A 72,089-nucleotide genomic window follows, 5' to 3' on the forward strand; every position below is an offset into this window, starting at 1 on the left:
ATTTTGGACATAATGCACTTATATATTAATCATTAATGATCAATGTGAGTTGCAAGGTGATGGAGATGCAGATGAAGACAAAGAGAGAAACAAAGAAAGCAACAGAGAGCGAGAGGAAGCCAGATATCTCTGCTCTTAGCTGTTCGAGTGCTGTTAGCTCAGATTTGCTTCAAAAGATGAAAATATGTTTAGAAATAATTCCAGCTGTCTGGGATTCCTTCGCCTACTGTACTCTGTGCATGTCATGGAGCATAAAGTTACTCTGCTAATTGGACAGGAGTGTGCCAGTTGCATTGTGAGACACAGCACATTGTGTGGGCCAGCTAGGCACTGTCTATTCTCATAAAGTTTCTCATTTAAAAAAAATCTGGAAATAGTCTGATAATTTGGATTCCCTTACCTTGTGTTCTTTGAGCATATATGTTATATGACCTTAAGGTAGTATTTATAGGAAAAGGAATTTATTTTATTAGTTCATCACTATTACTATTATTGTTCTTGTGACAGAACTATTGAATACACTCAATATTTAGACTCAATATTTTATTTGATATCTTAAAATTGTATTTCAAACATTATATTATAGTTTTAATAAATTTAAATGTATGTAAATGACTAACTAATGCTTCTGAAGAACAAAAAAAGATTATGTTCATACTGTGGGAATTGCATCTACACTGGATAAATTGGCTTTGATTTTAAAGACCATTGTGTGGGATTTGGTGGTATCTAGCTGATTGCAACATCATCTCCTTAGTGTCTCCTTCCTAGTATGAAGGAGAAATTATTGTGGGAGCAAAAAGGCTCTATCTAGAGACAATGTTTAGTTTATCCATTCTGGACTGGATTCAACATGAGGGACTGTGTGAAAGAGGTCTGTTCCCCAGTCCTGCTTTGTTTTGTGTTAGTGCTGCTCCTCGTGTCCCCGCATCTCAGTTCTGGTTTTCCTTTGTTGGACTACTGATGATTGGACTTTTCTTGGGTTGTTGGATTTAGCTTGTATTCCTCAGGCCCCTTTTGTTATCTTGTGTTTACTAGCCTGTTCAGTAAGTTATTAAGTTACCTTTTTTTCTGTCTGCACTTTGGTTCACTTCTTCAACTAAACCATAAAGTCTGTAGATAAAAAGCTCATTCTAAGGTAAGGTTTACCTCCATGGAATAAATAACAGGACACTGAATATAAATTGTCTCCAACAGCATGTGAACACTCACAGCTTTGTGAAGTCAAAGCTGCTTCTGTGAAGCTACAATAGTTTGCATGTATAGAAACACCTGTATTTATGTATAGTATACTGTAGACACTTACATGTATTTTTGGTGTAATTTCTTGAATAAACCAAAGTCTACATGAACAGCTATATGAAGTACACCTGAAACCCACACCCACACACATACACACTGAATAGAAAGCAATCACGCTGTGATGCATATTTCATCATCTGTTTCTCCATTCAACATTAATGCATTACTTTAGTAAAGCTGCACACCTGCTCCTGTAACAGCAAAGTTGTATGTCTGCGCTTTCTGTGACAGCCCCCTCCTCACCTTCCTACCCACTCTGTCGCTTGACAATAAATCACTCTCCACCCACTCTCCATCTGCATGCACCACCTCCAGCAGCCCTCATTCAGTCACTTACCACTTTGGCCATGAAGGAGCCTCCTTGCAATACATGTGTTTTGGCTTTAAGTGTCGACATGACAAGTGTCGATGAAGACACTTGTGAAATGTTAAACAAGTATGTGCAGTATGTGTCTCTTTTGTTTTTAACTATGAGTTGCTGAAGTTTTTTTTTAACATATAGGTGTTTTGTTTTTAGATTCATTTATTTTTTTGTTTTTAATTTTAACTTAGTTATTGAAGCCATCAGCAGAGTTTCAGGAGCAGGACAATACCTTAACCATGCCACTTTTGAGATTCTAATTAATACCATCCTAACCCTTTCCTCCTCTTTGCTCTGATATTCTGCATCCCTCCTGCCCAGTCTCGTTTTTTTTCTCCTATTTCTTCATCTAAACTCCTAAACTTCTTTTTTTCCTCTTCTTATTTTTTATTTATTTATTTTATTTTTACTTTTTATAGGGTCCTAAAGGAGTCAGTGCTATTGTGGATTCCCCACTGAAACTCCCCACAATTCAGCGACAGACCAAAGAAGTACAAGAGTTCAAGCTTCACTCACAATCTTTTCATTTTGTTGATACAACATTAGATATATCTTGTTGATGGTGTGATCCTTGGTACTCAGTGTTCCTTATAAATTCACATAATGAGGTTTAAGCGTAAACAAACATTTCTATGAGTTCCATTGATCAAGGAGAGTCCGGTTCCTCAGGCCTCTGATTCTCATTTTGAGTTTGGTTGCAAACATTATCTGCTTTGTCCTCTATAAAGCTTATTCAGTTTTCACATCCAAATATCTGTCTGTATTACAACTATTCAACAGGAAGCTCAAACTTGAACAATAACCTTGCCTCGTTTTGATGAAAAAAATGATTTCTGCATTATATCAGCTAGCTGTTCAAAATTGCTTAAGTGAGCAAGTCTTCACATATTTCCCATTAAACCTGTAGCACCACCGTAGACAATTCACTTATTTAACTACAGCTCTTATTTCACTTGGTCTTGAGTAATGAAGACAATCAAATAGAGTGTGGTCATTCCACCATTCTTTTTTTCTAGAAAGCTGATACATTTTTTCATTATATATTACATGTACCATCTGTGGACAGACCCAGACTGGCCACTGGGGCAGTGGGATAAATCCTGGTGGATAGGCAGGCTGATCGGCCTGATTTTAACCAATGGTCTCATCTCTGTCTGTCATCGCACACACTTGATCACACTCACATTATAAGCATCAACACATCATTCAGTCAGTGCATGGAGTGTACATGGTCGGGCAGTGTGCCAAAAAAAAAAAAAAAGGACAGCACAAGAGAAAGAGAGAAAAGATAGAGCTGAGAGGGAGCACATTAAAAGGACAAAAGCCCAGGACTGAAGTGCTCAATGCTGTAAAATTACAGATATCTTTAAGAGCGAGGGACGTGGTTGGTGTTTAAAAAAGAAAAAAGTTAGCAGGGCTGCTCTCAGCACTTTTTATAACAGCTACTTTTACTGAGTTGATTCCATCTTATAAAATAATGTAATCATGCTCTGCAGGAAAGCAGGAGATGCATGGGAATGATCTAGAACATACAGAACTGTATACTTTCTTCTGTCAGGTGAAAATATCCCCAGTTATGTTCAGTCAGAGGACATAAGGTTCAAAACAAATAAATAAAGTGCACTAAATGAATATTTATATATTTCCTGTTGCTAAGTCTGGGAGTGCAATTGACCAACTAAAGGAACATAACTATTTTGGAATTTTTAAAACTACTGGAATAAACAGTAAACGGATATTTCAACAAAACACTTACAGCATGCATGGTCTGCTGTGAAGAGAGTAACTATGAAGATTGGCCTGGACTGATGTTAGATTCCCAGCCTGAATTTTTATCCCAGCCTGCCCCTCTCTGTGGGATGTTTTTAATTACATCTGTGCAACAGAGTCTGACTATAAGCTGGCAGCAAACATCCAGCAACAGGAACTGTATGCAGGCAGATAAGACTCTGTGTGGCACCTTTGCTTGGTCATCACCCACTGCAAGACCCACACATCCAATTCCCCAATTTCCCATATTGCAAGCATGTTACCATTGTCCTTGAACTGTTGTTGGTGCCTTGTAAGCCTCACTTCTAATGGAACAACACGACCAAGCAGAGCCATCACTTCACATATCAAACCTAATCAGGCATTTAAAATGGCCTCATCCCCCTGTGCAATCTGCAGCCCAACACTGTGTACTGATTAATCTCACCTTGCAACATTATTTGTCCAGTTCACCATCCTCCAGCTCCATCTGAGCTGACTTCCACCCCTCTAAAAGAGAAAACAAACAAGGGCCTGTGTGTATCAGGTGTGTGGTCATCCGTGTCTATGTGTGTGTGTGTGTTTGTGAGTGTATACATGCCATCTGCTCTATCTGTGCGCATCAGCAGTAGATATTACAGGGTGAGATGAGAGGTGCTGGAGCAGATGTTGGAGGAGGGGGATGACATTGACTGAAATGGGAACAGAGGTGAGATGGCTGGAGGAGTTTATGAGTATGTCACTGAAGTCATTCAAGTACGTTTTTTTTATTTATTTATTTTTTTTATTAAATTTTCTTATCTTAAAAATATGACAGTTTGGGGTTGAGAATCACACCTTTAGAATAGCATTAACACCGATGTAGTGTAAACTATTTTTGTGAGAAATTCATCAATGATCAGTTCAGTCAGCCGACAGAAAGTGCACAGGAGTCCAAGATGCCTTATGCTGAAAGGTTTATTGAAGCTTGGCCAAGGAGAATGGAGGATTTATCAATACACTTGTCATAACATGATGTCACCTCAATTCTGAAGAAGCTGTTCTCTCTGGCTCGTCCAGTGTTGTCCATAAATGGTCACACTCAATGCACCTATAAATATTGTCCAATTGGTTCATCTACAAACAAGAAAATATGTTCATCCATAGTGGTCCAGCATTGTTATCTGACTCAGTAGAGGCTTCTACATTGTGTACCTATCGGTTGTCTCTTGTGAGTGAGACAGCTCTATCTTCTGACTTAATTTAAACTCCTGAAGACCCAGCAGTACCTCTATGGGGCCATATGGGGCATGCTAAAGCAGAAAATTCCTTCACAGGAAACAGAAAAAGCTAATTACTGGACCTTGAGTTAAGGTTAATTTTCTGGACTGTGGTTGTTTTTTGGCAGTTAACATTATTTCTTAGTTTGTTTAGGAACTATAAAAAACTGGTCTTTAACCACATCAGTAAATTGGGTAGGTGGATGTGTGTTAAATGGTACAACAAACAGTTGTTGAGCAGGTTCTTTGTCAGAAATACAACAGAGGGGCAACTGGGTTGTTATCTGTTTACTATGCAACCAAACAAATAAAGTTTTCCACAAAGCAGAGTACAATAAAATTAGTTCATAACCTGCAGTTCTCCATTCAACAGCTCACTCTGTCTCTCCTAATCCCTACAACATTTAACACTAACACTACAGTAATAAAAAATGACAGAAAATACCAATATCTTGTTTAGCAGATGCTTTTCTGATGACCACAACATCCAAGTAAAAGCTTTTGCCCATCAAAAGCTTTTACTTGGATGTTGTGCAGCAATTAATTTTCTATTAACTGAATTAGCAGTAACAGCTGAGACTGAACAGCAAAACGTTACATGAATAAACAAACCCCAAACTATAATCATAGTTGTAACTGTAACTGTAAATTCAGAATGCAATTTATACATATATATATATAATTTATTTATTTATTATTTTTAGTTCCTTTAGGTAGAGTAGATACAATAGAGGCTTGAGGTGAGCCTTGTCACCTTGATGTGAAAGGTCATTTGGGTTATTCCTGGCAGTTAAATGAAGAGACTTGGGGTTAGTTCAGCCCTTCTGTGGACATTTTCTGTGCCACTATGTGCATCAGCATACCGCAGTAACATTTCAAGTACAATCAGCATTCACAACACATTTAACAAGAGTTACAGGAGCATGACCACCATCTCCTGCTTCAGAGTGTGGAACAGAGACTAAACCATACATTTTAATCATATTTGGCAAAGATCAGAGGAAACTATCCTGCATAGACTATTTGACAAGTTCATTATTGTTTTCTTTGTAAAAATAGGAATTCCATTCACACTTTGAATTGCAAAGTTAAAGATTTGCCACACCATTGTGACATTACGAATAAAGACTTCTTTTTCAAACCATTTTCATTAAAATACTAAGAAAGAGGGATTATTCGAGTTGAGCACAGTTAGTGTAACGCTTTAGATTGGATTGCCGATATGATGTCCACGTTGTGGATTTGTAAAGCCGATCCTCTGGAGTCAAATTTACTGACAGCTTTTAAAACAACTTTGGTTCAGAGAGTATTGGTATATTTTGTTAGGAAGCAGTGGTGTACAGTGAGGAGATGGTTCTTTAGCAGAAAGGACCCAGGTTCAAATGTTAAGTCCCCATTTTAGCAAGTATTTTCCATATTAGAGTGTGTGAAAGGCCTGCTTGCCTCCCCCGAAAAAAAAAAAGCTTTCATGCTTTGACAAGGCTTCCCCTCTGAGGAGTCAAACCAAGCAACACATCATCATCACCTTCATTAGATCAGATTTTTTTTCATTAGAAGATCATCACGAGTCAGTCTAAAAAAAGTGAAGGTAATGCGCCAGTGAACTTCTATCTCCACTATATTATTCTGTGAAGCTCCACTGTTGGATAAACTATAGGGGAAACTTCAATTACCCTCCTGTCTGCTGAGATGAGACTTTTCTTTTTTTGAGGGGAAGAGGGCTGAGCCGCTGGTAAAAATGTTTAATCAGCTTTTGCACTCACCAGGAGATAAAGTCTTTTGTCGGACAATCGGGCTGAGCTGTGTGTGGTTGCTACCACAAATCAATGCGGCCTTTCTGTTGGAGCCGACAATGAGGCTTTTCTGTCGGCCGATGCTATCAAGCAGCGGTGGATTTCCCCTCATCTAACTCATTGTGGAGCTTTGTCAGCAACTACACAATTGGAGTCTCTTTGCACTTATTTTGTACTTTGTATGCTGACTGATATACTGATATGCTTCGGTCAAGTGTAATAACAGTATTTTTGACATGTAGATTGATGTATTTATTACCATAATCCAATGAGAAGTTTAAAGGTTTTTGATGAAAAAAGAAAATAATGAAAAGACTCATCACTCATTTTGAGAGCATCTATAGCAGATGTCGCTTTCTTAAAGACAAAGAAGAGCTTATTCTAGTCCATGCACTTTGTTGCAGAATTCAACAACAATACAGTGATACATCCATCATGAAGAGGCGGAGATATCAATTTCCCAAATGACAGGAGCCTCACTATAGCAGCACACAATGCAGCCATAATGTCTGCAAAAGAAAACCTCTTACTCCGCTCTTGATATTGTTATCACTATCCCTCCTTGTAAAACCCAAAGCTGACAAAAAATAAAATAAACTCCCTGGGGGTCAAACGAATGAGTCCTGGGAAAATGAAGGAAGTGAACAGATGCAAGGAATGAGGCCAGATGAGGAAATAAAGAAGTTAAAACTAATCACATTCTAAAATATTACTTTCTCTATACTCCACTCTACTCTAGACTATACTATTTTGTAATATTATCTACTCAACTATACATGTGAAAGTAGAATTATTAATATTATTCATTTATATTGTTTTGGTGACCAAACACAACTGGTAATGCTGCCATATGTCTGCTGGATGTCTAAGCAGGCAACTGTTAACACCAAGTGGTGAAGTGAAGTGCCGCAAAACTGCACTTCCTTGAACAGCCATGTGAGGCTGGCTACAGAATAAGTCAATCTTAAAAATCCATGTCTACAGCAGAGATAAACATGTTCACAGCCTGGTACAAAGAAATGTTGTAGCCAAATAACCCTGTTCATGACAACTGTACTGAATCTGAATTTATATTTAACTCACCTGTTCAATGTAAGTTTAGGGTAATTAACATCATGGCCACTTTGATAGACAGATGGGTGCCATTACAGATGGCTTGTTTGACCCAGGCGTCATGCAGCACACCTCAGCTCCAGCTCCAGCTTGCCAAGGTGGCGAGGACCAGAAATACCAAAGGCTGAACTTCACAACAGATCTTTAGAAACCTGTTGGTAATGACACAGCTCCAGCATCCATTGTCTACGATTAACACGTTTGGCATGGTAACTGCAGTATACTAGTGATACTGTACCAAAAATAAATGAATACTGCTTTAACATGGAATACCATTTAACAATGGAGCAACATTTTACAAATAATTGTCTGCTTTAATATAATAATGTGAGATATATTGCTAGAATATAACAACTCTCACATCATCAGACCCATATGTTATCATTTTTGGAGTAGGCAGACTGTGATCCTTTTGTAAAGAGACCGTCTGGCAAGGATTCAGCAGATGAAACCATTTGTAGAAAAAAAAAAGTTAAATATAGGCAAGATGTCCCAGTTACTGAGAAATATGCTCAGGCATCAACACCAAATTATAAAAGGCTGTTATATTGAACATTTGACAATTACAGCATTACATAAATACTGTGGTTGTTATGGAAACATATTGATGAATCAGATGAATTGTCATTTTGCTATCGGCACAGTTAGACTGAAAAACAGATGCCTGCTTCAAGCTCAACAGTAAGATTGTACAGCAACCTGTGGTGCAACACAAGATAAATCATACATCTCTGTATGATATCTTGATATATTTATGAAGGAGCTCAGACAAATCATATGAGATAATGAGATAAATTTTATGTTTGCGAGATGATGATAGGTTTACTCAAAAACATATGTTTGGCTTGAGTGCAGATTTAGATTCATTTATATGAACACAATCCAGGCATCTGGATAACTGTGCCTAAATGTATATGGATGGATAAATTCAGTATTTGGGCGTCTTGTAAAGTCTTCATTTCATGGAGGTCCTAAGTCACGATTTTCATTCATGAATCATTGCACCTGCCAACATTCCTCTCCACCTCCTTCAAAATGTGGTAACAACTTCCTGTCCCTTCATGACATCAGGCTGTAAACCCTGAACGTGAAGCCTAATTCCCCCACAATAGCATCTGTGTGTTAGTTTCACCTCCAGCTCACCAAAAGGGATTATGATTAATAGAGTTGTCCAATACATAAACAGAATCAGCCCAGGTTTATTGTGTGCCCGCTGTTGGAAGCAATGAAAAGAGATGAGATTTGAGAGGATTTTTTCCAGCCTACCACCTGCAGAAAAAAAATATTGGTATTTCTGGTAACAATGACTGACCAGTTTGTTTTGTGCTGCAGAAGAGAAAAGAGAAAAAAATATTGTCATTTTACCATGTTAGTGTCTTTCCTACCACCTTTTAGCTATTTTAGTCCAAAATGATATGTGACTGAAGTGACACCAGCTAAGAGAGAAAATGTGTTACTTTACCAAAATGTGCTTTCTATTTTGAATAGGTGACATCAGCATTCCTGCGTCATGTCAGTCAACCTTACACTAGGCTGGAAAAATGTTATGTGCGTCTTTCTTTTCTTACACTTACCATAGCAACAACATTTTATGCTGTTGCTTTAGCCCTGAACTGAGCTTTCTACGCAGCACTTTTTCCAAGGCTGTGTTTGCCACTGAGCTCTACCAATCAAATACTTTATAGTTATTGATAGTTCAGGTTAAGGTTAATGCTATAGTTGAGGTTATAGTTTGTCAATCCAAGTGGGTAGAGTTTGTACACAGCCTAACAAGAAGGTCAGCCTTGGATGCCCAGAGCAATCATTACTCATGAGCAGAGAATCTGCACAGGGCTAAAGGACAAATAGCCACAACCTCACTAAGCTCTGTCTTCTCCTATGCTGATATGAATATGGTGGTCAATCGAAATTTCTGAAATGTTTTAGTCTTGAACCACTGTGAATCATTTAAACTTGGTCTTGGCAATTTGTTTTCATTTCCTGTCAAATCATAATCGATTTCTCTGAATAGCCATGAGAGTAGACTTCAATACACAGGAAAAATGTCAGCTAGTACTGGTCAAATGGGGCGCCCTGTCACTGCTGCTAAATTAGTAGTTGGTTTTTCTCTTCCCTCATTTCTTCAGGTTGTATTTGGACAAAATGGTTAAATAAAGAATCTATATGGCCAAAGGCTAAACAACAATGTCTTAATCACTCATGCTTTTCAGATACTTCCATTAATACAGATACTTACTTTAGTACACTTTAATGTAGTACCTTGTGTACACTATGTACTTCCTGGCGTAGAGGTGTAATGTCAGCAGGGTAGTGTTCTTACAACACTCAACACTTCTCACAGCTCCTGGAACTTTTTTATCTGCTGTTTTCCCAATGCTGGTGGTCCTTCCCCTTCCACCTATGTAACCAGAATGGTAACCACAGAGGGCCTTCCACACTCCACCTGCAGCATCCGGGGACTCAAACTCATTATTTTGAGTACATAAGTGGGTTCACACTCAGTGAGATGCGGTGTAATGTAAGTATGTAGTATGCAAATTGAGACACAGTGTCATTCTATTTCACCCAAGTATTAAGGTATTAGCATTAGGTACAGCCATTGATTTGTGACTTTTATGCAGGGAGTTGCTGTTTGCATCCACATTAGTTCTACCAGTGAACATTGTTGAGCACAACCATGTCCGCAATATTTATCCAACCTTAACCAACTGTTTTATCTTATGCAACGTATTTGAGTAATTGTTGTAATGGTGATGCTTCCAGTAAATCTTTTGCCAGAATGTTGCCAAATCTTGTCGGGTTATACAAACAATGGAACACAAACTTATTTTAAGTATGTCATTATTTGTTTAAAGGGTTTAGCCTCAAGGCTAAAATACACTGCATGCGGAACGGCTCCGCCACGGCGACAAAGCCGATACGTTTCAATGTTAGTCAATGTGTCAGCTCACACAGTCTTCGTCCCTGCTGCGTCACGGCTCCGAAACGACTGCGGCGACTGGCAGCCCTCCGCTACACATACGCAGAGCTTTCTTCTATTTTTCACGGAAGCTGGAGCATGCCGCATAAATTCAGCACAGAGCAGACCGCGCGAGGAAGGAAATCATGACAAGAACACGTCATAATGGGCGGGGCCGACCTGAAGTCAACAGGTGAGGGTAATCATTTATGACACCTCACATCCTTTTTATAAGGACACCAGAAAAAAGATGCGGCGTGGAATGCCATTGAAGGAGTCAAAGAGACTACAGCCGGCAATATCGCGCGATTATGCGTGAATTCGTGAGATCTCGTGCGTACGCAGCCGTTCCAGAGTGGAGCCGTTCTGCAGCCGTTCCGCATGCAGTGTATTTTCGGGGTCACTGTAGTAGATGTATGGTGTTTTTGTTGTTGTTGTTCTGCTTGTGGCAATCAGTGACTGAAAACAGGTGTGCATCATTAGGTCTGCTAAGTGGCGACTGATTGGGTAATCAGTTAAACTGTTTTGCAGTAAAAAAAAAAAAAAAAAAACATTCTATTAAAGTTCAGTTCACTATGGAGATGGCCTATTCCCATGCTGCTCGTTTTACCATAAAAAAATAAATAAACGTGATGCAGTTTATCAATGTGTTTGGTGAGAAAGATATACACATTTATCTGTTAAACCTTGGTCGGGACATAAATATTACATACGTATTTTTATATATAACACATTTCCCCATAGCGTGTGTGGGTGGGTGCCATTCAATAAAATAAAGCATAAAGGTGCTGATCCAAACTGACATTTAAAGTTGTTCCATCCAGGCAGAATATGCAGCCATGCGTTCACTCATAATCTGTCACTGTCTTCTTTTCTTGCATAAAAAAAAAGTGATGTTCAACTTTGTCAGCAACTGTCTTTGGTTTAAGAGCTAACCAAAGAGGGATGACAATGTCGTAGCAAATACTGATTTGATTTTTGTTCAGCCTCCTTTATTTTCTTTAACTCAGTTATTTCAGAGGTTGTTTTCTTTGCTCAGACAGACTGTGATTTTGACTTTTAATTTCAGCTGTTCCTCAGAGGAGGACCCGTCTGTGTGTGTTTGGGTGTGACACGTGACATTAACTGGCTCAAGCACTCATCTGCTGTGTACACCTGCTTGGAGTTCCTCAGAGGGACGATATTAAGCTTTAATTGAATCTCATTCAGCACAGGGGCACAGTGGAAATCTGATCTTTGACTTGGCATCACTCCATGGCAGGTGGGATGCAATGGGACTGCTAGCACGCCAGCTGTCATAAAGTTAGCACTGGGACTTTAATATGTTTGCTTGGAAGTTTTTCTAAAACTTAGTCTGCCGCAACAATTACTCTAATATTGTTACTATATCTCTATAAGATATCTATTCTCTTCAGTGGTCTATTCTCTCAACTTCCTGAACAACAACAGAAACTGGAAAGTAAAATAAAGTGAGGCATGGGCATCTAGAATATACATAGAAAATAGTGTCTTGTGTCGAGAGCCTTTCATAAACAGGCGTAAAAGAATCAGTTAAGAACAGAAGCTCTCTCTATATTCGAAATAAAATACAAAATCAAAGAGAGGAATGTGCCTTCAAGGGTCCAGAAGGTTCAAGGACATCCAAAGGATTGAGGAGATACTGTATGTGGGTTATACGGCTGAAGATGGCTTTTGTTGTAGGAGGGAAGAGAGAGGACACGTTTTAAAGGATGATAGTTCTCAACAGAAGCGAGCAAGGGCATTCAGTTTACCATGAGCAGAGTGGGTGGTGGAGCCTAATGGCATTGCATTAAAGACCTCCTGTAAAAAGGGACTTGTTAAATGAACTGCCTCACTTTTAATTATAGAGGATTCACTCAGAAAGACTTAGCAGAACTACCACAGAGATAAGAAAAGGATCTCAGCAAAGCCACCATTGAAATCTTTTGTTGTTGACTTCTTTAGACTCTCTTTTGGTTGTCAAAGCGGAAAAAAACATTCAATTTTTTTTTATAATTCTTCAAAGTATAGTTCAAAGGGTGTTCCGGTAAAGATGCTAATGACTGGACTTTGTGTACAGTGCAAAGGAAGAAAGAAAGAGGAGGACACAATGCCATAGATAGATACTTGAACATAATTGATCACTCTGTACCATATAAATACATTTCTATAAAACAGAAGAAGAATAGCAGATCAATTTGCTGTTGAAAGATACTGTTGCACACCATTTCCCTCTCATTTCCCAGCTGCAGTAGAATCTCTCATTGCTGCTGCTGTAAAAACAGAGTGGGCTGAGAGACAGAAATCCCAGCATATAATTAGGACTTTAACTGATTTAGCTGGCACCCACTCCATAGAACATTTGAATAATGCTCTCAGTAGAAAATAAATCATGTATATAGCTTTCTTAAAGTGAAATGCCACCCGAGAAAGAACTTGTCTGTGTTATGATCTTTTGAAGTAGGGGAAAGCTGCACTTTTATGCCTGTGATGAAAACTTTGTTTTAAATTCTCTGGTTTTAAAATTCTTTAGATCAGTACTTCAGATAAACTCCATGCCACTGACTTTTATGATGTACGTTACCAGTGTTTTATATCAGTGAATTTACAGGATAACCATCATGATCATAGAAATAAGGTAGAGGTATTTACTCAAAACAGCAACTAAAAATAATGCAGATGAGAGTGGTGGGATCAAGTGGCAACCTCTATGGCTAAGTGCCAAAAACTGCAGCTCCTTCAATGGCCATTGAATTGGCTGGCTGCAGAATATGTCATTCTCCATAAACTCCCATAATAAAATGCCCAACTTCGCAGCAGAAAATGTTTACAGCCTGGTACATCTGTTAATATATGAGTGCTAAAAGTGTAGAAGGAAATACATTAATGTAATCCAGACACAAATTGAAAATTTTAAGACTAAGCAGCCAAAACTCAATATGTTCAGTTTGTCCTCTGAACCTATACTGAAAACAGTTCAAATACCATTACATAGAGGAGATACTTTGCTTTATAATATTTTATTAATTTTAAAAAATGACATATAACTGACTGTTCTCAAGCAGTGGGACAGCCAGGATTTGATTGATTTAGATAATGAATTTCCAAACAGTTATCAATCCAATAACTGTGATATTGGGCCTTATACATGAAGTGATATATGGCAAAGTGTATTTTTTGCTTACTCATAGTAAGTAAGATTCACCAACATTGTCTAGTATTTGCTCTTAGGTAAGAGAAAAGTCATCAAAGGCACTTTTACCAAAATGAGATAGAAACATTGCATTTCCAAAAAATGCATGGTAACTTAAATTTGAATATTATATAATCAAATTTAGATTGTTATGTATTGGAGTGAATTTGTGGGCTGAAGAAGTATGATTAGTCCATTCCTTACACACTGCTCTTATGCTTTGGCCATCCAAGCCTGATACCTGATACCTGAAACCGCTTTCAGATGAGATGGATGAATCACTGCTGAGCTGTTTCAGATTGAGAAGAGCACTGCTTTGAAATTTGTTCAATACTCTGGAGCCTCAAACGCATACTGCTCAAATCTGTGTGTCCCTCTGCTGACATCGCATCGACAGCATCACACATATGTTGCTATGAGAAAACTTGACAGTACATCCATCTACCTAGCTATCTATATATATACCCATCTATCTTTCTGTCTGTCCAGCCATCCACACATTTGTCCAGCCATCTTATATAGTAGGAATTTTATTTCATTTAAGAGCATATACATTCTAGGTGCACCTAGAGTTGACTTCTCTTACTTTTATTAACTAAAAAATATAATAGTAGTTACAATCATATATAGAAAATATAAAAAATATATAATAAAAATAGAAAATTGCTGCATAAGGCTTAATGTGTAAAAGGTTTCATGAATCTAACTGCAGGTAAATCAAATGTTCAGCTTTTGTCACATATGTAATATTAATGTGAGCCAAGCAGAGTTTTGTTTAAGTAACATTTATTGGGAACAAACGTTTTTGTCTTTGAGAAAATATAACCGTCCTAGAAAACTGCACTCCATCCCTTCTAATTAAAACTTCGATTTATCAGTCACAGACTCTGATTTCACAACGATGCAGGACAAATTAAAACCAAAGAATGTGTCTTCCAAACAGCAACGTTCCATGTGGGGAACTCTCAACTGAACCTTGATAGATATTTTACCTCTTTCATCCCTTGGTGTAAAACATCACAGACGACGTACACGTGACTGATGTGTCAGTGTTTTTCAGTACTGATTTTTTTTTTACACCCCTAGAGCTGCCAGCTTCCAAAGTATCCTTAGCAACTTATTTAGTGGCATCTGTGATTAAATCACTTAAGGAGCAGATTTGGTTTTGTTGGTGCTCCGACCTCCTTCAGAAATATCAGATTATCAAATTATCCTGCACTGACTGGCCGGCTCTGCTGATGGACTCTGCCTGGATATGTGTGATGGAGCTTCGGCAGCAGAGATGTCCCCAAGAAGCTGAAACATTTTATCCTTAAAATGATTAAGCTTCTCTCTGTTTCCATCTCTGTCTCTCATGTCACTTTCAGTTCCACATTTCTGCTCCTCTCTCTCTCTCTATCTCTGTCTGGTCTAATTCCCTCTCCAGTGGGAATGACATGTCTTATGGGAGGGAATGTATAACAGTGGGAGTTAATTTAATCAGCATCATGCTTGGGTAAGGCAACCGTTTCTCAGCTAGTCCACTCACTGACCTCCACAGTGCGTGTGTTTCTCTGTGTGTGGAGGCAGGAGATTGACAGGAGGAGTTGACTGTATCAGCTCACTCCCCCTGGAGACCACAGCTCTATACTCTCTCTACACCTTGTTTCACCTCCCTGTGTCTTCAGCCCTACACCGTTGAATGTGGGTGGTTGAGAGTCTCAATGTACCCAGCAGGGGAAATATTATAGGATAGCAGCAAGGAAAGTTTGTGCTCTGTCTTGTCTATGTGTATCTAGGATTTTCTGTGTGTGTGTATGCATTAGAGGGTGTCAGCTCAGCATGGTTGCTGTGTTGTGTGTAGTAGCCTCTCAGCCTCTCTGTGTGAGCCTGCAGCTAGCCAGCCGATCAGTATCCAGATTCATCTGTGACGTGCAGCACAGACGAGTTTTGTTTTACCCTTAAATTGGGTATTGGCTTTGGGATGGGCTGAATTAAGTAGTTTGCTCAGCATGAAATAGTATAAATTAGGGATGCACAGTATTAAAATGTTTTTCCCAATAGCCAATAATTTATCTTGTCGTTTCAGCAGACATCCCTGTTAAATGAATTCATTTCATGCAATAACACAGTTTGTTTATTTGCCACCAGTGGAGGTCACAACCAGCAGACATCCAGAAAAACACAAGAAATCGCCATGGCTCAGCATAACGTGATGTCAAAATGTCTGCAATCATGTAAAGATAAGCACAATAACCTTAAAAGTATTATAGAAACTTATATTTTGTGATAGTCTACAAACAAAGATAGTTAACCCTTTAGACCCCGTAGTGCCTGTCATTTTAAAATCATTCCCAGTGTATCAAAACATGGAAAAAAAATGAAGTCCTGAGCTTTGTTTTATAGTTAAAGCTGACATCTTTTTTTTTCTAGTTTCCATCCGGTTGCCACTGTAGATCTAAGACATGTTTTTGCTGAATCAGTTGAAATACATATTTGGTATTAAATGTAAGAAAAAGTTACAACAAAATAAACATTATTTGTGCATACAGCGTATAATGTTACAATTGATTCAGTACTGTGGACTACAACATGAAACGCTTTTTTTTTTATGGCTTATATTTGTTTACACTTTGGCAAATATGGGTCAGATTGGCTATCAGTGTTTCCTGTTTGATGAACATGCAACAATTGCTGAATTACTTTGATACTGAAGAAAACATGATCAGAGTTTCTTCAGTTATAAGGTCTATATGGCCGATTTATAGGTTCATTTACAAAGAACATTGGTGATAACGATGTCTTTGAAAAAACAGATGTATCATGTTCAGATTTGAGTTGTAACCCACAGAAGGAGTATAATTTTTGACACAGACTGCAGCAGGCACTAAGGCTTTTGAAGAGCCACTGCTGCTGCTGCTGTGTTGACCATGTTGATAAGCTGGCTGAATCGGCAGACCACATTACATAACTATGGTCCCTTGTTTTTGAAAACCTATAGAATTAAGGCTGGAAACAGTGGTTTCCAGGGCTTAGGCTAAACTAAGCTTACTATAGCTGTATAATCAGCATATAACATAATTTGTCAATGTCAATCTTCTCTGGCAAAAAAGCAAATAGATGAAATTCTTAAATCATCAAAGTATTCCTTTAAATAAAAATAGCCTATTGCTGCAACATTGCAACAGTGCAACAACTGCATCCTCAACTAAATTCTCCACCCCGGTGTTATCAGTGTGTTGAAGTCCATCCATCATCTCTAATGGCCTATCCTTGGATGCAGGGGGGCTGGAGCAGATCACTGACATTGCGTGATGGACATCATCACATGGCTGACACATAGAGACAAACAACAATTTGCACTCACATTCACACCTACGGGCAATTTAGTGTCACCAATTAACCTGCATGTCTCAGCCTTTGGACTGTTGGAGAACAACCAGAGCACCTGGAGAGAGCTCCCGCAGACACCGGGGGAAACATGCAAACTGCACACAGAAAGGCCCCAGACACAAACAAACCCTGTATGCATCAACCTGTCTCATCTAATGGTTTCCTACATCTCCCACAATGCTCTTCAACCACCCCCAGAGAACATGCTAGACTTGTTTTCAGCTGCTGTAGAATTCATGTGTAGGCGGAGAGAACAGGAATAAGAGCTGCAGTCTGAGAGGAAGGTGGTGCGACCGATGGTGGAGAAATATTGTTCTCTGCTTATTTCCTGTATGACTGTTAGTGCACATGATTCATCTGGAAATGATTGAATCAGAAACTCAGGGAAAGACACCAAAACAACTCACATTTTTTGTAACTGTAGCATTAAGTCTTGTGTATTGTGTCGTATATACTTGGCCAGAAAAATAAGAAATAAACGGCACTAAATATCAAAGTAAACACACAACTGGATCACAAAAGGCTGTTTTATTAATGCATCAACGTTTACATTACAATCAGACCTACATATTGCATTTTGAGGCCTGTGTTAGTCCATTATCATTCTGTAAAGATGATATACAGCAGGGCGCACTATTTATGCCAAGCACATTATGTTCACAGATATATGCAAGGTGTCTGTGAGAGCAGACAGAAAAGGAGACAGAGACGACATCACAAGATGTAATTAACAAGCTTGGGTTTGTTCTGGGCTTTTCCACACGTCTCCTCCACGTCATTTTCTTTTTTTGGTCCTTTAATCAACTGTTAATAAATGTATAGCATTATACTGGACAAATAGATTTTTAGGTTTCGTCGAGAAGTGGGAGTGGGAGCACTTTTTCTGCTGTGTAATAAATTAGCAATTGTGCGAAGCTCGTCAAATCATGCTTGTTTTACTGTTAGACAGATTAAACTTTGATGAAATTCACCGTTTTTTGGCAGTGCGTTATTATGAGGCACGCAGTTGAATCATCCTTCTGAGGGTATAATGTTTTCAGTTTATTAAACAGTGCAGGTTTGGCCTCATCAAATGTAGTCCTCCTGCACTTTATTACAGTTCCACCTTAAATACAGGAAATGCAAACACTCTATGTTCATGCACTCACTGCTTTGTCAGCATTTGCCCATACTAACCTATTGCCTTTGTGACCTGTTGATACAGATCACTCTTTCACTGGGTGCTGTCTGAATTTAATTGCAGCTGTGTCCTGTAACCTTCCCTCTAACATGTATTTTTCAGATTCACTGTCTATGTAAATGTTGTGGAAACTGCTGTGTGAACTACCCCTTCTCCTCCTTCCTTCTCCTCCTCTTCCAGCACCTCCTCCTCCCCACAGAAGGTCAAGGCAGTTTCTTCACTGACTGGGACTGAAGTGCAACAGCACAACCTGGTGGATTGAAGTATCTTAGTTACAGTGGCAAGAGTGAATCATTCTGGCACGTCTTCCTGTTTATTTATGTCTGTGGCATCAGTTTTTGTATGCATCTTTAAATGTCTTGCTTGTTTTATCTTTGACATGTCTCTTTTTGTATTCTTCTTCTGCATGTCCCCCCTCTTCCTTGTTCTGCTCATCCTCCAATTTGGTGTTCTTTTTCCTCTGTCTTTCTCACATCAAACACATTTTAAGTTTTACCTCAGATCTGTCTGTCTACCTTCCCTTCTATTCTCTCCAGCTCCTTCATAAGCTCCTTCAGTGGGTGATATTTAATGCATTAGCAGCTGGTGGTTGACGGTGTGCTTCATGCAGCACAAACTGTTCCTCAGCAGCACATATTTGGCAGATGACTCATTATATCTGAATCCCTTCTTTTTTTTCCCGCCAACACCTAACTGATGATGTGATGCCTGCTGTAATAGATCGTCAATAAAATTGCAGCGGGAGGAATAATTAAGTGTTAGGCGGTTACACTTTAATGTTTTTCATTTGATCACAGGAGCAAAATAAATCCAGATTTAATCCATTTGTTTAAGCTGTAAAGCACTGTCTGTTATCCAAAGGTAGGCAAGGCATTTATATGATGACCCTGGTGCAGTCTGTTATTTGTGGTTTGAAGATGAAACTGAAGTTTGAATTTATTCAAAGTAATCTAATACTGTATTTGTCAAATGTATTTATTTATTAAACGGTATTAGTTCAATCAAAATTTAGATGTCTACTTTTGATTTGTCTTTATTTTGGCCTTTAACGAACAGGAATGAAGTTACATCGAACAGTTTAGTTGCTGATTGCCACTACCTCGACTCACCCTCCCGTTTTTTATGTGATGGATACATGGCGGCCCTAAAATGTGGGAAAATACATCAAATTCCCTGTTGAGAGTTTTTAGTTTGTCCATTCTGTAGAAACATGGTGCTTCAACATGGCAGACAACATGGGCCATACAGGTACCACAGGTCCTCTTTCACTAAGATTAAAAAAAACTAAAAAACATTACAAGTCTTATTTTCAGGTGAATGTTCTTGCTATGTTCAGTAAATACAGCCCCCTAAATCACTGAACCATTGAACCTTTAAGTTCAAAATCAGCCATAAGGCAATGAATAACTGCCAAAAAGAGAATTAAACAATGACCAAAAAAATGCCTTATTAAATCACTATTTTAAAGGAAAAGTGCAAAACTTTGGAGAATACAGTTAGGTTAAGTTATTTTAGGACACAGGTGAAAACACATTACATCTCAATCTCTTTTTTTCAGTCATGTAATCATTATCCTTAGCTAGTTCACCTATTTATCCATGCTTTTAAGCTAACATTGGATGGTAATTTTCCTGCATGTTCACGTGTTGCATTCTCCCAGGCAGCTAGTACCCCCAGTACAAAATCACTATAATAAACAGGCTCTGACTACACAGGCAATACTTGGTCTTTTCATGCAATTTCTTCATGACAAGTAAAATATAGAATTTCCATGCTGTGACAGAACTGTTTTTCTTTTTGTCCTCATAGCTGTTGTTCGCCCATGGTGCTAATAAGGTGAGGGTGGATTATTTAGGCGCGATCTTACACAACTTTCATGTAAAATGACATAAGATTATGAGAAAATGAAAACACGACACCTTACCTGTGCGTGGATTTCCTGGGTGCACTGAATGGCAGAAGACGTGTATGAAACATGATATCATGTTTTGCTGTGCTGCAGGTGGGAGGAAGCAATCTAATTCTGACTGGTACATGATGGATGTTGCCTGTACAAATCCAAGGATTCAGCCCTGCCCTGTCATGTTCAATCCCCACAGCTATAATATTTTTCTTTCTTTCTCTCTGCTCTCGTCCCTCCTTTTACCTGTATCTGTGTCTTCATATGCTTTTATCTGTTGTTCTTGTCCATGTTCTTTTCTTTTGGCTTTGTCTGTGTTCCTTGTCGACATTTCTGCTTTTTCTCTATTCTGTGTCTTGTGAGTGTGTATGGCTGGAATGTGTGTCTGCGTGTGTCCGACTTTTAACCCCTTACACCCCATTTTTCCTCTTTTATTTAAATAGCTTTAAGTGATAGTTGACAGTCTGAGTATCATATTGCTTGTTCTTTATTAAAGCTGTCTGCTGTTTACACTGACTGAAATATTCAAACACTGCATGTGTTTAATACTATTTCATCAGTTTCCATTTTAAAATCCGTCCTGACATGTTTGGGATCTTTGAAAGTTTCGAAATAAACATTTTGTTGCACAGCAAGAGTTTGCAAAGACTGACACTTTCTTGCGAGTTAGAAGATCAATACCGCTTTCATATCTGACTGTTAGCTGCTGCTAGTAGTAACAGTCTGGTAGCTCCAGAGCTCACAGATTAATATGCTATATCTCATTTTTTATCCATATAAAAAGGGTTAAACTGCCTGACCAAGAAATACTCCCATGTGTAAAACCACAACTTTTTAACACTGTGGTTTTGTACAGATTTAACAAATGTGATGCAGAATATGCAAATAAAAGCACTGTATATGCTGATAGACAGATTGTGTTTGTACCCAGACTCGCCGTCTCCCACCAGCAATAGTTTCATGCTAGGATAAGCTAACCAGACATAGGCTACAACGTTATATTGTATAGACAATTATTGGAAGTAGTATCAATCTTCTCATACAACTCTAATACAACCTTTGGCAGGAAATCAAATAAATATTTCCCAAAATGTTTTTCTGAATTATTCCTTCAATGCATTAAAAGTTGAAAAAGAGGCAATAAATAAAATAAGTGTGTTTTTTGCTTCATTCTATCTCTCTTTATATTTCTGTTGTTCATTCTCTCTGTCCCGTGGTCACGCTCACTTTCTGTTTTCTCTTTGTCCTCTTTGAAAGATTAACATAGTCTTGCCATTTTTTCCCCCCTTTCTCTCTCTCTCGCTTTCTCCCTCTTTCTCACTATCTCCAGTTCTGTTATTATTCTCCTCAGTCCCCAGAGGAGGAGAGAGAGGAGAGAAGAGGCCCCACTGCTGACTTTGTACTGTCCAAATGTTATTTCATCTCATTCATCAGTGCCAGCTTCTGCCCTCAGCAGAGAGGCAGGATGCTGGTGAGAGGGGAGGTGATGAAAGTGCTTTGATAGACAAGCTAAATTACTGGCAATCCCCAATTCCCCCCGGACCTTTTTTCTCCTGGATACTATGAAATCTGTAGTGTCATACTTCCAACATTAATTAAGTCTTTGAGATGTTACTTGAAATATAGTAGCACTCAAAAGGTCAAAAGAAATCACATTTTAAAACAATAAATGTTTTAATATACAGAGTTAACCATGCTGTAAGTGAAGTAGGGTTTTACTTTTAGAGAGAGGCTGCCTGGAAGCTGTCCTTTGCAAGTCCAAATTGCTACTAAAATCAGATTTTTGAATGATTACTCATGTCCGCTGGATGAAACCCACATGCATTATGAACTACACACCAATCATTGTTGTATCTTTTTGTTTTGGTTAATGGTTTAGCCCATTTGCTGTGCTTCGAACCTATACATAAACTCTTGTTAATGACTCAGGTGTTAGAAATCTGTGTTGAATTTACATCCCAAGCTTAGATTTTATAGTGTATACCATCATGGTACAGAATTAAACATGATTCAGAAATTTCCTTTTCATTTCATTTCCTTTCAGAAGTTTCATTTGAGCTGCAGCTTTTTGCTTGAAATATATCAGGACACATCAGACATTTTCGCTGCAGTCTGGAAGTAAATGTACTTCATTATTCATCATCCTGTGCTCCAGTGTCTCTGACGAAAATTTCAAATTCTCCTTTGGGCCACAGACATGCATGTGTGCAGTTTGAATCAGCAAGTGGGTCATTTTGACACATCTCAAGCCCCATACACAGCAATTAATTTCTTGAGATCAAAACTGTTATTCATGGGTGCATATTTAGCATTTTCCAGCAGTTCCTGGAATGAGGCATTTGTGTCAAGCCGTCTGTGTAAAGTAGTGACAGCAGCCTGACATCTGTGTGTCCTGTCTCATTATCTCAAACCTATGTTGAACTCATGCAGTTAAGGAAAGGTACCTGACACCCAAAGTCAGATGAAGGGACTTTCCTGTCACATATAGTCTACTTGAAAAAAATGTACAAGGACAACAACCTTATGTGTGGAATTCATTTTGGAAGATTCACACGCATGCACACCCCAAACATTAATGAACACACACATGTCGATATACTTTAAAATGTCCAGAACAACAGATTTGCAAAATATGAGGATAGAATTAAGTACAACTTTAATAACCTATGTTGCTGTGAGACTTTCCATGCATCATCTGTAACTGCTTATCCTCGTCATCACGGTGGGGCTGGAGCGTATCCCAGCTGACTTAGGGCATGAGGTGGGATACACCCTGGACAAGTCGCCAGCTCATGGTAGGGCTGAGATTTTTTGACAAAATGGAAAACTTAATGTAAATGATACTGTTGAGCATATTGGATATTGAACACTGAATACTGAACAACAAAAGGAGTTCACAGCCATGCTAGCAGCTCTGTCAGGCTGGACATTGCTGCTTTGATGGTAAATACTAATGTTAGCACACAATGGCGCAGTAAGTGTACATGTATGTATGTTCCAAGCATCAACCTCCATGACTTGAGAGTGACTATTTCAACTTCCATCAGCACTTGTATTAAAATGTCGAACTTCACCAACTTCAAATAAACATGTTCACAGCCAAAATAGTTTTGGTCTATAGCTAATTTCAGCATTCATGACATTCATGAGAGTGACTGACAGGTTACAGATGGTATCTTTGCAAATTTTTAGATTAGCTGGGAGGCAGTTCAGCCAACATGGCTGAAAGTCTTTAAAAGGAAATCTGGGAAACATGTGGGTGACGTCACTCATGCTCTAAATAAACCTCACCTAAAAAAAAACATAAACCAAATTGTTGGAAAAATGTTTATTTTGATCTGGAATCAGCACTAAACTTAAGGTTCAAGTATAAAGATAATTCAGTCTACACCAAAGTGGTGGAATAACCACTTTCAGAGCTAGAAAACTGCATTGCATGACGTCCAAGCAAAAAACAAATCACAAAAACATAAATACAAATCAACTTGAGTTTAAATTATAGTTTTTGTTTTGATGTTTTTTTTTGGTGAGGAGCCTAGTGAGGCCTGCAGTATCCAGGTGTTCAACTGTCTGTCCTTGAGCTAAAATTATATTACATGTCCCTCGTATTAACCCATGTGTCTTCATGTAAAAACGTCCTTGGAGGGCTAACAGTTATTTTTCTCAGTCAACCTTTGTCCTCTCTCTCCAGCTCAATAGACAATTGCAAAAAAACAAAAAAAAAAAACATGCATTTTGAGAAAAAGGTTATAAATGTGAAGTGGCGCATTCAGCCATTGTCAGTTTGTCACTGTCAGCTGGGCCACCAGAGAGCTTTGCCCTGTGAGGCAGGAGGGGTTTGACACAAGGAGGTCGAGGTATTTCTAGTTTTCCAGCTCCCGAAGGAGAAGGCATCATGTCAAAAAACGGCATGAACAGAGAGACAAGAGAGAAGACACTCTCTGGGTGTAAATGATGCATTTTTCATCAGACAGCATTCAAAGTGGCCCTGCTTAGCTGTGTAGGCAGAATATTGGCACTGCAAGAATTTAAGACCGTCTTTGCTCCCTAGCTCCAGTCATGCTACAATGACTTGAAATCATGAAGGTTATTTTCCACCAGCATGTTAATGTTGAATTGTAACAATATTTCAGTGAATAAAATAACATATAATAAATAAATATTTTTTGACTGTCAATCAGAAAACACATTGAGCAACTTCCAGGTGCCGAGAGGAGCCTGTAGGGTGTCAACCACAAAACAGAGACCTCTAAAGAAGATAGAGTACACATGAGGCAGAACTCAAGGATATGCTTCACACAGAGGAGAAGAAACTAAAGATGGCTCTCTTTCTGTCTGCTATTAAGATTTTCTGCATTAATACAATCATTTATTCACATTGTGTATGAGTTGTGTGTGGTGTGAGTGTGCATATGTGTGCAGGAATACATGCATCTACTCACGTGTGTGAGACATGACTTCCCACATCTAGGTGGTTGCTATGGAAACTATCCCACAAGTGAAACACTCCATCACTAAATGGAAACCACAAAGTGATTTGGTGCAGATAGAGAGCGCTACTGAACAACACATGCTAGTAATTTCTCCGGATTTATATTTTATTAGACACTCAGGAAACAACAGCTCATCAGGTCAAACTGAGCCAACATGGAAGAGAAGGTTCGATTAAGAGCCAAAGGGAAATGCAGTTTGTATGTAAGGCTAATGCAGCACATAGGACATATATATATATATATATATATATATAGAGCTATTATATAGATATAATTATATATATTATAATATGTATATAATATACTATATATATATACTGATATAAATATATATATATATATATATATATATATATATATATATAGAGTGTCGATTAAGAGCCAAAGGAATGCAGTTTGTATGTAAGGCTAAGGCAGCACATAGGACATATATATATATATATATATATATATATATTATATATAAATATATTAGTATATAGTAATATTATATGCATATATGCTTCATTTGATACAAATTCAGGGTACAGTACGAATATGTTGGGAGTGAGCTGAGCTGGGGAATAAGCAGTGATGACTGAATAATTCATCTGCTCAAAGAAGATACACAATATATGAGACTGTGTTGATGAGGATTATTGTTCCTTTAAAGGAAAAAAAATCAGTATTAGATCCAAATGACTGCATGTTTCATAACACTTATTCACTCTAATTATTTACTATTATGCTTGTTTTTGTGAATGAATTCTTCAGCCAAAGGTTTGAGTTTATTGGCACTAAAGAGCTGAACAATGACATAATACACCAAAGATTTCCACTTGTCTGGAATAAAATGGAAAAGTTGTAAATCTTGGACATTTTGGCATGAGAATAACAAAGACAATCAAAGTTATTTATGCTGATTCAATTTATACAATTGAATTATACAATTACAATTACAATTGAATTTATACAATAAATTCAATTTAATGACCCTTGAAAAACTTCTAAAGGTTTATTTTAGGGCAGAATCCACAGTCTCCTTTGTAGCCAGACATGTTGTACATCCAACCATCGACGCAGTTTTTGCAGAGCGCTTCTACCTTGCTTTTGAGAATGTGAGAATGATTACAGTCATTATTTGCACAACCACAAAGTGGGAACGTTTGCAACAAGTTTGTTTTTGAACAAATGACTGATGACACTTCGGTGAGGGCAGATCATAAAAACTCTATATGCCCGAAAACACATATTCCACCCACACACACATTTTAATATATATATATTATATTATATATATATATTAGATATATATAATATATATATATATAGTATTAAATAATATCTAAAGCAAGCACATATATATCTATATATATATAAATATATTCTATATCGTATATATATATATATATGCTGCTAGATAAATGCTTAACTCAATTTTATTTAATTAAATCTTATCGTATCACAAGCACTGCTCTCATTTTCTTTTGTTGATTTTCTTTGTATTCCCACTCAGACCTGGAATAACTTTGTTTAACTTGCTTCATTCTGTCTGCTCATTTTGTGAAGATCATTTCAGCCACTCAGCCACTAGAGAGCAGCAGAGTAGTTCTTTTAAAACGGTCCCTCTAAGACCTCGAGTGCTGCCACCAAAATAACCTCATTAATAAATCCTCTCTGCTGTTGAAGCAGCTTCCACAGAGACACTCCTGTAATGACTGACTGGAGAGGATCATTTCACTGTACCACATACCAAAGACTAGCTCATTTAGCTGAGCCTAACGGTCTGTGGTATGCAGCAACATTAGAGGCACGTGTTGATATACCTAATGTGACTGGAGGATATTTTAAGCCCCACCATCAGGCCATCAGTGTTGAAGAGGTTCTTTTCACTGTCAGCTGTAAATAAGTTTATAAGAAGCAAAGAAAACAGAAGTGACTGGTTTGAGAGTTGAAACCTCTACTGTACTTCACAGTGCTGTGGGGTGTGAAGACAGTGATGTCTGTTTAGTTCAATTTTCTGTTTGAAATTCCCTAGGTGGCACTGTTTTCCTGCGTTTATAGAGGATATTGCTCAATAGAAGACTGAACTGTAGACAACTGTTCCCCAATGTTATTTTCTTTTCCTCTCACTTAAATAAGACAGTCACAAACATGGTAACAAAGAAGGCTTGCAGTTGCTTTAAGGGTTGTTTTTTTAAGTCACAGGCGTCTCTGTATTGAATACTTAGACTGCCCCACTTAAAAGTTTTCAGCACAGTGTTAGTTCAAGCAGACTGGTTCAGTCAACATTAGTTGTTCATTGATCAGCTGATCAACTATCAGCTCAACTGACAAACTGTCAGTTCCACTGACCCATCCGCCTCTTTATATTTTGAACCATGTTGGTATTGTTGACTTTGCTGACATCTGACATTCATACAGTAGGTTTACAGCTGCATATCTTTAAATATATATACACTGTTGTCCTCGTTTTATTCCTATTCCTACACATCAGATTAATAGTGGTTTAAGATTTAAGATGGTTCACAATACACCACTGTATCTATCAAAGATAAATCACATCACATATTCCAACTTTATGGGCAACAGTTTAATATTTATTTCAACTAAATTCTCATTCTGCACAAGTGCAAACAGTGGATACAGTAGACCTCTTATCACAAATTAAGAATAAAAAGGCCAATAAGAGATTATGAATCTAGAACATAGAAATGGGCACAAATACAAGAAAAATGAAGGAAAATAATAAGAAAATCTGAACCTTACAAAATAGAGCATCCCTGCATCTTAGGGATTAAATGTCTCTGGTTCTGGCCAGAAACATTCGCTGCATCTTTCCCTTGTTTCTTGTTATCTCTCTTGCCATAAAGGCACAAAAAACTCCTTCAAAAAGACACCTGCGAAATGGACAGAACAGTCAGCACCAAATATCTGTGTCTGAAAAGAACTGCAACTTAAAGTAAACCAACTTCATGCAAGAAATCATCAAAAATTGCAGTTGTTGCATTTCCTCTTTACAATAAGCCACTGTGTGTGAGTCAACACAACAGTCTTTGAAGCATAAACTAAGAATCTGCCTGTCCAAAATTTTCTTGGCCTGTGATGCCAGTAAGGCCGGAGACTACTGGGCATGACCACTAGACTGAGACCGCCGCACCCGAGGCTGGTCTCAGTTATTTCCTTTTTGGCATTCTCTGTGTGCCTGCCCAGCCCGGGCCAGACGGTTCCTGTTTGGATTCCTGCAGGAATGGGTAACATTCACCATGGAAGATTTAGTTTGGAGTGTTGCCTCAGCCACAGTGGTGATAAATTCTTTCCTCTTCCGTCTTCATACAGGCTGAACAGATGAAGTCCATTTTTGTCAATTATATGAAGTGGAGGAAGGTCTTTTAGATAGGAAGCCAGACATGCTGCATGGTGTAAATTTATGCCATCATATTTTCAAAAAGTATTACTCCGCTCTGTGAAGCTATGCCTAGAAACTAGAAGCTCGAAATTGCTTTTCAAGGAGTCTACATCATACAAAGAAAACATTAATGTCTTATAACAAACTGTTGCCAGCACCAAGTTCATGTGACAAGTTTATTATTATTCACCATTTGTTTATATTTTATGTATGTAATATGCTTTTCAGTGCCATCTTTTATTTTGTGAGTGCTGTATGAATAAGATTGAAAAGAAGGCCACAAGATGTAGCTGGAAGCTTAGATGGGAAAATAAATCATTAAAGTGAATCTTTTGTTATGTGTATTTCAAGGTTCAATAATGGCCCTTCATATATATTCATTTTGAGCATCGTTTTTTTAAAGATTTTTTTTTGGCCATTTATGATAGATAGACAGGAAGCAGGGGGATGACACGCAGTAAGGGGCCGTCCGATGCAGGATTTGAACCAGGGCCAGCTGCAGCGAGGACTGTAGCCTCTGCACACGGGGCGGCCGCTTAACCCACAACGCTACCGACCGCCCCTTGAGCATCATTTTATCACATGAAAATTATGTGGCTTAATAATTCAGTTGTTATTTTCACAGACATGGAAAAAATTCAAGTGTTCCTCCCTGTGGATTTATGTTACAGCTAACAATAAGTTTAACAGGAAAGCAACCGCTTTAAGATGGAAAGTTCACAATGACCTGATAGAAGTAATAATGTTTTATTTCTTCCTCTCAGTGTTCATCTCTTAAAAATACCCCAAAGGGTGAAACAAAAACATCTTTCTTCTATAAGAAATTGCTTTGTATCACAATACCCCAATGTACTTTTATTAAGTCATCATATCATATCAGTGACATTTCCTTTGAAAACAGTTGAGTCATTGTCACAGGGGAATTTTCAAGTCTGTTATGTTTTGATTTATGGCCTCTTTAGTTCTAAAGAGAGCTCTGCTCAGACCAAGGCCAAGGTTTCCGTGTTTATGTACACAACCTCCCTCCTATGCAGCACTTTGCAAGAATAGCATCTTTGTCATAAAGTCAAGCATGGCAGGATAAACTTTGCTGCTGTAGCTGTTCTCTTGGAGAGTAATATGAAAACAAAATAACAGCAGTTAGAGCACTCAGCGCTTTTTATATTAAAGTAAGATACTGCAAAGATTTCTAAATAGATAAATGTAGTTTTTTTGTTCTTCTTTTTTTGTTTAATAAAAAACTTGAATTGATGCATAAACAGTTGTATATACTGTAGCAGGTTTTTAAAAAGCAGCATTTGCTACAGTGTGCAGACTTGGGTTCACATTTTCCAGACAAAAATAAAATGTTGTTTGTACATGAAGTGATGCATTCTTATGTTTGTAGAAGCAACAACATAATTAGGTTTATTAAAAAATATATATTTAATAAATTAGAAAACCTGAGATGCAGAAATCTCTTTTCAATCAGACAGTATTGAATATTGGATGAGTAACCACAATCCGAGTTATCAGGTAAAAAATGTGCTCCCGTGATTTGGTTATGATTGAAACAACAGGGTTAACCCTTCCTAAAAATATCAATGTGTGGCCTGTGTTATTTGCACAAATACACAGTTATTATTTATTTAGCTCAAAAAGCTAATGTGTCAGGTGTTAGCCCGCTATCAGACGATGCAAGAGTTTGTGTGACAGTTCAGCCTCCAGTTGATCTAACTTCACTCCTTTCTGTTATTTCTTTATTCTCATGTCCATTATTTTGGCATTGACACATTCTGAACTTTCTGTCAGTTTAGACCAACAAAGCAAATTTTGCAGTTTGTGTCATTGAGTATTTAGGTGTTTGTGTCACATGTAACATTTGCACCTTGAGGCCTTTTACATGATACTATTTAACTATAACTGCTTTGTGTTTTTTTGAGCAAACAACCATTAATGCCGTTTTAATGTCATTGCACAAGAATAAGACATAAGTAGAAGAACATATAAGATGACTCGTTGGAAGCTGGAAGCTGGTCTAAGTGCACAATTTAAAAGCAGAATGCGGTCATGTGGACTAGGGTCAGCAGGATTTTATTCTAGAATAATCAAAAACCTTCAGCTAAAGAAGGAGAAAAGAATCTGTGACATTCCCTGCTGTGCTCTCTGGACAGACTGAAAACCTAGATAGACTCCTGCCAGGCATGCCTTGATTTCCCATCCCTGGTATAGAATATACAGTAAATACCTCTTCTATGACTTAAGATCTTTCTATAGCTCATGAATGAGGCCCTGGCCAAGTTCAAAGTAGAGTCTTTGAGTAGTCAAGCTGAGACAGTTTTGACCCCAGATAGAGGAGTCAGGAATGGAACAGGTGAGGAATGTTTGGCGCCTCTCTCCTCAGGCAGTTAGTTCAGTGACCACGCATGGTTATGTCAGTTTAATAGAGTAGTATACTGTCATTTTAACAAAGTGGCTTGTGTTAACCCAGTTTACACTGTAAGGATTTTTTGTTGTTGTTGTTGTCGTTGCTTTTTATACCCTCTGGGTGCTCATTTGTTTGCTGGGATGTTTTCCACTATGCACAGCTTGTCACTGGTGAATGAGCCAACTGAGTCTTCAGGGTCCATAAATGGGACACAGACTGTTGGAACTGTATACACTATGGCACAAGAGTGTTTGCTGTGAAAATATTTACTATCATAGTATGCAGGTCATTAATCGATAATCGATATAATCATCCACTGTATCCTTTAGCTAAGCTAAGCCTATATTCTGCCTTTTTGTATTTACGCTATTTCTAACGCCAAACGTTTCTGACTCAGAGGAAGATCATTAAGAAAGTGACTCTTGCAACCTGTTATTTTGGTTTGAGATGAAGGCTTTCTCTGCCAGCTGCAGATAAAAGTGGACACATCACATCACATGTTCATGAAATGCTGCCAAGTAAAGCAGAAGTCTTAAACGCAAGGATGAGGACTGTAGTAATCACCACGCTTCTGTAAAAGTTCTTCAAAAACTTTAACTGAGCATCAGAAAATCTATTTGTCATAATCAAGAACTTACTCATGAGAGACGTCCGTATCAGATTTCAGATTATTATACGTCTTCTAAAGGCTGTGCCTCATTATGTTTCCTTCTCAATCGGCCCTCATAAAATGGCATCAATCAAAAGATCAGCTATCATGTGCAAAGCTTTCAGTCAAAGTATTCAATCATAGAAGCAATCATCCTCAAAGCTCTTATTCAGTATGCTGCTTCATATGCCAAACATCTCCCACCACAACATTTCTAAATATAGAATGTGACATATTCAGCCCACAACTGTTTGATTGCCCCATATATCTCAGGGAGCAGATGTTTGAGATGCCAGTCCATGGAGATGCCTCACCCTGGTTTTTAGCATGTGCTCATCCCTTGCTCCAGAGCATTAGATGTCTCTGCTGAGGTTTAGAGCTTGAGCGATATGATGCAGGTTCTTCTCTCACCATAAAGCTGTGGTGAAATTTTATTTTCATTGTCAGCTTGCATGTTCTGGTTTTCTGTTCTCAGTTGTAAAACATCAGTGTTTACAATAGCGTCGTACAAAGTGTATTATCTGAGGACAACACAGAATTTTGTAACGCTATTTTGGAATTATTAATGTTAAATTTAGAGATACTAATGGATTAAAACACTGATCTCATCAGCCTGTTATGTTTTATGGTTCCTTTAAAAATGTATTTAATCAAACATTAGTGTCCAGTGCATCTTACATAACATCTAAATGGCAAATGGACAGTACTTACATGGGCCTTATTAGTCTTCTGACACCTCAAGGCGCTTTTAACCGATACATTGCACTCACCTATTTACACACATATTCATACACACATTCATACACTGAAGGCATTGGCTGCCACATTAGGTGACAGCTGTTACTGTAGGGAGCTAATTGTTCACACACATTCGCACACCGATGGCAATTTTTGGGCTTAAATTTGTTGCTCATGGATACTTGACCTGCAGACTGGAGGAGCCAGGGGTTAAAACACCATTCCACTGAACAGTGGGATTTGCCGCACTGTTGCAATTTAATTAAATCAACTTTGTTAATACTAATAATAATGACTACAGCACATTATAAAGGAACATCAAATGAAAACACCAACTAATTATCAACCAATAAATGATACATACCACTGATGCAGAGATGGAGTTCTTGTAGCTAACATAATCCAGACAAATTAGTGCTGTATGTTGATTGTCATTTGTGCATATGTAGATGTTTTGTTTTGTTTTTCCATATAACTGTGTCAAGTAAATATGACAGTAATGAGGTATTGGTGCAGTACAAGCCATCTTTCTTCTTTTAACACTCCCCTAAACTTTATTTTTTGCAGTTGCAAAGTTGCAGGGTAGTTGAGTGGTTGTAGAGTCCGCCTTGTAACTGACACTTGGATTGATCTCCTGTGACCTCGGATGTGCTGCTCAAATGTTCCTGAGCAACCAACTGAATTTGAACATGCTCCAGGGGAAATGTTCTGCAACTGACCCCTCTCCTGACCCGCAGAGATTCTCCAGAATAATAAAGATGAAAAGTAAGTAGGAAACATAGATCTTGGACCTGGTTACATGCCACAGTGATTTATGCAGCTGGCTGTGCTTATATTCCTATAATCATCTTGGATGTGATCAAAGATCTAAAAGTAGTTGCTCACTTGCCTTCTTCTTGGCTCCGTCACAGATGAGCCTGCAGCTATTTCCTTCACCTCTTCCTTAAATATGGATTTTCAAACTCAAAATCTCACCCAATGAAATCTCAGTTTGTTGCTACTTCAGTGCTTAAGTCAAGTTGATTTTTGACCCATTGCTTTGATTACTTCACCTTGAAAATATTGATATGGAGTTTCTGTACAATGCCTGTGGCAAAGCTATCTCATTTGGTTGCGTTCTTACCTGACAGAGAGTCTGGTAATTGAAAAGGCATCAATCTGAGCTGCGGCTAAAGTTTTAAATTAACCTTTAGTGGGATTATTCACTCAGATGATCAGAAACACAATAGCGTCCCAAGAATGATGTGCTTAAATTTCCGAATAAACAGGATTATACAAAAAACTGCAGATGCTGCTATAATAATAATAAAAAAAAGTTTCGTTATCCCCTTGTGTTGTATTTAAAAAAGGAGAATAAAAATGTATATTTTGGGAAGAATATAGAGAAAACTATAAAAGTTGATGGGTGCCATTTCAACTGACAAGTAATGGAATATTGAACACTCACTGTATGAGAGGTAGGATTCGATATTTTCAGTCGGGACAGATGAGGTAAATCCCCTTAGACTTTCAGGGGATGAGATTAAAAGATCCAGGCAGTGTGCCAGGCCTGCAAAAAAAACAAAAAAAGTGTTTCTACATGTCGCTAAAGTCATCAAAAAGTTTTTTTTTTCATTGTGTGCCCTGATTCCACAAATCTTGGCTATTTAGTGAGCAAGTTTTGACATGACACATGTTGACATTCTTTTAGTTTCGCCTGTAAAGTCCTTATCAGCATAAAGTGAACTTACTCCCCAACAGTGTTGGGAACATAGCAGGACATTTTGTTGTGTCTGGTGTTTTTTGTGTTGCTGTGTGAAAGAGACAAAAGAGAATAATCCAGGTGGTGTTTTTTTTTCTTGTTATTTCCCCATGTTATCTATGGAGCTTTTCTGACAGTGACCACCCAGGTGCAGTTAAAACCCTCATAGAGACTCTTGCAAGTGAAATATAGTGTAATGTTCCAGAAACTTCAAGACAACATGGTCCAAGAATTCTTCCAGAGAACAGCAAAACCCATTGCCTTCAAAGGTATATGATTAAAAAAATAATAATAATAATTCTGACGTTGGATGTGGATATTTTTCCACCAAGAGGAGGTGATAAATTCTGAAGTAGTTGTTCATCATATATGGTTATTTGGTTTCAAAGAGAAGAGAAGATTGAAATGTGTTCAAAAACTATGAATCTGGAGCCAGCAGCCAGTTAGTCTATCTTAGCAATGGAAATATGTGCCCTTGTTAACTTATTCATGCATAGGTTGTATTTTGTTCCCCTTTGACAGAGCTAGTTGTTTTACCCTGTTTACAGTCTTTTTAGTATGCTAAACTAAGCGGCTGCTTGTCTTCATATTCATATTCAGAATTCAGCATACAGATATGAAATAGGTATTGATCATCTTATCTAACTCTTGGCCACAAAGTCAATAATTCTATATCTCAAAATGTCAAGCTATTTCTATAAGTGTCTAAAGCAGCTGTAACAATCATGGACTGCAAACTGTCTGTACTGACATTTGGTTACCAGGATATTATCATCCAATTTTGCAAAACATTGCAAGATGCTGCTAATGTGTGCTAGGTGTGTGCAGTTACAGTATTGAACTGTGAGGAAGGGAATTCAAATCATAATCAGTTAGTCTGGCCAATACTACAGCTAGACTGCTGTCAGAGTTCATTGAGGGTCAGTGGAGAGTAGGGAATGGGAAAAGTGACATCATGGTAAACCAGAGTGATTATCGTCTCTGAGCTGAGGTTATGAGAATAAAGAGCTCCTCTGTTTGGATGTTGTTTGGAGTCTGACCAAGCGGCAACCAGCTGGGCATAGCTGAGATGAACCATCCCAAATTCTCTCATGCACTGCCTCACAGACAAAATCTCCTCAGTTTCTGAACTTTCTTGGAAGCAAGGAGAGGCAAAAAATGTCAAACTGAATTTAGGGTAAGAGGAAGAGGCGAAGAGAGAAGAAAAGCAAACACTGTTTGATAGAGCAAAAGGCTCATTATATGCGTAAACAGGAGTGAACACGTCAGGCCTGTCATATAGAAAAAGAGAAACATTCATAGAGAGTTATTTTATACATTTCATGAAACATTTCTGAAGCTGAGTCTAGTTTCTTGAAAAGTGATGCAAAAATGACCCAATTTACCAGCTCATCAAAAGCACAAACTTTCACAGTGCTCAAGCCAAAACATGCTTGATAAAATGTGAAAACTCAAGTACAAAGCACACTGCCTCTTGAAGGTATTTAAAATTGAAACGCTTGCCCGAGGAGATACAGTTTGCATATTTGTCTGTTATTTAACTTTCACTGATTTAACTAATCAGTTTGTTCAGGATCAAATACAGACTCGGTGTTTTGCCTTAAAGCCCATTTCTGTAAAAATTCTACCATAAAATAACTTTTTAGTTTTTTAAATCTAGATCTATATTTTGTATCTCTGTTTCTGTACTATGTGACTTTGTGCTCCAGGGACAATCACCTGTGACAAGTATGTAATGCTTTATGGCACTAAGTCACACATCACCAACTTTGGTAAACTGGATGATATTTTATGGAGAAAGTGTTTTCTTGTTTTCCCTCTAATGTCCTCCTGCAGCTCAGCATCAACTCTCTGTGATTTACACAGTTTCCTGATGGACAGGAAAGTAAACTGCTGCAAACTATAGCTCTTGTTAGGTACTGCTAGCTCAATTAATTAGCTGGGCTGCCTGGACTGTGAGGTCATAGCACCAGCACTGGTCTAAGTGTTTGGACCACAGGTTTTATGGATCACTAGGATGAGGAGGTTTTCCCAGTACATGGGTGAATACTGACGGTGATCGAAAATGTTATTATGCTAGAACTGGAGCTGGGCAAGGGAGCAATGTAACCAGGCTCAGCAGCCTGTATGGACATAATGGCAGAGGTGAAGAGGACATTGACGGAGGAAGCTAAGGGAAACAAAGAGAGTGACAGAGCAAGAGGCCACCAGATTATAGTGAAACTGAGCTTCATAAAATAAGACAGACGCTGAGCTGGGCTTCTTGCTGTTGGACAAGACAGTAATATTAGCCAGCTGCTATGTCTTGTGTTGTTGCACTTGCGTTATGTTTGGCTGTAAGCAAAGTTGTCCACTCGCTAGTTTTTGGTCATAATTAATACATTTATAACAAATACACGTGTACGGCTGTATATATTTATAACAGTGGTATTGCACTGTGAAATTGTGGCACTAAATCGCAAAAATAGCAAATTCTATGTAGTGTTTTTTAACCTCTAATACTGAAAGGAATCAGCAGATTAAAGAAAAGGCGATTGGGAAATGTAGCTATGATAATAAGAATAGCATCATGTTATTTTATATCACTGCTATCTCTTATATAATATTTTATTAAAGCCTGTCTTATTTCAGTGTGTAGTTCATCATCACTTTATCAAATAAACAAAGACTTACGTTTGGACATCATGTCAGCAAGAAAATATCTAAAATATATAGATATTTTTTTCTGTATTTTATGAGCCTATATGGAATGAGTACTTTTTTCTTATTACCTGGAGTGCAAACTATTGTTGCTTACTTGTAGAGATGAGTTTTACTTCCTTCATATGCAATGCAATTTAATTTTTCAGAGAATCGCTTGGCTGAGTGAGTATGAGTAGACTGACTAAGTAGATGCTTGTAAAGGCTTGTTTGTCAGTTTGAAGTGCAGCACTTTATCTGCAGAACTTTACATACTGTTTCTGCAGTAGTCTAATTTCACTGAGTGGGACTGAATGTGAGCACATTGAGAAACAGGAAAGGAAAGGTCAAGGTCATGCTGCTTGTGTATGTGTCTGTGTGTGTCTTTACATATATTGTTGCATACTTATATTGGTCAAAAGTCATCTTTTGTCTGTGTGTATGTTATTGTATGAAAATATGCATACACACGTGTATGTAAAGAAAGTAAGTTCCGCTGCAGAGCACTCTGGGAACTAGAGGGGTCTTTCTAACACAAACACACAGAAGCATGGACCCCACTGACGCACTAATGCCGGGTGCAAAGGGGTTAAAACAACAGCCGAGTGAATGCCAGGCATGGACACGAGAAAATAACCTACAAAGCCCCATCGACTCTAACTCTCGGAGCCCAAAGCACACTGTTTACGACAGCGCGAAAAGCAGACACCATGCTGTGGATCAGATTTCAGAGCCTCAGCCTATTTCTGACCATGCTTTGACTGATACTTTGTGGACATGAGAAAAATGTCTTTGCTAATGCATTTGTATGGATTGTATGGACTTGTAATAGTTTGATATCAGTTTATATCATTTTAAACAATATAAGTGCAAAACCTTTTTTTTATGAAATGTGACTGAAATTAAATCTTGCCATGCTTCACACCACAATCCAATATGATTAAGATAAAATGAAAAGCTGAAGAATTGCTGTTAATCATTTTCTTGATTAAAGCTCACACATTTGATACATATTGAAATGATTTTATTGCCACTCAGATGCTGAAACATCTTTAACAATTAAAAAATAAAGTACAAAAATAAATAAATACAGAGAAAATGGTTACAAGTGAAGGTGTTTTTTATAGTTGGAAATAAGAGTGCACATAAAAGGAATAATTCCCTCTAAATTCTCATCTTAAAGTTTATAATATACAGACACTATGACAAGACATGCTTCAGAATTTACACTGTTCATGATAATATGCAATGCTGTATTGGATCTTAAGCGTATGATTGTTTAAACACTTTGACTTGGGAGATTTGTTAAAAAAGAACTGTACACAGGTTTAAATAACTCATTAAGATTGAAATCTTTTTCAGTGTGTAATGTGTGACCCTAATCAAGCCAAGCGGATTTGGGTTGTGGCTACGCTAAGAGGCTCTATCAGCATCTCAATTCTTGTCACTCACCTCAGGAGAAAAGAAGGAAATCTTTAGTGCATTCCATTCATACGTAATGTAAATTGCACTTCCTGAAAGGCCTCAGGAGGAGCAAAAGTTATCTTTACAAGTTACTGTACATGAAGATAGATGCAGATTCGCCTCTGGGGAAGACAGAATACTTGAAAGGAAGTAAAATTTGTGACTTTAATTTAAGGTTAGGCTCACTTTAAATGTCAAAATTGGTTATATTAGAGCAACACTGTGTAACTTTTCTCCCATAAAATAACAGATTTTAAATCATTTTGATACACTGACTGGTAACCAGGTGAATGCTAACTGACATTTCCACTCTGTGCCCAGTTGTACAGGGCACAGAATCTGCTATGCAACCCTCTGTGAGAAGTAAGTAATGCCTCAACTCTCGCTTTACAAGATTTTCTGACAGACAGTAAACTGACAGTAACTGCTGCATACTATAGACAGACAGTTGCTATAGCTATAGCTATAGCTGGACTGTGCTTGGCCCACAGGCATTTTGGATAACGGGGACAAGAAGGTCTTCAGACCTGAGGCACATTGGAATGCAGACATGGAGCGGAGACAGTGTCGTGCCAGAACCTGAGCTGGGCAAGCAGGCAATGTAACCAGGCTCAGCAGTCTCTATGGACATAATGGCAGAAGCAAAAAGATAGAAGGGGATGTTGACATCAGAAGCTAAGGAGAGAAAAAGAGAGTGTGAAAACTGGATAGGGTTATATCTGAGACTACCTTTTAGTCGTTGGTGAGAGCTTGGTGAAATAAAAGACTGAAAGACAGACACCGAGCTGGGCTTCTTGCTGTTGGGCTAGTAAGTAACAGTAACATCAGCAGTAAGTAACACTGGCTAGACTTGCTAGTTTTTGATCATAAGTAACACACAAGTAACAAATGCATGTGTACATCTGTTTATATTTACAATAATGATATTGCACTCTGGGGGTGCTAAATCGCAAAAACACCCATTTCTGCACAATGTTGCTGCTGCTTAGTGTTTTAAATGTATAGTAGATCATTTATAATAGGTCCTTCATTAGCAATATGATAAAAGTTATTTTTGCAGTCATAAAAAATATATAATTTCTCATTTATCTTAATCTTAATTTTTCCATTCTTTTATTGTTAAATGACATGGTCTGACAATTGGGGCTGGTGTTACATGACAGGATGTGCTCTCACAATCTTGTGATATTAATTGGCATTAATGAATTGACATAAACTAAAATGTGTGTAACAGTTTTAGAACTTAGTTGATGTTTTTATCCAAATCGTAAGTGGATAAAACTCCAGTGTCTTGTTTAAGGACATTCTGAAAGGACACAGTGAAGTCACAGGGATCAATGTACTTTATCTATGTCTCAATAATTTGGCCTTTCGACAGATATGACTCTCGTCACACATTCATTGTGATGACTTTGATCCCATGAGCATTGATGTAAGTCAGGAGGACCTTGGCCCGCCTCTCAATTACATCGATCAGCTTGTCGATGCCCTGCCGGCCACCTTGGCTCTCCCAGTATATCTGATCCAGAAACAGGGACTGGAGGAGCTTCTCCCTCAGTCTCCTACTCTTCAAGACCGACACAGCATGCTCTGGAAGCCTGCAAAGACGTGAAGTGAGGAAAAGATACAATCAAACTGAGATTTGGTTTCACGTAGATGACTCACAGGCAGAGCTTCTCTTACCGGAGAACAGGAATAATTCGATTGGTTTCACTGGGCAAAGCTCTAGCACCCTGTTTTCATAGTATACAGACAACAAAGTCAAACTTGCCAAAAATAGAAACAACCTGAATCCAATGTATCTTTGATCAATTTTATCTTGTTTGTTCCCTTATGCTATATCATTTGCAAAAAAGAAGAAGGCAACTGCGACACAAACAAACAATAACAGCTGAAGAAGAAAACAAAGGAAAAAAGCCAGATGATAACTTCAAACATGATTTTATCCTTAACACAAAGGGAGCAACTAACAATCTCAGCGTTAGACTGATGAGTTGCATTAGGCTTCCTTAAAATATGTAAGAAATGAGTGTCGACAGTATCTTGCAACAACATCTGTTACAACTTCACTTTGTAAAAACAATGCCAGAGTTTCTTTTAGGCTAAAACTGACCTCTACTTTTAACTTTTATTTCATCTGGTTCGTCTGAGTTCTCACTACCTGCAAGAACTAACTTTGTGTAGTCTGTTAGCATCAAATCAATCAAATCAACTCGCAGGAATTCCTGAGTCATGTTGAGGTATCTAGGCCTCGAAAAAAAGTTTTTGAGTTGTGAGGATACAGATTTACTTCAGATTTATTTAAGTATTTATTAAGTTTCCAGTAAGTTCCTTTATTAACGTATTTTCTACTAGCCTGCTACACATATCCTTGCCTGACTGCAAACAGGAAACCTTCATTTAGTTAGTACACGGCTAGGTTGCTTGTTTTTAAGTTTTTCAACAAAAAAAAAAGCCTATGACATTTAGCCAGCCTATAACAGTTATATAAACTATATAAGTATAGTTGCTATGGAGTTGTTAGGTGTTGCTAATGAAGACAAACACATTTATCTACTTTATGCTGCAGTGCTGAGGATGCATATGTGGCCAAACCTTCAGAAAACTCTCAAATACAACCCATGAAAGACTGTCTACCATCACTTGTACTCCAACAAAATACAACTCTTCATGGGAGCTACATCATACTTCTACCATAAATAGAAAGAACACATTATGATCGCCCCCAGATTTATATCTAAAACAGACATTTACTTTGTTGGACCAGATCTAAATAGTTACTAAAATTATGTGTTTTAAGTTTGAAGAGAGGCATAAAGACTTGTTTTTGATGACTGCTTACTTATGTTTGCAGATTATTCTGTGGAAATCTGCATTTACACACTGTGTTTGTTGGACTTGAAAAGCTCTTGAAAACAACCCATGAAAGACTGTCCACCATCACTTGTACTCCAACAAAATACAACTCTTCATGGCAGTTATGAGTGACATGATAGGTTACTCATACTTCTACCACAAATACAGGCTGAAAGCTTGTAGTTTTTTGACATTTTAACAGCTTACAAGTGGGTAAGCTCACTCATACAAAGAAAATATCAGCAGAGGTGAATATTTTGAATTTATGATCTCTTCATCTATAACATGAAGCTGTGTTGGAGCGGTCGGTTTGTATGAATGTGGGCGAATAACATCTCATATAACAAGAACAAGATAAACGATTAGTATTATAGTACCAAGTTATTTGCCACTTAACTCAAGAGATACTGTTTCGTGAGTCGCCTCACTGAATTTTGAGTGGATTTTTGGACTGCCTGCAGAGGAGTTCTGCCTCAGTGAAATGTTTGTATAGCTATAATGACTGACCACAAGAGAGTAAAGTGGGGCATGAGCATGTGGACTTTGAAGATGACTGGTAAAACCTACATTTAGGTTTTCAAGTGCTTCAGCTTTTCCAATAAACTGCAATCCTGTTTGTTGCACGTTAGTTTGAAATGTGCCTGGAATAAGATGTCAAACATCAGTTTGTTTAGCCTCCTTGAAAGTCAAAGAACTCTCTCAGATCTACAGAGGGTCCAAAAAGATGAAAGAAATATCAGGTATTAATGACATCCTGCTTTCTAGCTATCTATCTAAGGTCATTGGATATCTTCTAAATTTAGACTTATTGCCTTTATATTTGAATGCCAGAAAAGGAGCTACAGTTTTGATGAGGATCACAAGGAGCCACAAGCATCTTTGCCAAAACCACAGTTTCTGTTCTGTCTCCTCAGTGGCATGACTCACTGATTTATTGATCAAAAGATAAATGAAATGAAAGCAATGTCTCAGCAGTGTGGTTTGGAATTACAGATCACACAGATCGGTGGGGGATAAACAGAAAGAACACATTATCATCGCCCCCAGATTTATATCCAAAACAGACATTTACTTCTAAACCACTACTTCTACTTCTAACCAGATCTAAATATTTACGAAAATTATGTGTATTAAGTTTGAAGAGGGTTATATAGAGATAGAAACGTCATTTTCTTGTTTTTGATGACTGTTTTCGTATGTTTGCAGATTATTGTGTGGAAATCTGCATTCATACAGTTTGTTTGCTGGACTTTTTCAAACATGTTGTTAAGGAGGGAAAAATCTGAAACTCTGAAAAACAGCTCTTGAAAACAACCCATGAAAAACTGTCCACCATCACTTGTACAAAATTCATGGCAGACAGTTTTTACCATGTTGAGATCAAATCTGCCAGCACAAACTTAAGTAAATTAACAAAATTAATTTAAGAGAAAATAAAAACAAAACACAAAAATAATCTGCCTTTATCATATAATGTTTTTTTTTCTTGTGTCTTGTCAATGTTGTAATACAATCTTACTCTTTGATTCCTTCCAGGAGCCTGAAGTCCAGGTTGTCCTCGTTGCGGTCAAAGAACCCCTTGTTGTTGGTGAAGACCAGGTGTCTAGGATCGTGACCTCTGTGGACGATGTTTGTCAGTTGTATTTGGTTCTGGTCCCCACATTCAGCATGGTGGCCGAGTTCCACACACGCATCCTCCTGCCTGGGCCTGAATCCACAACAGCTCTGATCCAGACGGTTGTGAATCTGAAAAAGAAAGTGCATTTCATATTTCTTCAAAGAAGATTTATACTTGATCTATTGAGAATACAATAACAGATGTGACTGGCATTTTTTCAGCTCAATATTTTGAAGTATTTGATGACCCTGGCAAGTACAGGAGTTTTTTTGTTGTTTTGTTTATTACACAATTAAATAATTAAAATTGTTTAGCAAAGAAACAAAATAAAGAAAAAGAAAAGGCTGTACACATCCAGCAGGTTGGTCTTTGTTGTGTCTCTTTGGCAGGACTGCTTGATTATTTGATTAGACATCGACATCAATTACCAGACTGCTGAGTGACATGACTGCACGGGGGAATTTCTTAAGCCTATCAGGGAGCACTTCCTCTCATTTAACTCCTGTTTCCTCCTCAAGGACTGGAACCTGTAATCCTAACTACAGCTTCAAAGCATCCTTCACTCCCTTACACTAAACCTTTGGATTGGCAGATGTTTTAGATGGTGCTACCAAACAGTAATAAAAAACAATGACGCAACATCTGAGATATCACTAATAGGTTTCAGATGGGACTTTTCAAGCCATGATTAGGTGCCACTCACATACACCGCTTCTGTGGGTTGGGGTCACTTGGGTTTATGATCATCTACCAAGGTATGAAGGGTAATGAGATGAAAATAGGATACCTGTCAATCAAACCAACAAGCCCCTAAACATACCTGGCTGTACTGTAAGCCCTTATGCCAGGACTGTCAAACTCATTTTAGATCATGCTCCACATACAGCCCAGTTTGATCTCATATAGGCAAGGCCAGTAAAAGCATTACATAATAATCTACAAATAACACTTCCAAATTGTTTCTTTTAGTACATGTACATTCAGAAAAAAAAAAAAAATTGGATTGGAATTAATAAAATAATCCTATGGATTCCAGAGTTGTGTTTGACAGCCCTGCCTTCACAAACAAAAGCCTTTGTCATCTCAAAACTCCACTGTAACAGGCTTCAAATATTTATTGGTCTCAAATAATAAAACTTTGAATCATAAATCATAGATCATCTAAATTATTATTTTAGATTATAATTTCAAATTAATTCAAATCTTTATTTTTTATTCAAACTCCTGACTGTATTATATATCCATGATTATTGTGCTTCTCATAAATTAAGGACTTTTATGAAGTGAGTCCTAGGATATGTGAATCAAAAGGAAAATGTATTTAGTACACATATTTTTCATCAAAAAAAGAGAACCTAGCTAGAACCAAGACCTGGCTTCAGCATTTAGCCATGGTTCATTTGTCAGCCTGCACGGGTCAGTTCAGGACAAAAAAAACTTGCGATTTGTCTGTTATTTAGAATTAGTGCAGTAACTTTTCTGTATCAGTTTAATTCAATAAGATGTTTATATATTCCCTGCATAATATGAATTTCTCCTGACATAACCATGACATAAAGAACTAACAAAACATGGATAATCAAAGATGTGGCACTATACTTTCAATGGCTGATTCAGTATTTTCGAAATGTATCCCATGTTTACAAATGTACTTTGTAATTTTTCACTCTACAATGCTTTTTCATGATTAAGAGATGAATTAAGGAACTCTCAAGAGATGTGTCCTCAATGCCAAAATATGATCAGACTTCCAAGCTGCTTCCCACACAGGAAACAAGACTTCTATTCAGCCAGAGGACAATACCTCTGAGGACATTTAACCTATTTTTGCAGCAATAACAGCTGCTGGAACAGACAAACGAGATGTTTGCAAAGGTCATTTATGAAGCATTTATGGAATTCAATAAACTCTGGGGACAGCCTCCCCAGAGGCTGAAAATCAAAACTGAAAAAAAGAAAAAAAGGTTAGTGAAGCACAGAAAAGATGCAGCCGTGTTTTCTCACATTCAGAAAACGTGGAACTAATAAATCTTTGCCAGTGTCACAGAAAGCTTTCATTTTTTAAACTGTTACCTGCAACAAGAAGTCAAACAGAGCTAGTTTACTCCACTCATAGTGATGAACTGTGGAGCAGCCAGAGTCAGGCTTTGGGCTGGTGTTTTTATGCCAACACCTCTGTTTCAGGGAGCTCTGGTATTTCCCCCATGTTAACTTCACAGTGGACAAGCCTGCAGCAAGGCCTTCTGGGTAGAGAGATGCATCCCATGACACCACTGGACAGGGCTGGCCATCTAAAGAGTGAGGATAAAGGGATTATATGGTCAAGTTTCAACAACTGCTGAGTCTCAGTAAGTTTTAACCTATATTTATCCAGGAAAATCACATATGCATATACCTCATCAGTGGTGCTCTCACTGGCATTTATTCACTCTACTTTTGTGATTGAACAGATCAAGGCAGGCGAGAGAAAGTCCAGTGACAAGTTAAGTGATGTATCAAACAGCACTAACATTTCTCTTGTACATGATGTCATTTTTCATTTTGCACAGCATGATGAAACCACAAACAAATCAAATACTGAGAAAGACAGTGTTGTGTCATGTGAGTTTGTTTTTTTTTCCCCAGGTGTAATTAGTAGACAGAATAATGACAACATGTGGAGGAGAGGACAGTGAATAGTGGCTCTCCGTCGTCTGCTTTGTATTCACCCCTTAATTGTTAGTTACCATGTGTGCTGACATTTCCTCAGGGTTTTGACAAAGCAGAAGTTAGTTTTAATTTATGTCTTTAAATGTGAAAAGCTTCCATGTGATTCATACCGGTTTGTACATTAATCTGGCCACTGACATTTAAAAATAAAAGGGAATGAGAGCCCTGTCTCCTTATGACACTGAACATAACACATAACACATAACTATTCCCTCAATCTCATGCCTCCTTTGACTAAGTTTTATTACAGTCATAGTTTGCCATGGGAACAGTCATTTATTGTAGGGGGATACTTTAAACTACAAAACCACCTAAATATGTGACAAAGCTGCACAGATCCACTTCATCAGGATAATATTCATGTTTTCTGTGTGTCTCTATAGAACTGATTACAGTCCTGTAATACTGATTATACAGCTATAAAATGTGCAATTTGTATTCTGAGTACATAGAAAGCAGCTCTGCACTCAGTTAGGAAACCAGCCAATCAAGTCAGAAAAGGTAATTTATTTTCCTCAGACAACCATCCTCACCTCTCTCTCTCTCTCTCTATCATCATCTGTGCAGTTATGAATTAGCTTGGATTGTGTTCCATGCTGAGTTTTATCCAGCTTCGATCAGAAAATAAGAAATTTGCCCTGACATACCGTGTAATAAGCTGAACTTTCTGCTTACAGCTGGTAATGTCCTATTGAGTCCCAGCACCCTGTCCAGATGAAAAGCGAACACTTCGGTGGTGTCCACGGGGCTGTTGATTACTCCACACTGTCCTCCACATACATAGGTCAGTTTTGCGTTTTTGTGGTCGCTCACTGGACTTCCTGTCTTGCCCTCAAATATCAGAAGTGATGAAGAGACTCCACGTGAAACTTCTTTGACGCGCAAAACCTTGGCATCCGCAAGAAAGCGCATGGCTTTCACGTCCTCTGGGCTGAACCATGGCGGTGCCCTCTGGCTGTAAATTCGGATAGAACTAACGTGAGAGTTTGTTTGTGCATCTATATGAGATTTATGGATTATATCCAATGTTTTATAATCAACATCCTTGGTTTCTCCCCAGGAAGCCTTGCGTGTAAAGTTGTGCTTGATTTGACCCGCATCCTGCTCCAAAGTGCCAAGTTTGCTCTGCGTAAAAGCTGAATTAGCCGACTTAGTCCTTCTTACTTTTCTCCTCAGTTTTGGTCTGATTGTGCCCCGTATATTGGCTGGTTTCAGGCGCTTTGACTTTAACGTTATGTACACCACGTTGGACCGTGTCGGGACAACAAAGCTCGCACCAGTTTGCGAATCCACGGAATCTGGCAGCGCATCATTAACATCCAAATTATACAATCCACGGGTGTGTCGGTACTTGTCTTTATCTGTCCTCCTGTCCCGGTGCTGCTGCGAGTATCCAACTTGTGAAACAACAAAAAACAAATAGACAACACACACGCTCGCAATTATCAAACTACTTTTTGAAAGAGGGCACCTCCGAAAGCTGCTGGTGAGTTTTAGAAAAGGGAAACACAGCCAGTGAAAGCGAGACTTCCCCATTAGAACTTATGGTATTATCATGGTTGAGTGTCTTTTTTGCGCCCAAGTCAAACCAGGAGGAGTGCTCAACTTCCGAAACTCATTTTGGAAAGGGAGGATTTGTGGCCACATAGTGTACAGAGACAACTGCGTAGGGGATGGACAGTCTGGGAAACCACCCTCCAACAAAACATGAGGAGACTTGATCTTTGAGTTTTTTTTTTCTTCTTCTCCTTTCAGATATTCAGATATACGATCCTGTGCAGTAGAACAGATACTGAGGGGACACCTTGCAGCTGTAATTGTAGCGTTTTCTGCCGTGATTCATTGCACACCTCGGGGCGAATCTTTGGATTCCCGTTTACAGACATTACAAATGCTCTGTATGTACACTCAAGTTATAAGGACGTGGCATACAAAGTTATCTTATTAAACTTTTTGAAACTTCAAGTTTAATATAGGTCTTTAAAATAAGAAATAAGAAATAAGAAGAAATCATAAGAAATATTGCTTGACTCACATTCATCTCTCTGAGGACCTCATGTGGATGTTTCAATTAAATTTAAATACACGGGTTGGAGTCGACATGTTTTAAATTTAAATAATATTTGATCCATTATACATCCGCGCGTTTTAGGCGACATCTGCTGGCTCATTTCCTTAATTCTTAATTGTTTGAATACATGATATAAAACGTGGAAAGTATAATAGAACATAAGTGTGCAAAGGGGGAAACGAATGAAAGCAGGAAACGCATATCTTCTCTTGAGGTAGGGAAATGCAGTCTTGGCGCTGCAGCTCAAATACAGGATTTCCTGATGTGAATAAAACAGGTTTAAATATAGAATGTGCTCTCTGTGAAGACTGTCTGAGCTGTGCTCAGCACGCCAGGCAACCTTGTTGAGATCATTTGTTTATGTGTGTGTATTGTGTCCTAACCTTGCATTAATTCAGCATATTTATTTTTATGGACCACAAATAATTTCAGACATGACTGAAGTGGTTTTGCCGCCTGTTCCACAGTGTTGGCACGGTGGTCATGAATCCACTGCAGCCACCATGCGTCAGGCTGAGTGATTAGATAATTGGTAGCACCTGGCTGAGTGTCAGACCTTGCCACTGCAGTTACACACGGCCTTTTAACACTGTGGACAGGCTATAGCACATTAAAACAAACATTTAGTTTTAACATGCTCGAAGCAAAATACCCACATTTGCTTTTATTTGTTACCGCGTTATCGGTGAGCTGTCATGGTGCACATGCTGCTGAACAAGGTATGAAAACAGCATTAATTTGTCTGTGATGATGAATGTGAGGGAGCCTGAGGCTAGTGTCAGGAATCAATAACCTTGGATGTTTTTGCTTTCACATGCTTCCAGGTGCCAGATGTGATGAAAAAGCTGCAATGTGCAAATTGGAAACATTTGATCTCACCTTAAACTCAACCAATATGACTCATTTCGCCTACGGAATTGCTGCAAATTTGGTTGCTGTGCTGTTGTATGGAAGCAACATAGTTCCTGTCAAAAGAATAGAGATGGGAGATGGTAGGCATACAGCACTTTTTCTTGACATTTAACAGTATTAAATATAATATAATAATACTCTGAAGGCTTCTATGAGAATTTGCCTGCGTTCTGTCCACAGGCATGTTTTTTCAGTGGGTATCCTGTGCAGCAATATGGGTTGTATCTATGGTCGGAGACCTGATGCTTCAGTCACCCAAATTCTACCCTTTTGCCATGCTTGGAGGTGTCATCTGGGCTACAGGTATTGTCTTATTAAAGTAAAACTTCAACTTCAAATCATTTATGCTCATTTCATGTGATTTGAGTGCAAGGTTGGTCTCAGAAGATTAAGTCTCCTTCAAGTGTCCAGCTAGGTTGGGACACAGCAGATGGACTTAAATCATCCAATATAAAGAGATGTTCTGCTGCAGTCCATCTTAAAATGATGTTGGTATGCTTCCAGTGAGAGATGAGACCAACTTTGAGGACAGTGTCCCATTTTATACTTTATGTTAATGATATAAAGTACACTTATGTTTAGTACTGTTGACAGTGCACTATTTTAGCCTAAAATTAATATTTGCCAGTGCCAGAAATTATACAAGCTGTGTGCTAATGAGTTCTTCTATAGTGGCAATTTAAAGAATATTTCAAAATCTATCACATGTTAGTGTGCTCATCCAACCCTGCTGGGTTGAGGATAAAAAGCAGAAAACAAAGTAAAAAGAAATAGGTTAGTGAAGTCATATTTTATAAATATCTTTCTGTTCATACAACCATACAGACTTATACAGTGATGGGAATAAGTATTCATTTGCAATGTGCCCTTTCACATGACATTTAGACCAGACATTGGCATTAACTTTAAACTATGCAAATAAAGAAATTGTAATATGCCAATCCACATAAATATTATGTCAAACAACACAGGACAAAAGTTTCTGGATGGCAGTAAGAAAAAGCACTAAACCAGGTGATTCCATATTGATAAGTTCTCCTGCCTGTGCTGCGGGCTACTGCATGTTGGTAGGTTTGTATTTTCACCCTGACAAAAAGTATACAGCTCTGAATGCAAGTAAACAAATCATTTGTTCCCGATCTGTCAAGCAAGAAACCTCTCATGATGGCTAGTGGCAATAAGCTTTCGCAAGACCTTCGAAAACAACATTGTAAAGCCACACAGCAATGTCACTGGTTACAGATGGATTTTCTCGACTCCTAAAATCTGCTATGAGCACCCATTGGTGCCATTATCCGCATGTTTCCCAAACAATTTCCCTACGGGGATTAATAAAGTACTTCTGATTCTGATGTTGAAGGAGTTTTGCTCCATCACCTGACCATGCACAGTAGCTCATGTAGCTCAAACATATTTTACATGAAACTGGTTATTATAATATTAGTCATCTGTATTTTCTGTTAAAACATTTAACTTTTTGCCCAAACGTTATTGACTACAGTCTTTGTCACTGCCACTTCCATGTACTGTTTACAAAGAGTGAACACAGCCATTTCTTACCAGCTTTCCTGTTAACAAAATGGGACATATGGGAGGTTCACACTAACTCTAAGGCATGCATGTTGCTAACTTTTTCTGTCATGTCATCATCATCTACAGGCAATATAGCAGTTGTTCCAATTGTTAAAGCAATTGGCCTCGCTCTTGGGATTTTAATTTGGGGATCCTCAAGTTTGTTGATGGGCTGGGCCAGTTCAAGGTAAGTTAGATGAATATTTGTCCTTCCAGCCAGAACCGAAAACTAATTTCTGTCCTGCAAGTTTGCTCTAACCTTTTTTTAAAAAAAGGCCATCATGGTGTATTTAAGCAAGTGAAATTGTTGGGAATGGAGATGTCATCTCACATCATCATCAGATTTTCTTCAAAATATAATTGAATATGGCTTTTTGTTTCCTAGATTTGGCTGGTTTGGGATTGTTGCTCAGGAGGTTTCCAGGCCCATATTAAATTATTGTGGAGCTGGGTTGTGTCTGCTCAGGTTAGCTACATTTTGAAGTTCACTACTTTTTGATATAAGAACAAAAGAAAAAAAATGCAAGGGGGAAAAAAAAGTCAATTTATTTTGGACGAAAGACATGCTTTTTTTGTTTTGTCCTTTTTGCAGTGGCTTGATCTTTTTCTTTGTGAAATCGGACGTTGAACTGCATCCCAACCCCGAATCGATTCCATTACTTATTGACAGGGTGAGTACATTGATTGGATGTTGGTCTGTTTCATTTCTGAACCTCACACTCAAAGCAAATTTAAATTCACCAATGTTCATACAAGGAGAATGTGAAGGACAATCGATTCCTGCCACTTGGTATCTCAAAGTGAGTTGTGATGACTTTGTCTTGTTTCGTGTGTTCTGCTGGTGTCATTGTTTTGAAAAACAGCATGACTCCATATTAGGATGTTGTTCCTTTCTGCAGAGAATAACGTCAAGCAACTATGGACCAAGTTCCTCAGAGTTCTGGATAGATGTGATCGGACCAAAGACCAGGCGGTTAATGTGAGCTAACTCATTAACAGTCAGTGAGCTGTGTGCACAGATATTGTACTTGCAAGCTAAAAACATAGGAAAGATTTATGAAACATTGATTTTGATTAAATTATCAGTGGAAGTGTTTCTCGAGGGTAAAACACATTTTAAATATTTTAATGAAGCCCTAGGCTTTTCACCCAAGGTCTTAGTCATTCACTCTGCAGCTGCTGGCTACCTTGGCCTTGAATGTAATACAATTTATGTCTTAGCAAGTGTAGCAAGTTTCTTTTCAGGTGACATACATGACATGTGTAGGATTGGTGTAGATGCAGATTGCAACACTCTCAGTTCACCCTAAAAACTACAGTGTATGTAAAATTTTTAAAAAAAAGGCCCTATCTAGATTTTAGCCCTATCTCTATTAGTCCTTTCTTGGGTACTGTACACACATCGTGGTCTCATGGAAGAGGATGCACAGCATATAGATATCAAAAGCTCATTTTTAAAGTAAACATATACAGACATCCCAAGTCTCCCGGAAGTCCGGGAGTCTCCCTGATATTAACAGTGGCTCCCTGATGCCCGCGAGCTAGGTAAAACATCCCGGATTTTGGATTACGCGAGAGAGATAAAAAAAAATGCGAGTGCGAGCATAAAGAAAAGATAGTACCTCGCGCATCATGCTCGGATTACTTTCAGTTACATTGCGCAGGCATAGGCGAGAGGAGGGGAGGGGGGTGAGCGCGTGAGACTGAGATACAATGAGCTACATGAAGCACCCGTGCATGCATTCAAGCGAGCATGGTTGCGAGTGAGAGCGCGCCGATTGGTTTGGTCAGCAAAATACACCAATAAGCTTTCGTCTCCCGGAAATGACTTTTTGGAACTTGGGATGTCTGCATATATGGTGATTTTACACTGATAAACATAGTTGGGCATATTCAATTTCAGACAGAGACACAAGTGAATGAAGTAAACATTTATTTATTACAACATGATATCTAGTAATTAAGTCTTGACAAAAATGGCGACTCTACAGGGAGACCTTTCTGATCAAGGGGCATTGGCCCTTAGAAACAGCAAGATAAATTCCCCCCCACCCCCATGGAGTCCAGACACTGTTGGTGGTGGCTGATGAAATAATGAATCTGCAAACACTGAGTGGAGATGTGGAGAGGCTGTGCAACACAGCAGCATACTGAAGATAAAGTGAGAAAATCATTAGCAAGCTGATAGGCTAACTGCGTGTGTTGCTGTATTGTAAGATAGACGTGACTAGCTGCAGAAAACGGCTGATAACATGATTGACAGCCCCAGATAATGTCAGCTATGAGATTAGTGTGAGCATGTATGAGAGGACAGAAAGAGGAATTAACTAGAGGCTTAAATGCAAAAGAATAGTCTTCATTTCTGCAATATTCTCTAAATGGGGCCACCTAAATCTCACACACTGCAACTTTTTAATAAAAAGTTTCAAACTAAAATACCACTTAATACAACAAGTAAGGTAAAATGTTAGTACTCAATGAAATGAAAGAGCTAAACAGCAGAAATCCTTAAATGCATAAAATGCGGCACACTTGCTGATGATTGCAGTTTGATCAGTAGTGCATCGTTTCTCCTTGTTTGATGAAAAGTGTGGAAAAATAGCTGTATACATCCCAACCATGCACATTCAGTCCTGAGAATTTCATCAGTGTTGTATGTAATAGTTAAATTAGTTTTAATTCAACAATGTCAGCAGAGATCTAAAATCCATCCCATCAAGCAGTTTCTCAGTCCACTCATCTTTTCAGCGGCTACCTGCTTGCTGTTGTGTCAGGCCTGCTGTACGGCTCCTCCTTTGTACCCATCCTCTACATTAAGACCCATTCATCATGCCATGACAGCATGTTCCACGGAGCCAGTGTCTATGGTAACATTTTAGTTTTTTATAACCACCTTCACTTTGGACCTTTTTTAAGCTACCATCAATTACTTCAATGTTCTCTTAGGTTTTGAATGCTACCACACTGTTGGTTTATAACCCTCCAGAGAACCAGGTGTAATATGGAATTCCCTGACACACACTAAACACCGTCAGTAAAATAGCTTGAGGATTTCTTTTTACAATAAAACGTGTTCTGCATTTTTGTATCACTTTAGCTCTAACTGTGATTACCTTTATAGACCTTGATATTAGCTTTTATTGCAGACCTGCAGGGCTAAACACAAAGGATGTGAAACTTGAAATAGTTTTGACCTCTTCACAGACCTGGACTACGTTTACGCGCAGTGCTCTGGCATTTTCATTGCAAGCACAGTGTACTTTGCCATCTACTGCGCTGCCATGAATAATAAGCCCAGAATCTACTCCAGAGCCATCCTACCAGGTAATGTACAATATTGTCAGTTTTGTTGCATAACCAATATTGAGTCATGTCATTGACAATTGAAATTGAGTTAACACAACTGACTTTTCTTACCAAGAGTCAGAATTAGTTGTAACTATTCTTCTTTTCAGTATAAATCTATTATTAAATTACCACTATTCCACACAAAAAAAATAAGATAGGACAGGTTTTAGTCAATGATGATTGTTAATACTTTTCTCTCTTTAGGCCATTAGAAATTCTTCACATTAGACAGTCTAAAAATGAAAGCTGCTCATAATTCAAGGCTGGATTCAGGCTCGTAATTCAAGGCCGGATACAGGCCCATAATTTGTAATGTGAAGTAGCAAGACATTTCTATTTTTAAAGGGCCATAATGCAAAAAAATTGGTCAGGAACCACTTCTAAACAAACCACGAGCTGCTGCCCTTCATCATATTCACCTCTGTCAGTCAGTCTAAAAACTATGGCTCCTGACTACAGTGTGACACCATTTTCCACCAGCTGATTTATATCTGTGAACCACTGAACTGTCATGCCCAAGGGGGCCACAAGAGTGTTTAATAATAGCTCCAGTTTGACTCAAGGCATGAGTTGAGACACGATGGGAACAATCAGAGGAAATGCAGAAGCTTCCTTTGCCAAGCTCTATGCATAAACACATCCACTCGGGATGGTTGGATGTGTTAATTTAGGCAAAACCGCTGAGAGCAAACATGCCCACTGCGACCTGATCAGTTGTTTGGGTTACAGCTTGGTGGGTGGTGCTTCAGAGTAGACCTTCATTTCATGGCACCACGGGGGACTTCAACACCATGTCCACACATTTACAGTTACTCTGAAAATTAAAATGAGGGACATGTTCTTCTTAGACCTACCCTACAATTTGTGGCCCAGTTAGTGATTCCTGTAACTATTTAAAGGGATAGTTCATGTATTTTGAAGTGGGGTTGTATGAGGCAATTATGCATAGACTTCCAACCTTCTTGACCCAAACAGCTGATCTGTGGTGTAATACAGTCAACAGTTGAAAGTTCTACGGTGAGTACCAAAGAATATTGGTGTCTGACACCAAAGTAAGCTGTGAAATATTCATAGCATACACTTAAAGGGATATGTGTATCCATGACAACAGCTTTTTGAAGAGCTGTTATGAGGCTCAGAGTGTGGTGGCTTTGGTTGCTCTGGTGGTCTCACCGTTAATTGTGCATAACTATAAGTCTTTATATAATTTGAACTGAAAAGTTATATAGAAGGTTCACTACTGTCATAAATTGGGAAATGAGGTATTCTTTTGTGCTGTGAAGTTGGCCATTTTAATATGAGGGCTTATGGAGACATATTCTGTAGCCATCCTCGAGTGGCTGTTCGTGGCTAAGATGCCGACATTTAATTCTCTGCACCTCTTCAAATCATGTTTTTCTACTTGAATTGAAAACTCTGACTCTCTACTTGCTTGTCTGCTGTGGCAAGAATAACTCCTGTCTCTTTCTGCTCTTCAGGTCTGTTGTCTGGAATAATGTGGGCATTGGCTACATACTGCTGGTTCTTGGCCAATAACTACCTGAGTGCAGTCATTACCTTTCCTATTATCAGTGCAGTAAGTACACCATGTCCTAAAACTGAGTGTGCTGGTCAAATAAGTGCTATCTGTTCACCACCAATTGGACTGACAGATTCAAGTGTGCACACTGTACTTGACCTGTACTGAAGAATCAATGTGAATTTTCCCTCAACACTGAGCAAACACTCAATAATTATGTTTTTCAGAGGTTTCAGTTTTGTTTACAATGTGTCAACATTCCTGCGTAGTCTGCTGAAACTCATTAGTCAAGATATAGCCATGCATCATTTATCTCGAGATTTATTTCTATTTTTTTTTTTTCTGACTGTGATATTTCCCTTGTGGTGATATTTTCCAGGAAAAGCTCAGTGTCCAGAATGGGTGGAAGAAAGTTTAATTTCCCAGAAGAGCTCAACTGATTACAAAATACAATGGCTATCCCCATTGTCATTGTATTCTGACATTTTGTAGAAGATGAGTTTTTGCAAAGCATTAGGATTCATCTTCTGGGGATCATAGAAATCAAGCATTCATTTTCAGTATCATTTCTGGGGCCAATTGAATGGCAATTTAGCTGGTAGTTGTTGAGGTGTCTAAAGGCCAACTCACACCGGACGCGGAACGGAAGCGGAACGGCACCGCCGCGGTCACCGTAGCATATAGAAGCCAGTCTAGTCAATGAGAGCACTCACACAGGGCGCGGATCAGACGCGGATCAGAAGCGTCCCAGAAGCAGCTCTCCGCGCCACGGCGCGAGCTTTCCGCAGGATTTCTATTTCTTCCGCGAGCCGCGGCTAAACCTCGTAAATTTCAACAGAGCACTGCGCACCAGACAGGAAACCGGGCCTTGAATCAACGTAATAAACTTCCGCCCCCTTTCAAAATAAAACACAATACTCAGTTCATGTAGCTTTTTACAACTTCACATCAACGTTACGTCATGACCGGTGGCACCAGGTGATCAAAGATTGATCAAAGGGTCTCAACGAGAGACTAATTGTTGAAGTGGAACAACGCACAATCCTTTATGACACAACAGATGCTTTTTTTATAATCTCCTCCACGTCGGAGAAGCAAAGTCAGCTGTTTGTTGTTGTTGTTTTCTTTATACACTGTTTATCGCGGGGTCTCGGGTATGTCCAGGATTCTCGCGTGATCTCGTGATCTTGCGTGAATACGGCCGGCTTGCTCCGCTGCCGTTCCGTGGCTGATCCGCGTCCGGTGTGAGTTGACGCCGGGCAAAGTACCGTTCCGCTTCCGTTCCGCGTTCGGTGTGAGTCCCGTGTAAATGTTGCCCTAGACTTGGTGATGGATAAACCTGCTGCTCTAGGACCATGAAGGAATAAAACTATTGCCATCCTCTATCTGTCATTCTTCCTTCTGTTAGAATTACATTATTGTTTTTTCATACTTTGAAAGTCCCATGCAGCTTACATTCACACACTGATTAATTCTTTGGCTCTCAGTTTTTAATTGTAAATGTATAACAAGAAAAATATTTGGTTTGTTGTTTGGCTCCTCCGTAGGGATATGGTCTGGTTGCAGCACTGTGGGGATCTTTGGTGTTCAGAGAGATTAAGGTAAGATACAGTTCTGTTAAATGCTTTAGGGTTGAACAGGGTGAGTTGAGCCAGTTTTAACTTGAGGCATCTTTTAAAGTTATCATAATGGTAATGTCTCCAACTAAAATATGTACATATATTTTGGGATGTGGTGCATCTCTGGGAATTTTGATCTAAAATGAACAGCTTCCAAAATTTGACTTTCCAAAAAACCTGGGCTCACAGCTAAACTAACCCCCCAGTGAGGAATAGTTGAATGTAGTGGAAGTAAATTATGCCATTGATTATGTAGAGGTAAAATTTAACATTTTCATCAATAATAAGCACACAGTGATTCTACATTAAAGCATGTCAAATACAATACCAAATGACTTCTTAAAGGTTTTATTGAAAGATATTTTCTTTAGTAAGTTGTACTTATTCTACATCTAGCGTCTTAATACCCCATCTTATTTTAGTATTCACTCAGACTACTTTCATCTGCTCACCTTGCTTTTCCCTTCAGTTCCCATTTCCACAGATGCGCGCGCACACACCTACACCTCTCTCTCTTCACACACAGGCTTGCTCCACATCTTACCCTGTTTCTCTCTGCCTGTGCGTCTGCTCTGTTGACTTTCTTTGTCAGCAGTATCTTGTAAAGTCACTCAAAAAACACAACTTGCTTTGTGGATTTTTTCACCTGTGATTTTGGTTTCTGTGAGCCACATGTGGATGGGAATTGTTGTTGATGATGTAAGCTACCAAAAGAGTAAAATTCAACATGGTATGAATGACATCAGCAGTCTGTTCACTATTCATAATGCCAGAGAAGGTCTCTCAATTCAGGGTGATGTGATTGTCACTAGATTGTAAGGGTGAGGGGCGACTATCCAATAGTTAATCAATCACAGATAGATATATATATTTTTTTTTTTTTTTTTTACTGTGAACTTGGTTAAAAAAAACAGTAATTCAGTTACTTAATTAATGGGAAATGCTGTTAGAATTACAGTGAAATTTTATTACAAGAATCAAAGTCGAGTTCAGCCACTGGCTCAATTGCTCAAGGCCTTTTGCCACAGATTATCTGCCCCAGCCATTTTGACAAACTTGTATCATCCAGCAGTTTAGCTTCCTAAAGCTCTAACACGTAAGATACTGTATTTTTCAAACTTGTTTGTAATTCAGACACAAGAATTATGACTCCTGTGACATTGAAGTTCTTACTGTTGAGAAGAAATTGCTGAAATCAATGGTCGACTGTGAGGAGGGAAGAAATTTCAATTTATTGAAGCCAAGGAGAAATGGTACATCAGAAGTGCCTGAGTCAGTCTCACATTCTGCCCAACTCATGCTGGTGGATCGACTTTAAACCCCAAGATAACACCACAAATACTACACGCCTAGAATTATCTAAAGAAAATATCTTTACCTATGTTAGTGTTACCGTCAGCATATTCTAGTCTGGAGACACTGTCTGTTTATGTTAATGGAGCATCAACAGCAAGCTATCTATTGTGTCTAGGAAGACAACATTAGGTCTCTTCGACCCGATAGACTGGCACCTGCTGTTCTCATGCAAAGCCAAACAACTAATACTGCTGAGGACCTCAAGGCCCACACGTGACCCTGTGTAACCTAAGGATAGAAAATGCCATAACACTTACCACTTATTCTATGCTTCTCTTTATCACAAGATGAGCAAAATATATGGTCAATTTTGTATGACCAGTTTTGTAGTGGTTTCCCACAGGCCCAAATCGCTAATCTAGTCTGCTATGGATAACATGCTTTAGTCATCCAAAGAAAATTTCACTGGCAAAACTACCCGGCCAGCAGACGACATTTCTTGTGACTTTGAAATGTTTTTAAAGTTTTTATTAAGTTCAACTACAAAGGAACACAGTCAGAACCAAATATTTTGAGTAGAGCTGACGTCAAACACCTGTTTTCCCTCAGGGATTAGCCAACTGCTCCATCTTCCTCTTGGCCTCCTGTGTTGTGCTGACTGGTTCCTTGCTGACCGCCATCTCAAAGCTCTAAAACTAAAAGAAACATCTAGTGATTGTCATATTTTCAAAATATTAACTCCCGTTCTCTAGTTGATTTAGAAATGAATGCCCTTGATTTTATAAAGCACTTTTGAACCTCATGAAAATAAAAGTGGCATGGTGATTGAGTTGAATGTAAAACTTTATTCTCTGACTTGGTGGCAGTGTCCTGCAGGAACCACCCTTGTGTTTTTTTTTTTCTTTGTTTGTTTGTTTGTTTGGTTGAAAGGGGAAGTTTGCTGTTAAACTATATTTGTTGTTGAAATTATGTTTAAAATATATACTCACCTGTTCTTTGTTCAGTTGCTAATAAAATGTCCATGCAATATGTTTACTATGTCACCCACTCAAACTGTTTTAGATTGGCTGTCATACTAAGACACTGCACATATCAGTTTATGTAATGACAAGGTGCTGGTTTATGAGTCACGATTTGGCCTTTTGTACAGCTTGTAAACTTTGTCTTATTTTCACACCTATTAAAACATCTAGTGCTGACACACAAATTGTGTATTCATTTGCTTTATATAGAAATCTAGCATATTTATGCCAACACTGTTTTTCTAACAGTTCATGGCCTGCTCGTCTTTTCACCATTTGGTTTGTGTGCAGTACCGGGATACTAAAGCAGTGTGTTCTGGTTGATTTGGATCACGCGTATGAGAGAACAGATGATGGCACAAAGTCCACGGGAGTTCTGAATGAATACATCACCTAGATGGTGGAGGAGAGTATGCTAATGGGGTTGTGACGTAACAAAACCAGTCTAAACCAGGCAAAATATTTCAAATAATTGTTTTATTATTTAGTTTGGATGCTGTTGCCAGGTCTATGGTTTTAAAAAGGTCCATCTTATTAGTTGGCATAATATTTAGTCCACACTCCTGACAGACAAAAGCAGGCATGAATTATTAAGTGGGGCTAGCACAAGAGATCTTTATCACTGTCGTGACTGTATAATCCTGCTTATTTTTTTATTCATTACAGTAACATAACACATAGGTCAGATGTATTAATATTTATAAATAAGGGACTCAGAATTTGAAAATTGTAGACTTTAGGAGAGAGACTTATGGTTATGAGCACTTTCAGCTTTGAGGCTAATCACTAAGCAGTTAATATACTGTACAGAGTCCACTTTTTAGTGACTCACTCATTTAATTTTATTTCAGTTCCCAGTGCTGATTTCTTATGAGCACAGTTGCATCCCATTTTACTCAATATGAAGATGCAACCAGTCCAAGCATAGGTGTGATGGAATGCAACCCTTATGCAAACAGACACAAAATTCAGTCATGTTCGTATTGTATTTAATGTTTTTTCACTTGTGTTAAGTATGTGTCAGAAAGCAGTTTTTACAGCACTGCACTCCGATTTCCATCATGTTTCTGAGTGCTCTTTTTGTAGACAGTTTTTTGGCATTCATGCTTCAGTGAATGAATGGGTTGACAGGTCAGTGACAAGAAACAGACATAGAAATGAGTGTTGACACAGATTGCCAGAGATAAGACAGCTTTTCACCAATAGAGACGACATTTGGCTGCAACATTTTACATTTTAACACTTAGTCTTTGTTTGTCTGTCTTGGTATTTTTAAAATTTAACAGTTAAAATCTGTTGTAGCATGGTAGCAAATAAAATGTCTTTACTGCTGGTGTAACTGGTTTTAAAATATGTTGTGCATCAGTTTGTCAAAATCTCCACAAAGGTCAGTATGACATTCCCTGCTACTTCATCTTTAATTTTAACTTCACTGTTGGAGCATCTGAAAAGGGACTGTTTGTCATTTGTGAGCCACTACTGTGTGGCACTGATTTTAAACGGCTAAGCTAATCAAACACTAACTAGAAGCAACAGCCCCCTCAACTCCAATTAGTTTTTAACACGCGCAGTGATATGAGCTGACAAGTTCAGAGACACAGAGCTGTTATCTTTAGTTCCATTCATCAAAGTTCATCCAGAATCCAAATGAACCCATTAAGAGGTTCTGAGCAGTTTGTGTTATTCATTGCCGAACGTACTTAATCTCCAAAATTGCCTGGCTGACTCGACTATCCTCAAATGTGTCCGTTCATAATTGAAATTTGCAAGTAAAGTGAAAAGGCAAGACATGAAGTGGGAAATTGGACTTCACTTTAAAATCTCCTTTTTAATTAGAGAAATTGAACTGACATTTTCAACTCTGTGTGCTCTCTAACACAGTTGATGATCAATATATTTTAGGATAGGAAATTTCGTCCTCAAATTTTAAATCCAAATTCTGCTCCTCCGCTGGAGAGTGCGGCATGAAATTGGAACAGACTGTTGTTAAAACTAGAGCAGTATTTTCCACGCTCTGACTTTTTTTTTTCTTTTTAAGTGAATGCCTTTATGTTGAAAAGAATTTGCCATAATGGTGTCATGCTCTTAAACAGGATTACCACACCGAGAGAATCCTATCCCTTTAGTCATGTAAATCTGACACACACAAAGGCGGTAAAATACTTTGTCAGCTCGTTAAGGCACCTTAATTTCGGCACACACAATTAGTTTGCAGTCTATGTACTCATGATGCAACAAGGGGCTGATGCTTCTAAATTAAGCACTGCACAGTAAAGGTCTTTTAACTGGGTACAAACAAGAAAATTGTGGCTTTAATGTTTTGAACAGTACATCACTGTACTGTGATTAAGACCATTATTGAACCACTTTTTAAATACTTATTAGTTAAACTTGACAATTATTTAGAAAGAAAACGATTAAATGTATTAAAGGCTGTTACTATTAAAAATATTAGTGTTGAAAAACGGAAAATTTGACAGGTACCTGACTTACTGACCTGACAAAGATAAAACAAATGGCCATCAGCATGTCTAGAGCTGACCAATTAACATGTTTTCTTTGTTTGATCACAAGTGAAAGAAGACATTTGTCTTATCACCGTTGTTGCCAGGCAACTGGCAGAGACTAAAGGAAATCGCTTTTTTTGTTGTTAGATTAAACAAGATACAACTTCTCCAGGCCCAGTGTAACTACTGTAAGTGTAAATATTTACAGAATAAATCAGACATGGAATATGATGCATGCATTCTACAATATGGTCAGACTAAACATCAGTTCTTATTCGGTCCATGGCCATTATAGTTGTAGATCCTCTACAACAAACAGGTTGCAATCTGCAACTCCATCCCTAGATGCCACTAAATCCTGCACACACACAATTAGCTGTGGAAGTGCAGGTGTGTTTTGTTAGCTTTGGATAAGGCCAGGCTAGTGGTTTCCAATGTTTATGATAAGCTAACTGGTTGCAGCTTTATATTTAACAGACATATCAATATTAGATATTAATCTTCTAACTCAGAAAGGAAGCAAATAAAATATAAAATATAAATATATAAATAAAATATTGAAATGCACCTTTAAAATAACTTTCTTCCTGCCTTCATGTGGCTATTTCTTCCACTTGAATTTGAATACAGTTATGTAGCATCCACATAAATTCTGGAGAGATAAGAAGGAATCTTATTTATGCCTTTAGTCTCTATGCATTTTCTCCATGCGTGTTATCTTGACATTACATTAGTCATGCAAATGGTCTGAAGTTTGGCACCAGTGAGATCCAATATGCTCACCATTCATTTACAAAGTGCATACAGCTGAGACCATAACCTGATTTCGCTGTTGTGCATCTATCGCTTTCAATCGAGTTCAAGAATGGAGAAAAGGACTGTCAGAATTAGCTGCTGTAATAGCTTGTATACTGTATATACTCTAGCTTAAAAGGCTTTTAAGGAAGAAGCTTGGTAATGTCCTGTCCTCTGAAAATCAAGTAAGATTACACATTGATGTGTTTTTTCTGTGTTGCAGAACAGATATGTTATTCAGTACATTTTCCATTTGCAGTCCAGGAGAAGCTAAGAACAATAATTTATTTTCATTATTTTTCTGTTTCTGTTTTCTGTTCAAACTAGACAGTGTCGATTTAAAATAGCCTGCTAAATAAGTCTGTGTAATGAAAGGAAATGCACATGTAAGTACATTTTGTTTAAAGTTTTTTGTTTTCATAAAAAAGACTGTCTACAATGTAAATGTGAGGTTGCCTTTAGGTTTTATGTAACTTTTAAGTGATGAGGCAATAATTAAATCTATCACCTTATGTGAACCTACACAGCGTGATCACAATGCACTTACTTTTTGGTCATCACAAAGCCAATAACTTTCAACAGCCTCCTCAGGCTGGGGTTTATATGTTTTGTTCTTTGAAGTTGCAGAAGGTAAGTGAAATTTATATACTTAAAAGTAAATAACGTGGATCTACATAGCACTTTACTTCATGATCATTACAAACACAGCAACAGCAACCGTCAAAAACCTTCTCAGGATGGGATTACATTAAATATGACATCACATTGATCCTACACAGTGTTGTGACTAGTGTTGCACGATACCCACGGTATACACGGTACCCTGCGGTGCCAAATCATAACCGTCGCTACTATACTAGAAATTTTACCGTGGATTACTATACTACCGGTGCCAGTCTCCGCTACATAGCGGCCGCCTCTGCTCTCCTCCCGGCTTCTCACTGCATGCTACTCCTTTGTAAACAAACCAACATGGAACCACAACCGAACGTCACAGCTGCTGAATGATTGGCTGTTTGCCTGTTACTGGTGACGTCCAGGGATATGATAGGCTGTTTCCGCACGCTGGGTCCGCCCGTCTGTTAGCTGATTGGCTGTTCGTTGTTTCTGCCGGCAAGAACGAACTCCGCGAAGACAGCTCCGCTTCGATAGAAACTCGCTTCAAAACAAACAACAAGCTAAAGTTCTGTCTCGCCCAGACACGAGACAACACACTCACCATGGCAGAAGCACCGGGCCCGAGCAGCGAGTCTGCCGTGGCGTCTTCGTCAGTGGCAACACTAATTTTGCTTAAAAAACAAACGTCGTTGTTTCAAACTAACTTGTACAAATACATTGCAGTTTATAAAAATAATAATAATAAAAAAAGGCCGCAGTATCGCGATAATACCCGGAACCGCGATACTTTGTCTGGTATAGTATCGTGGTTACTCATTTTAGTATCGTGACAACTCTAGTTGTGACAGTGCATTTACTTTTTGATCATTACAAATAACAGTGCAAAATGATCACCTTGAAATAAAAGATTCTAGCATTACAATAGTTATAAATAGATAAGTAAGTGGTCTTGAATAGGATTATTTTTTTCTGTCTAGTTTTCGACTTTGTCTATTTCATTTGGACTTTGTGCCGACTTGGACTTGAACCTCTTTGGACTCTATCTCAACTGCTCCAATTAGTCCTGTTCTTGGACTTGACAAATATGGTGTTGAAAAGATGGACAGGTAACTGATGACGGATGGATAGACAACCTGGCAAAAGTGAATGATAGCTGTCCACTATATATACACATGAGCTGGGCACAAATGAGGAGGAGGACAGGAAAAGGGCAGCATAGTGTAATGAGCTGAAACAAGATCCTCGATAGTGACAGCATGTTGGATAGGAGTGGACCTTTTGCATGAAAAGTCTGAAATAACGGGAGAGGACTGGATTAAGTTGAGGAGTGAACAGGGACGAGGAGCTGTGGCTACAATATGAATAAGGAATGTGGATCATGTGCTTGGATCAGTTTCACTGTAAAATTAATGATTAATAGGAATCTTATTGTTACACATGCTAGTGTACATATTTCACCACAAACTGTCAATCATTGTTATTTATTTAACAGCTAATAATGAACATAATACCTAACATCTGTAAACATGCTCAGAACAGTTGTGGAACATCTGCCACCTATCACGTATTACTCCTTCAATAAAAAGTCAAATCACGTATTACACAAATCTGCCATGGTGGCAGGCAGGTATGAAAAACTGAGCTCAAGATGTTCAACTCCGGTCCTCAATCTCCATACTTCCATCAACCTTTGAGAAAATGTCTTCACAGGCAGATTAAAGCTAAATAAAACCAAAGTTCCATTTCCATCGCACAGTTTGTACAGTTTGATTTTCATTTGTGGATGTTTTGGACTGAAATCACAAAGACATAACTGTTCAAAGTTGCTGTGAACATCTGCATATTCCTCAGCAAGATAGCTATTTCAATGCACTCTCGCTGTGGTTAATGTAAAAGGAAAATCAGTACTTTAGAGTCAAGGCTTGTTCGCCATTTTTATTTTACATTTTACGTTGAACAAAATTCTTATTATTCTGATTTTCAAATGAGAAAATGTAGATGACTGCATGTTACAGCATTTACTATCCTGCTACCAACCTCCTGTATATTAGAAAAAAGTCACGTTATCAGGGCTGGAAGGAAATTACAGTTACTCCTGTTACTGTAATTAAATCATTATTTAGGTACTTTTATGGAGGAACTTTTCAAGCCTGTAGTTGTACTCTTAAGTATCCAAATCTTTCATCTGCATTTTTGTAGTTCTACCAGGGACACACAGGAGGAAGATATACCAGTTCTGGATGAACCTGTTCCAAGATTTAAAAGACTCAGACTCCTTTTCTGGTGACTTCCTGGACAAAAGTCTCATTCAGTTCACATGTCTTGAAATAATAGAAGTAAGAACTGCAATATGTTTATGTTGTTTTTTTTCCCCATAGTGCTATATTATGTCAGAATAATACTGTGACACTTGCTCAGCTTAGTGGTTAAAGTGTTCAGATGTTTTACTTCACAAAAAGCAGTAGTACCACCCTGTGTAGTGGGTTAGTTTTAGTGTGGCACTTATATCATAGGCCTACTGATATTAGTGAAAAAGAGCTCACTCCATGTAGGCTATATTCAAAAACTTAGTAAAGTAAGCAATAAAGTCAGCAGTATATATTCAAAGTATAAAGTATAAAATGCAATAAAATGGGTTAGGGTTAGTGTTTTGATGTTTTTAATTGCATAATAAAGTTTATTATTGCAGATGTTTAAGTTGGAGCTGATTTGAACTACACTACTGGCTAGTTTAATGATCATGTGTGAACTGATTTTCCCACTTTCTATTTTCATTTATCTTTAGAGAGAACTGCAGGAAGTTGTTCACCTCTGGAGCACTCGCAGGATTCGCCCATGCAGAAATGCTGTGTCTCCAGGTGGGCGCCCAGTGATGATGTACACCCTACCCCAATTTTTTGGTGCCAGAGAGTACCTGAAAGAAGTAACAAAAGACAGTAACAAAAGATAGAAGCCTGCAGAGAGGAATGCCTTCAGAGAGGTCCGTATCCCTGTGACAATACAGTGTTTGACATTTGCTGCCTTGCCATGGCAGAAAACAGTCTTTATCTACCCACCTATCCAGAGGAAGCCATTGAGCTTTACATGTTCTTACGTGCTTACATACGAGCTCAAATTTAATGATCACAACCTGCTCTACTGGATCAAATGACTGGATGTAAGCCTCCACATAAGGGTAGAAAATCTTTGTTTTGTAACTGTCAACTCTTTACTAATGGACATCTCACAGTTGTGCCATCCTTGTTGTATATCCTCTTTGTATTCATTATGGAAAAATTACACATAAGTGCTGGCATTCCAATAGCTGCATATGAAATATCACATCACATGTTACATGTCGTGAAAAAATGGAAAGTCTGTGCATTGTAAAAAGAGCAGTCTACAAAAAGGAGTCATTATCAATTATAATTCAAACAGGTTATAATATCTTGTCCTTAATGGTGTGTATGCTGAATTTCAAATGTAGCTCTTACAGACACAATGCTTGTTACTGAGCAGTTTTCGCTTTTGATATTTAGATTGTAGCATTTAGGAAATATACCTTCCTGTTTTATTGTTTCTCTCATCAAGTTACTGTATGTCATTTGCAGCCAAATAATTACATGTAACAATACTGGTAAATATGTGTGTATCTAAAATTTGTTGGTGATTATCAGGTCATCTCTTAAACATATAAACAGTTTAGATATTCTTGTGTATTTGAATAAAATGTCACTATATAGATTTATGTTGAAATGCAGTTGTCAATAAACTTTCAGCAAATTAAGCATATTATTATCTTTTATTAGGGCATGCATCTTTCCTTGTGTTTACACATTTGATAACTTTAACATTTCACAATAGAAGCACCCCATAACAAAAGGAACATGTCCAATTTTATGACTGTAGATGGAAAAATATCATGTCTCACAGAGCAGGACTCCTGAACTACATGACTCAACAGTAAAGACACAATCTGTTTGAAGTCAGTTGTACAAAAAAAGCAGCAAGCTGTGATTCTATTTGTAAAAAAACACCTCAAAGTACCTTTTAATGCAACGAGCAGATTCACAAACACTGTCAGTATTAACATCTGACATGAGGTAGAGATTCAAATTCTATTATGATTTAACAGTAAAAATATAACCGAAGTATTTTTAATGTCCAAACATTCTTATCCTAGACTGATAACAGTGTCTTAAATCAAAGTAAATTGTTAACTGTTTCTTGTATGATAGAAAGAAAATATCCAAAATAAAAATATCAATCTGTGCCCACACAAAAAGTATCTTAAAGCAAAGTAACTTATTGTTTCTTGATATAATAAAACCAAAATCTTGAAATGTAATAAAATCATTTTGCACTAGTCACACAGCACCTGAGCTACTGTCATCACATTTTCTCCTTACATGCTCTATCCCGCATTCACACAGTCTAAACCTACATCACTGGCACTGATGGAGAAAAGAAAAATGTGTATGTGTTCATAAGTCACTTATGCAATGTCCATTGCATAATGGATGTCCATTGCATAAGTGTTGCTGGACAGTATAGCCTCCATTTCAGCTCGAAGCTCAGGGTAGCTGTTGTAAGTTGATGGCAGCTCCACAGTTGGGCCACAAGTATGGGCAATTGGCCGCCACGCTAGCCCTTCCAAAGAGGTGAATGTGACTTGAATTTCTTTTACACAGATGACATCAGACCCAGTCAGAAATCTCATCAGCTTCCGGAGACCTATTTCATCCAATCCCCTTATGTACTGATGTAAAAATCGCAAACTTTGGTTCTCTGCTGAATTAGCTGGAGAAGCTGTTATCATCTTAATCACCTTTCGTGTTGTTGGTTTAATGTTTTCATACAGCTTCTTCATATCCTGCACACTTGGGAAAAACTTCCTGAGTATTGGTCCTGCAACCTCTGCAATATTATCCAGTGCATATTTTGGGTGCTGGATCATTTGCTTGTGGGCAACCTGGACAAGCATGGCTCTCAAGTTATCTGGTGTTGGTACTGTTCTTACTCCCATGCGATCCATAAGATCAAGAAGCTCTTCCTTGTCTTCGCCGACAACTGCCTCTTGCAAAGCAGTGGACAAGAGATCACGCTCATACTGACTAAGATACAACATCAGGGAGTCAAACAGTAAATCAGGTGAAACAGTGTTCACCAAGTATGACTGCTGCTGTAAAGGCTTGTGCCAGCCGAAATGGAAAATACCCCTGGTCCTTCAGTCCCTTGGCCAATATCCTGCCAACAGACTTTCTCCTCTTGCCATTTTGGGGATAGTGATGGCACCCTCACATCTGCACCTTCTGCTGCACAGTCTAGGAATTCTGTCCAGAAGGCAGCATATACATCCCTTGACACACCATCAGCATCTGCCCCCATTTCATCAATGAAGCTGTATTTCACAGAGTAGGTCATTGTGGAGGGGGCGTGGTGCATCAGCTGCAGGAGAGAGGTGTGGAGAGGGCTCAGGAGAGCAGAGCAGCAGGCGGCAGCGAGAGGCAGTGTGGGACTAATTTGTGGCTTAAGGGGAAATCAATAAAAATCCCTTAAGAACGGGCTTTGGACTCTGACTGTTTGTGCTGGGAGAACCCATAGTCGCAGTGACCCCTAAAATACACAGCATGCAGAACGGCTGCAGAACTGCTCCACTCCAGAACAACTGCGTACTCCACTGTCCGCCAACTCACACATAATCCGTTTGTGATGCGCTCAGCTGCGTCTCCGCCGACTACCGGTTTTATTTTGTATTTTTTTGGACGGAGACTGTGTGAGCTGACACATTGACTAACATTGAAACATATCGGCTCTGTCACGAGGCGGAGCTGTTCCGCATGCAGTGTATTTTAGCCTTAAGCCTGTCACAGTCATCATTGCTTCATCCTTGAACTGAGCAATCAGTTCATCTCAGAGAGTCACTCTGTGAAGTTTCACAGTCACATGCAAAAGTTCACTGGCAGGACTTGGTGGTCTAGCAGAAGCTATCTCAACATCAATAGGAGTTGAGGTGTAGGTGGGGGTGTTTATTTGATCCCCTTCTATTGTAAGGATGGGCTCATTGTATAAGTGTATCATCAAGATCACCTAAAAACGGCCCACCTGTCAAAGGACCAACAATGACCTCTGATGTATTACAAGATGTAAGATCAAAAATCCGAACAGCCGCAGTAGAGACAACAGCTGACATTGTGGCAGTGCTTTTCTCATCATCTTCGATTGTGTGTATTTGATTTTCACTGTAATGTCTTTTTGGTGTCAGCTGCTCGACCTCTTCCATTGTGTGTTTATCTTGTCCAGATTCTGTTGTGTGTTTTCATGTTGCTCATCTGTCTGTATATCAGCTCCTTCCTCTCGGTCATCTCCACTGGTCAGGGTCTTTGTGAACAAATAAAATCTTAACAACCCCAATTTGTGTGTCTCATAGTATTCTCCCACACTAACATACTCATCAACTTGTGCTTCTTGAAAGTTATCTATATCCTGACTGAACTCTTCCCACTTTCCCATTGTTGATTTTTCATTAGGGAAGAACAGTTTTTTAGCTTGTGACAGAATCTCAGTTTTAGTGGCATTCTTGTTCATATCAAGAACGCTGGCTCCTCCACCGTTGCGTTTTCTGACCTGTCTGTTGTCATGTATCCACCCTAATTCTATTTTTCTGGTTGTCTTCCAGGTTCTCTTATTACTTTTTAGACGCATATTTGTTGGTTGCACTGTATTCTCCCCCTCAAAACCTTGATCGCTGTCTTTGTTGCTCATTGTGCCCTTTTTTTAAAAAAAAAAAGTTTTTTAAATAAGGACAGTCTTTTTGTATCATCTCCACCTCTTCTCTGTTTTTCCATACAGAAATGCCTTGTGGCAATCCTGTCACCATAGGCTGGAATGTAAGAAGCCATAGTGGCATCATCTATTTCTCCAATTACTGAGCTGTCAGTCTGCAATAAAAACAAAAAGTATGCATTAGACATGACAAAGCTTGAACTATATTATCTCAAGACTAGTTCCAGGGCAACCAATTATAAATGTCTAATGTAGTTGATAACACAATGGACAGTATGAGACAGTACAAAAACAGCTTTTGAAGCTGTGACTTACACGATCCTGTTGCATTTTCTGAATACTCTCCTGAGGAACACCTCTGTTGAGTAGAAATATCCACAGTCCATCATCTTGAGGGAGGCCGGGGGTTGAAGATGTAGCCATTGCTGGCACTGCAAAGATTTAATTTTCAACAATTAACAAGTTTAAAACTGTCAAGGCCAATTGTATCATAATATTATCAAGATATATATGGAAGCATAAAATATAAATGGATGTTTTATGTCTTGACTGTTGACCTATAAACACTGTCCAGAATTCTCGCCAGCGCTTTATATGGTTGCGGCCCGCTACGCTAAAATTTCAGACCGCAACGGCAATTTCCCCCCGTTACGTTATTTTTAATATAGCGTAACGGCTGTTTTCAGTTTTTGTCACCATCGTCAAAAGTTTTTTTTTTTCCTGCGCACTTCAGCAGTTTTCAAGGTGTCAAAATCAGCTGACGTTTGCTTGGTGCTGTCTTCCTACAAGGGTGTAGCCGTCGTTTGATGAACCTACACATGCGTACTCTGCGCTGTTGATTTTAGGTTGCTAGGAGACAGATGCCTGGAAATCAGTTCCCCGAGAGAGAGAGAGGGAAAAAAACGACAACTGAACTCCCGCTCGATTCCCAGTGATAGCTGGACTTTGAGCTGGACTTCGGTGAATGTCATAATTATAACAATGAATGACGGACCCCCTCGCAAAAAAAGAGACATGGGTCCCAATGGATTGCATCAAGTGGAGCTGTTTTCTTGTTGGCTGGCTGTTTTATCCACTTGCATTTATCTGTTCTGTTGTTGACACAATTTAGGACAATCTTTTGTCTCATGTCTCTAATAATTGGTTGGTAGGTTATGCTCCCGAAATAACATGATGCTCACGCATTTCTTAATTTCTTAATAGAATAAAACGTGTATTATCTCTATTGTTTGTGTCTGAGTTTACATATCTTTTGACAACACCCTTTGCAGGTAACACACTGCCAAGATCCAAAGATGTAACAATTTTCCACTAAGTATATACAACATAAAAAATGCAATTTATTCCCTCCAGGTACCTCAAATATGGCCCATTTTGGGCACAATTTTTCAAAATTTTCGCATCGGGACCCCCCTTCCGCACCATCCCCCCGCTCGGTCGCTACGCTCCCTCGCCTTACCCCATTACTCTAAAATAAAATCCTGGTGAGAACCCTGCTGTCTATATGTATAATCATTTGAAAGTCGACCTGTCATTAAACATTTGAATACCCTCACTCAAATCACCACCAAAACTGATTTGTCCTTTGGTGATGAAAGCCTTCACTGGTTATTCATGAACAATAACATTACTCTGATAGTTCAGAAGACTAAACTCAGCAGCTCAGTGGGCTTTTATTATTAGTATTATTGTTATTATTATGATTACTATTCAAATATTCAATAAAATCCAGATTGGGGCTTTGCAACATAAGGTATGAGTAACTTGTTGTACTTTACCAGTAAGCAGGTGCAAAAACGTTTTAAATTTTAAATTGTTTTATTCAACATATTGGCCTATTCAAATAATTATGTGCATGGACGTTTCATGCAGGATCCTTCCTCAGTGTGTTTCAGGTATGCATGCATGTATTAAATACATAGGAAATAGCAAAGGATATTAAACAACTTCTATGTTAGTATTCTCATGTTATGTCTCTACAGTGTTACTATTAGCATATAACCTAACGTTATGCCGAATGGCTCGTTCTATTTGTGCCAAGCCAATATAATGAAAGAAAGGCAATTCATTTTTGATGAGCAACAATGTCCAGCATGATGGAAACAAAACTGTTAGCTTAACTGACAACTTAAATCATGCCGATAGACATGTTCATCTATTCCTTACCTGCTACATTGAGCAATAGGCTTATAATAGAAGGATAAAGTCTAAAACATAACAAGAGTGTCATACCCTGTGTGTAACTAATTACATGCCTTACCTTTATTGACCCGGTACAGTAGTTGACAGTCGGGCATGTACGTGCGGGACAGGAGTCACCATAGATGGATGGGAGTCACTTGCAGGTAGGATGTTCTTGCAGGATTTCGAGGTATCTCGATAATTCAGAAAAAAAAAGCACAAAAAACGAGGAAAAAAATTACTCAGAAAAACAGGGGAAAAAATTACTCAGAAAAACAGGAAAAAAAAGTTTCTTTTTTTTCAAGTGAATGCAATAACTTTTTGTTTGCAGCATTTTTTTTTTAGTTTGCAGCAGCGTTTCTTTTTGTTTGCAACCTTTCTTTTATTTGCAGCAATGGCAGGTCCTGGCCGCTGTACTTTACACTGATTGTAATCCTTCAAACAAAACAAAAATTAGTCAAACAAATCAGAGATTAGTGCAACATTCTGTTTAATATTTAATGTAGCCCTAAGTCCAACAGGATGCAAATGGTCTCTACTCTTTGTTTTTTTAGCATTTCTAGAAATATTGTTAGAGGTTTAAATTTGGCAGCTTATGGTATGATCTTTAATGATCACAATAAATCAAAAAATAATCAACAGATACTCAGTAGACTTCCATTTTCAACTGGCAACATTTTTGTAAACTTTTTTCCATCATGCCAGTTTTCTTCTTTCTTGCATCACCTTCTTTTGAAACTATGCCCAATACTCTGATTGTTTGGTCAGCTTACTCACAGCCTCTCACAGGATGTAACAGGAGTTTTCGGACACAAATGTTTCACAAGGTGAAACTTTGCTTGGTGTGCAAGGCCAGTTCTGAGCTTGCCTGTGTAAATAACACATCACAGTGAGCCTGCAAATGGCCTTTTTGTAGGTCACCTTTGGGCAAACTTTAAAAA

At 38.4% G+C, this 72,089-nt stretch overlaps 2 protein-coding genes across 3 annotated transcripts; one reads left to right on the top strand and one right to left on the bottom strand.

Annotated features, from left to right (window-relative positions):
- Positions 1 to 37,283: 37,283 nt before the first annotated feature.
- Positions 37,284 to 46,916, bottom strand: gask1b (golgi associated kinase 1B). Its single transcript, XM_027286311.1, has 4 exons — positions 45,571 to 46,916; positions 44,288 to 44,505; positions 42,116 to 42,342; positions 37,284 to 39,338 (listed from the first exon to the last, which is right to left on the bottom strand). The coding sequence occupies exons 1-4, from the start codon at positions 46,457 to 46,459 to the stop codon at positions 39,131 to 39,133; spliced, it is 1,542 nt and encodes a 513-aa protein (XP_027142112.1). The 5' UTR covers positions 46,460 to 46,916; the 3' UTR covers positions 37,284 to 39,130.
- Positions 46,917 to 47,187: 271 nt separating this feature from the next.
- Positions 47,188 to 58,466, top strand: tmem144b (transmembrane protein 144b). Of its 2 annotated transcripts, none has more exons than XM_027286315.1 (12): positions 47,188 to 47,208; positions 47,819 to 47,986; positions 48,087 to 48,209; positions 49,566 to 49,665; positions 49,864 to 49,944; positions 50,071 to 50,149; positions 50,378 to 50,457; positions 52,227 to 52,345; positions 52,683 to 52,802; positions 54,305 to 54,402; positions 55,893 to 55,946; positions 57,870 to 58,466. In XM_027286315.1, the coding sequence occupies exons 2-12, from the start codon at positions 47,845 to 47,847 to the stop codon at positions 57,951 to 57,953; spliced, it is 1,080 nt and encodes a 359-aa protein (XP_027142116.1). In that variant the 5' UTR covers positions 47,188 to 47,208; positions 47,819 to 47,844; the 3' UTR covers positions 57,954 to 58,466. The 2 variants fall into 2 exon arrangements, with proteins under 2 accessions (XP_027142116.1, XP_010741217.2); XM_010742915.3 differs by lacking the exon at positions 47,188 to 47,208 and adding an exon at positions 47,455 to 47,713.
- Positions 58,467 to 72,089: the final 13,623 nt, after the last annotated feature.

Source organism: Larimichthys crocea, chromosome I, assembly GCF_000972845.2.
Source record: "Larimichthys crocea isolate SSNF chromosome I, L_crocea_2.0, whole genome shotgun sequence".
Classification (NCBI taxonomy): domain Eukaryota; kingdom Metazoa; phylum Chordata; class Actinopteri; family Sciaenidae; genus Larimichthys; species Larimichthys crocea.

Bases quoted from the DNA above. Each gene is read 5' to 3' on its own strand.
- gask1b (XM_027286311.1), bottom strand. From the start codon at position 46,459: ATGGGGAAGTCTCGCTTTCACTGGCTGTGTTTCCCTTTTCTAAAACTC. The intron at 44,506-45,570 runs GTATGTCAGGGC...CTCACTCTTTAG, and splicing joins AAAGTTCAGCTTATTACACG to ATGGCCAGCCCTGTCCAGTG. The intron at 42,343-44,287 runs GTAACAGTTTAA...TTTCTTTTTCAG, and splicing joins TGTTTGACTTCTTGTTGCAG to ATTCACAACCGTCTGGATCA.
- tmem144b (XM_010742915.3), top strand. From the start codon at position 47,629: ATGCTCGAAGCAAAATACCCACATTTGCTTTTATTTGTTACCGCGTTA. The intron at 50,458-52,226 runs GTGAGCTAACTC...TCATCTTTTCAG, and splicing joins CCAAAGACCAGGCGGTTAAT to CGGCTACCTGCTTGCTGTTG. The intron at 52,346-52,682 runs GTAACATTTTAG...ACCTCTTCACAG, and splicing joins CCACGGAGCCAGTGTCTATG to ACCTGGACTACGTTTACGCG.